Below are 71,410 nucleotides of genomic sequence, written 5' to 3' on the forward strand. Positions count from 1 at the left end.
GCCAGATGTCCCACTGCATCTTCACAGATGTTCAGAGGCACTTAATTTGCTAAAAGAATTTAGTTGCTTGGAAAACTGACCCAGGAGATGTTTTGAGGCATAAAGACTCACATATTGCTTTTCTCATGCCAACTGTGCCAGGCTTTTAGGAAAGTTCTTTTCTAGGAATGCTGGCTCCTTTCTGCCATGCCTGAGCACCCCACAACCTGAGAAAAGATGGAGTAGGGAACCCTCTGCCACTGTGAGAAAGAGTCGGCCCTGGGATTAAAGGCTGACGGACCAGACGCTGTTTAGTGACTAGAGAGTCCTGCTCACGGGGATGAGTCACCTGGGCGTGGAGCTCGTCTGGCTGTGGTTCTGGTGAGTCGTCTTTCCCTGGGACTCAGACACCAACCACTCTGCCCTCCAGATCTGGCCACCAGAAGACACATATTCCCTGTCTCAAGATGAAGTGAGGCAGTGGAGCTTATGATAATTTAACCAGTCAAAATTCCCATATATTCTAGATCCATCTGTGGCAAGAGCCACACACTCCCCTTTCCCCTGACTCTGTCCTTCAACAACCCCTCTGGTGCTTGATTGAGGTGGTCGCCTGAGGAGCTGTGCAGGGGAAGTGGCTCTGAGAATGAAACCAGTCCAACTAGAAGCTCCTGTGGAGTCAGCCAGCATCCCCAGGAGATCCTCTTTCACGCCCTCCTCCCTCTCCCCACAGGGCCTTTTCTGCCTATTTAGAGGCTAATTCAGCCCCAACAGTCTGGGAGTTAGGCCAGACTGGGTCAGAAAAACCAGGTGCAGCCAGGCAACCAATGCCACAGGCTGTTGACACACAGGGCCCTGTGTGCAGGTATAGGGGTGTTCCCACCTGCAGGCACACGGGGATGTGTGGGTCTTCACACCCCAGGACTGAGTTCTGACTCCAGCTCTGATCCAGCCGAGTGGCCCTGGAGAAAGAAGCTGCCCAGCCAACCTTCGGGAACTTGAAGTTCCCATCTGAAAAGTGGCTGTAGTGCCACCTGCTACATCAAGGGGAGGATTACACAAATCTTACATTATCTATTTTGCACATGAAGATTAAAGATGACCTGTTAGTGGGCTGGGGACATTGTGCAGTGGTAGATCCCAGGATGCACTAGGTGCTTGGTCCCCAGCGCAGCAAAATACAAAAATAAAACCCTATCATCTGTTGTTATCCAATCAGCCCTAGCAGTAGCAAAGCAGAGCAGGCTCTCCCAGCAGCCGCAGGGTTCCCAGCCACTCATGGCGAGGGGGCTTCTCCCCAGTGGTCTTACTGCCCTTATTCGTGGTGATTGAACATGCCCTCCTGGACAGCAGTGGCCACAGCAGCCCAAGATACCAGCAAAGGAACAATACTCTGTCTCTAATGCAATTCCCTCAAAAACATGACTGAAAGAATAAGACGTGTTACTGAGGGAGGAATCCCAAGATACGGAAGTGAAATCGACAGAAGTCTCCTTTTTCACTCACTTTGCTTTTCTTTAAATTATCCTCTAAAAGCCAAGTGGGTAGTCTCCAGCATCTGACTTAGTAGGAAAAAGGGACTGCTCCCTCTTTCCTGGGAATCATGTTCTTTTTCCTATAAAACTGCCATTTGTGCAGAATTTCAATGCTCTTGGGCAAAGTGCTCATAACAAATTTCTCATCCAGTAGCACGGCCTTCCCAATGACCATCTGCAGATTGACCAGCACAAATTCTGTTCTACTGGCACAAAAGGTGCTTAAATAATAGGAAAAAGGGTGTGTGTCACCTAAATAATCATGAACGTTTATTTATTAAGATAAGGCACCACCCAAACTCTACAATAGCATCAAAATCCACCTTCCCCTGTGGAAAGGGAACTTGGCAGTCTTCTCTTTTCTCTGGCCGGCCAGGGGTTGTGTAAGGTCACTCCACAGGCCCTCTCCTCCTGAGTGGTGCTGTAAGAAACAGTGGAGGAGCATGAGCCTGAGCCGGCCTGGCCTTGGAATCACAGCAGCACCTGCCATCAGGTGCTTAAGTCAAGGGACAAGTCTACCAGTGAACCAGGTGGCACCTCACAGCACACCCCAAGAACCTGAGACCACTTCTCCAATCAAGTGCAGCTCAGATGCCCGGCAGGGAAAGCACGAGGAGACCACTAGACACAAGGACAGAATCCGTAGGTATCCTTCTTGGGGTCCAAGAGGAAAGTGACATTGGCAACCATGCCCTGCCTCACAGTTCAGGGACAGTTAGAGGAAGACACGGGTTTTCATGGGAGCAGGTTCTGAGAGACAGATGCCCATTCTGATCTCTGTGAGCAACAGCTAACCAAGGTGTCTCATACAGTCCTGGAACCACAGGAAACGATGCTTCCGGTACCTCTTCTGTCACCCACGGCCCTCTGCTTCCATGATCTGAGGCCTCCCTCATGAGTGCCCACCACCCACCAGGTTCTGATGGTTCCTCTCACTGCCACCCTCAACAGATGTGGAGAGATCAACCTTGATTTACAGACAGGAAGCTCAGGTCAGTACTGTCCCCTAACTGGCCCAAGTTTACATGTCTAAGGACCAGCAGGACTGAAACTGAAAGTTTGGACCTCCTGCCTCCAGTCCAGTCCCTGGGGAGGGAGAAGTTGGTCATGTCCATCAGTCTGGCCCTGGTTTGGTCAGGGACATTCCCATCCTCAATCAAACACAAGAGGAGATGATGGGAAGAAGACAACATTCCATCTCCTGTTAATTTCTGGGGAGCTACCACAAGGTTCTTAACTAAGGCACAGGCCCTCCTTTCCCTCCCTCCAGGGATGGCATGAAATACCCCCTTTCCAGCTCTAGCGAGCAGCAACCCTGCCCTTGACTAGGAGTGAGGGTGACCCATGTGACCTGGCCAGCCTGTGTTTTGATACAGCCAGACAGTGAGCAAAGGAGGAAGTGCACCTTGGGACCTGGGTCTAGGCTGGAGGGGCAACGCTCAGGACACTGCCGTCCTCTCCTCCCCTTCCATCCATGGGTAGTCATCAGTTACGCCCTGAGAGCCAGCCTGGGTTTCCCAGAACTCATCTCAACACAGCACTCTAGGCAGATTCTACCAGCTGGATGAAACCTATCTGCCAATCCTGATGCCACACTCTGCAAGGGGCTGTTCTGAGGGCACTGGGACCTCCCACGCAGTGACTGCCCCAGGCCCTGGTGGCTGGCCTCTGGCAGAACTGAACTTCCCTGCCTCTCACATTAGGCAAAGGGTGGCTTTCCTGAGGGCCACATACTCCAAAAGGACCTGTCTCAAAGATTTGTTTTGGGACACGAGGCCAGCAGAAGGGTGGCGCACCCCCCTCTTTTCTTTCCTCTGCCCTCAGTGATAGTGAGCTGTCCCTTCTCTCCAATCCAGGAGGCACTCCTGGCAGGCTTGAGGGTGGCTCTAGGAATAGATCACTTGATTTTTTTTTCTTCCCAGGACCAGTACAGAGAGGCACACTTCCTCAGAGAGAGGCTCCTGGGGACTTCAGGGTGTGACTGAGTCGGATCTACCACGGGGCAGGCAGCCTCCTCCACTGCAGCTCTGAGGGCCCCAGGACTCCCGACCCTGCCAAACAATTCAACGGAGCACCTTAGTTCCTACCTTCATTTGTCTAATGCCCTTTTGGATTCATGTGGCATCAAGATCAGACACCACTGAAATCAGGGCTGCCCTGAGCGGCATTTCCTGTCGGCTGGTGGTTCCAATACTGACTGTGCCATCGCTTAGCGCACAAAACACCTGGCTGCTCAGCAGCTTTGACATTCACATATAAGAATTCTTTGATGCCACAGATCCTGAGGTTTTTCTGACAGGACGTCTCATACAATCAAAGAATGGTGCTGGCAGAGCAGTGCTCCCAAGACCCGGAGCCTCAGAGCATCCCGTGCAGAAGGCTCTGATGGCGGGTGGCAGGCAGGGTCACCCTGGCTCTTAATCCTCATCAAGTGACTGCTCACAAGACTCATTTAAGTCTGCACAATTGAGACAGAAGCCCACAAGGGCACGAGAGTTTCCTGTGACCGTAAAGTAAGGTGATTAACAGAAAACATCAGTCCTGGTCCTGGAGAGATTTTTTTTTCCTTCGGTAGCAGGGACTGAACCTGGGGTGCTCTACCACTGAGCCACAACCTCAGCCCCTTTAGAGATGGGGTCTTGATAAGTTGTTTAGGGCCTCACTAACTTGCTGAGTCTGGCCTTGAACTGCACCACCCCACCCAGCGCCAGAGAGATTTTTAAAACACGGGGCACATTCAGACACTGGGAGAGAAAAGAGACATGAGACAAGAGTGGCTTTTCCATGCAGGTGCACAGATTGGTGTTGGGCTGAGGACATGGTTTGATTTGCCAGTGTCACCAAGTAGAGGAGGAAAAAGCACCTGAGGGCATCTCAGAGAAAGTCTCCTATGGAGGTGGCACCGGCTCCCCTCCACAGTCCCAACATCCCGACACACCCTCCGGCTGCCTCTCACAACACGGACCTCAAGTGTCTTCTCTGAATCCTGGCTCAGGACCTTTGGGGCAGTTAACACTCAAGTCACCTACCCACTGCTGGGCTTTCACGTGCAAAAGGAGACACCATACCCTTGTCCTCGGACGTTTCTCTCCCCTTCCTTCTCTTGGTTCATTTTTTCCTCCTCCTCTTTTTCAAGTCATCTTTGCTGTGAACCCTCATCCATTTCTCCTCAACCCCAAAGTCTCCTGCTCCTCGCTGCCCACTTAGGGTCATCTTAATAACTGAATATGATGCAGGAAATAAAAGAACCAGGCACGTGGAAGCAGGCTGCACGCAGGCATACGACGAGGTATGCTTCCCTTCATCATCCAGGCTGGACCAGGACCCGTCCTGCCTCTTCTGTGGGCTTCAGTGCCCCCCAGGGAGGTGGATGGAAATGGCCAAGCCCTGGCACTGACTGCCTAGTCACAACTGGAGTTTTAGTGAGATCGCAGGTGATTCATATGTACACGAAACAAGGAACTGGACCCTGAGGACCTCAAGGGTACAGACAGCACAGGACTCCGACATTGTGGACACCCCCAGAAAGCCCTCCAGAACCCGGGGGTTCCAGCCATACTACCAAGTAACTGCTGCCTGCACCACACACACCAGTGGTGCTCACAACCCCCGAGCTGCATGCCGCATTGTGACAAGACAAGCTTCACAGTACATCGTGCATGAGAAGCTCAGTTCCGGGTGGTTCGCTAGTCCTTGGGATAGGAAGGAAGGCAGTGGGACGCCAGTCCCCCACCCCCCCAGAGAGCGAGTGCACAGACCCCTGACTTCACAGCTCATGTCACCACACACCCCTACACATTGTAATGACTTTGGAAAGCATAGGTCTGAAAGCACAGCTGGCTTGGGACCCCCACAGCACGCATCTGGTGCTACCACCGAGCTCTGTGGGCGAGACCTCTCAAGCCCTGCAGCAGCCTGCCCTCTTCCTGGGATGCAGTGGCCCATGTCCCATCAGCAAGAAGATGGAGTGGGGACGCAGATTACTCCAGCCTGTGTCCCGGCCTGCTGAAGAACAGCGCTGAGCCCACACTGGCCAACTGTGCCCCACTGCACCGAGTGAGCGTTTTGCTTTTATGATGTCTCAGGGAAGCCAGGTCTTATGGAGGGGCGGGGCACTACCAAGAGGAGGGCCGCCTTAACAGAGATGGAGAGTTGGGCCCGGGCCCGGCCCTAGCCCCACAGAAGTGGTCCTGTGCTGACGTCTCTGAGCCTCAGCGTCTCCCCTCCTTGGATGTGGGCTGAGAGCCACCTTCTGAGAGAGCACTCGGCCTCCACGGTGAGAAGGGCTCAGTCAACAGCTGTATGAGCCTCTGCTGCACAGCTCACCCTCGGGCTGCCTCCCATGTGGCTGGCTTACCTTGATCATCTCTGCCACGTAGCTCTCGGGCCCAGTGTACTCGGTGGAGTCCTTCACCTTGACCAGCACGATGAAGCACAGATAGTGCCACATGTTGTGCTCTTCCTTGATGTGCTCCTCAAAGGTGACAGTCTTGTTGTCAAACTTGTCTCTCTCCAGGCCTAGAAGAGACACAGGAAAACCCACTGAGCAACTTTGAAAAATCCATCCTCTCATGCCAACCTTTGCAACACACTTTATGATGGGAAAACACAGGCGGTGAGGTCTGACCCAGCTGGGCGTGAATCCCACCTCTGATGCTCAATCTCTTCAATGGGCCTTGGTTGCTTTGTCAGCGAAGGGGAAGAAGACTGCCATCTAGGTTCCAGGGGTGTTCAGGGTTGAATGAGAACGTGTGAGGTGCTCCTGCCTGCACAGGCAACCAGGTAAATACCAAGGTACAGACACGTTACAAGATTTTGGAGGTCAGGGACCTTGGCACATGCCTGTAATCCCAGTGATTCAGGAGGCTAAAGATCACAAGTTCAAGACCATCCTCAGCAAGGAATAAAAGGACTGGGGAGGTGGCTCAGTGGTAGAGCACTGAGAGGTTCATTCTCCAGTACCAAAACAAAACCCCCAAATATACCAAGAATAAGAAAATTATCCTTCAGTCACCATTGTGATAACAGATTCAGACAGGAATCATCAGTGATGCCAAAACTAGTGGTTGAAAGTTTCCTTTAAGAAATAAGAGGATATTTACTAGTGTCAAAGTATCTCCCCCTAAAGATAAGCTTCATAGTGGAGAGAACTTGGCAGTTACCATGTTAACCAGGTGATCAAAGTGAACAACACCAGCTATGAGACGAACCCGTGTCATATGTTCCTGGTATGACATGCTGACAAGAACACATCTTTGATATTCCTGTAAAAAATGTATAATCTTGACTCTACCATCAGGAAACACTAGAGAGACCCAAATCAAAAAATGCCAAAGGAGGCACAAGAAAACAGGGCGACCACATGCCACACGTGACCTTGGTCTTAGAAGGGTGAAATTTGAAGAGGGTCTACAGATTAGATGATAGTTTTAAATCTGTTTTGATTTCCCTATTTTGGTAATTATATTGTAGATAGGAGAATGTTCTAGTTGTTAGGAAATATGTAACTGAGACATTTGGGAATAAGAGGACATGTGTCAGCCACAGACACTCACATGGTTCAGAAAAATAGTGTGTGAAGCAAATGAGAAACAATAAGATCTGGAGGATCTGGGTGAAGAGTATTTAGAAATTCTTTGCACTAGTCTTATGACTTTTCCATAACAAATTATGTCAAAAAGAAAAGCTTTAAAAAAGTTTTAAGTGGGGGCAAAAAACAAGAACTAAAAAAATTCTTTCAAAAAGAAATTTAAATCTTTAAAGGGGAAATACTCATTTGTTTTTTTTTTTTGTTTGTTTGTTTGTTTTTAGTGTCCCTACCAGGGAACAATACATGTATTTTATAACCATATTATGAATAATCCTGCAGTGATTACTCAGTTCCTATGTTTATAGGATTAGTTTTCATTTGCATATATTTTCCTGTTGTTATACCGAAAATGATTTTTTTTCAGTAGCCAAAGCCCTCTGTGTGCACAGCTCGCTACCTGGCCTCGGATGCCTAAGCCAGGGTCTGTGCTAGGTGCTCACCTGAGCACTCTCCCACCCTCAGTAATGCAAGCAGCACACATGGCTGCACCCATATTATAGACAAGGAGAAAGGCTCAGAGCAGCTCAGTGATTGCACCATGCTTCATGCTGGTGAGTGGCAGATGTTTAATCAGAGTCTAGGTCTGGGGCCCGAGCCCTGAACTCTTCCACACACAGTCTGATTCCAACAGCAGTGAAGATGTCTGCGGGCTGCAGGGGACACAGGATCTCCCTTCTAGTTCACTGTGATGGGAAGCTCAGGCAGCCCGACCCTAAAAGACCCTGAGATGCTTTTATTTAAATAATGTGCAGTCAGGTTTCTGCTTCCCAGAACTTCATTCCTAAAGATAAAGGAGCAATGGCTGCATAGAATTTGTAGGCACTCTGAATACTTCCCAGAACAGAGGTGAAGCATAGCCCTGTTCCTTGGGGAACATAGTCATTGTCACTGTCCCACAGAGCACCCAGCACAGCCCACCAAGACCCTACCTGCCTCCACTGGGCTGTCCAGAGCCCAGGAGGCCACTCACCACAGATGAAGCATGTGGTCTTTAAGATCTCTTCTTTCTTCTGCTTCTCACTTCTCAGGTCAGCAAAGGTGTCAATGATGACACCAAAAATAAGGTTCAGGACGATGATGATGACCATGAAGAAGAACAAGAGGTCATAGATCACTCTTGCAGCAAAGAGAGGTTCCTGGAGAAGAGAGGCAAGGCAGTTAGGTGCTTCCCTCACTGTCCCCTGCAGGGCTTGGGGCCCAGCACCCACAGGAGTGGAGGTTACACTGTCTCTTTTCATAACCTGGGTCCGTCTACACTGTGAATTCTCCAGGTATTGTCTGGTACACCCAGGAGGGTTCTGGAAATGTCTCTTTTAGGCCAGACTCGAGCCTGAAGGAGACAACCATTAATTCTAGGGAATGGGGCAACGTGGGGGTCCTTCCCATGCAGCGTGGCCCCAACATGAGTAAAGGAGGAGGGAGCAGGGAAGCCTTGCCTAGCTACTTCTGCATGGCTGCTCCTCCCGCTTCCCAGCTCTTCCTCTGTGCCTTCAGTTTACACCACCACCTGCCCCCACACGCCCCCTCTGCCCTTCCTTCCCCTGGGGATCCACCTACCTCTTTGGATGGCTTCCTGAGCACATCTCCAACTCCGCCCCCACTCCACAGACCATGACTCAGGACAGTGACAATGCACATAAGCAGCGTCTCGCACGTGTGCTCCTTATCCTGTTCCGTTTCTTCCACAGGGACCAGCTCTGTCAGTGGGGCAAGTCATGACACAGTTAAAACATGAGGGGAACAGCGGTACTGTGATTCTGAAATGACGCTTCCAAATGTCGTCTGAGCAGCCAGCAGGTGCCAGGAAGAACCAGATGAAGGAATCAAGAGTCAAAGACCTGTTTTACAAAGGGGCCACTCTGTTCTCACCACTTAACCCCCTGCTAACTTCTCAAGCCAGGTCAGGATGGCCCTCCCTCTATGTCCTGCCTATGAACAGAGAAGTCTTTTGAGGTCTGGTAAGTTGTTTACCACTATGGGTTACAGGCATCTTGCTTCTCAGATGCGGGTCTGTCACAGGATCCAGGTTTCCCTGTTATGGTCAGCATGTGAGGTGTCCCAACTGAAGCTCAGGTGTGGCACAATGCAAGAAGGTTCAGAGGTGAAACAACTGGTATGAGAACCTTAACATAACCAGTGCATTAATCCCACTAGGGATTACCTGGGTGGCAACTGTAGGTGGATGGGGTGTGGCTGGAGGAGGTGGGTCCTTGTGGGGGGTGCCTTCAGGGTTTATATTCTGTATCTGGTGAGTGGAACAGCTCTCCCTCCTTCCTGGTGCCATGTCCTGAGCTGCTTTCCTCCACCATGTCCTGAGCTGCTTTCCTCCACCATGCCCTTCCGCCTTGCCTTACCTCAGTCCAGAGCTATGGAGTTGGCTGTCTGTGGACTGAGACCATAAGCCAAAATAAACTTCCTCTCCTCTGCATTGTTCTTGTCAGGTCCTTTGGTCACAGTAAGACATGGGAATGCTGTGGGCAGGGCTTAGTGAGATTGCACAGCAGGTCCACTGGCTTTACCCTGGGTTGTTCTCTCTCACTGTTTATGGAGAATGCTGCCCACCTTGTCCCCTTCTCCAGCTGCACCGAGGACAGTCTTGTTAAAACACAGACCTCATCTCCTCCTGCCCCTTTCAGCAACTCCCAGCCCAGCTAGACCCTTCCTAACCTGGCCCTTTGCTTCTATTGTTGCTTGCTGCTCTTGTTCTGCATAATCATCTCCCCAAATTTGCTAGATTCCACCATTACGCCTTTCCATACCCTACACCCGCCACCAGGAGCACTTGTCCCCCTCTGCTCAAGAGTCCCCTATTTTAGTAGATGACACTGGTCCTGATGGTGTGAGTGTGGGGGCCTGTCTTCTGTCCTGACTCCCAGCACTTGGCATTCTCTCTAGTGATCCCTATTGACCTGCTCCCCCTACTCCTCTGCTGGCTCTCAGAACAACACAGGACAGGAAGATAGTGGGTGCTTGGATCAGGTGAGCACAGGCCTGCCTTCCCCTTGAGCCCCCTACAGCTATCACCAGCCTTCCTCTGGGCAGCGTGTTTACTGCACTCTGCCTCCAAAATTGCCCGCATCGTCTTGGCATCTGAGATTCACATGGGGCCCTACCTTGCTTGGGTCTGGGAGAGGAACAGTTCTCCCCCGTCTCCACCCTGCACACATCAGAGTACAGAAACTCGCCTGCCAAACTCTCGCCGGTTTCTGGGAGAGAGAAGGAAATTTCATGATGAAAAATCTGGCAGCATACAGTTAAAATGTTTGAAGTCCCCAATTCACAGCTGATTAAACAATTCTTTACATAAATAACACCCTTCAGTCCTGCATATAAATTCAAAGCAAGAGATGTGATTTACACTTTCATTTGGTGATCTGGATGGGAAAAAAGCCAGAAATGTCAATTCCTGTAGACTTACTAGAAATATCGCACTTAAATAGCACCTCTCCGACTTTAAAGACAAACAGCTGAGACTTTCAGACAAACACTACAGTATGTACAGACTCCAGCAAGATTTAGACCAAGACTGCAGGGCAAGTTTCAGTGGGCACCAATGGAGAGCCAAGGTCCAGCCCAGGTTGGCTCAGAACCCGGAGATGGCCAACAGTAAGTGCCACGAAATGTCAACTGGAGGCTGAATGACATGCCAAAAAAAGCTTCTGGAAGGGAGGAAACCAGGCTCCTGCCTTCGTGGGTCACCGTCAGTTTGTTCCTGAGATCAAGGAGCTTGATCCAACGCCTGTCATAGTTCACTAACCAGTGGCAGCTCTGTTAAGAGGGAGAAGAGAGCACTCAGGCACCGAGTACTGTTCCTCACTCTCAAAACTGGAAACCTCTTCTGTTTTTGCTATACATAAAAATAACATCAGCTCGCTATAAAACCTGCATACAATTAAAAAAAAAAGGCCCAGGATTGCTACTGCTAGCAATCTGATAGTATATCTGTCTACATTTTAAAAGATACATATAAATTTTTTAACTTAAAGGAAAAAAAAGGCTAGGCATGGTGGTACAATCCTATAATCCCAGTGACTCAGGAGACTGAGGCAGGAGGATTGCAAGCTTGAGGCCAGCCTCAGCGATTTAGTGTAGCCCTAAGCAACATAGACCCTGTCTCAAAATAAAAACTAAAAAGGGCTGGGATGTGGCTCAGTGCAGGGGTAAAGTGCCTCTGGCTTCAATCTCCAGTACCAAAAAAAAGAAAAGAAAAAGTCCTACTCTTGTTATCCCATAATTTCTCATGGTATCTTCTGTGATATTTTTCTAAGATGCCTTATAAAAATGGACCCTCAGTGCAGGAGACTCCACCCAGTGGATGGGCCATAATCTAAGAAAACGCCCCCTGACACTTAGGTTGTTTCCAGTTTCGCACTGCAGAGAACCTTCTCCCAGGTTTTCACATGCACCGTCAGCAGGGGTTTTCCTTAGTAAACCTACTTCTGAGAATTTAGGCTAAGTCAAGAGGCTGCACATCTCGATGCTTTCAACATACATGCTCCAACTGCTTTATGGAAAAAGCTGTGCTGGTTTAAAACAGGACATTAGTGAGCGATCATAACGTCTGGTCACTTGCCCTCAGCATGTGACACACAACATCCCCCTTCCGGCAAAGGGAGAACCAAGTTCTGTATTCATGACTCACACTCTGGGCATTAGAGAGGCCTACGATGCCAATGGCACTGTTCTCTAGCTGAGCTATAACCAGGACATATCCTTGTAACGATAAAGAGAGAAGATCCCAGACCTACCTGGAACAGCTGTTTCATTGGGCAATCTGTCTACTTCTAAGATAAAATCGTCCTTGAAGAAAAGATAGCCCACGATCGAGAACAGGTAAACCAGGATCAGAGCCAGAACCGCAGTCAGGATGATGGACCGTCCATTGCGGGTGACGCTTTTAATGACATTAAGCAAAGTCTCTTCTCTGTACACTAAATCGAACAGCTTCAAAAACAAACACAGAGATGGCACGTCAATTTTTAAGAAGCCTCTATTACACACACATCACTACCCCATGGTGAAAGCAAGGCTTACAGACCATTTACCCTCTTGGACACTGAAAAGCATTATCTTAACATTTCACATCTTTTTTAGATGGGCATAATACCTTTGTTTATTTATTTATGTGGTGCTGGGGATCGAACCCAGTGCCTCGCGTGTGTTAGGCAAGTGCTCCACCACTAAGTTACAACTTCAGCCCAACATTTCACATTTTGCCTATTTTCACAGCAAGAACTGAGATGGTAAAAAAAAAAAAGAGGAAAAATAAGCATGCAAGAGGGGCGAGGACGTAGGAACAATTTCCAGCGCACATGGAGCAGGCTAGGGGTCCTGGAAATCCAGCACATATGATGCAGAGAGTAAAGGGATACATTTATACAGGCCATAATTACTGCTTCTATTGAGGACCAGCCAGCGTGGTCCCAGCCTTCCGGAAGCCGAGTGTCTGCTGGGGAAGGCAGACATCATACAAGCTACTGCAAGCAGTGAGGACCTTGGGCTTCCATAATAGGTTTGGATCTTAGCTCCTTATTGCCATCTTGGGCTAGATACTGTCCCCATCCCCTTTGCAGAGCAGAGGATGCAGTTTACAGACAGTAAACAGGCAATGTGTATCCAGGGCTCAGCATTCATGCCAAGTAAGACAATACATGGTAATTATCAGTTTCCTGAAGAAGAAACTGGGGCAAGGTCACATAATCAGTAGACGGCGGGGACAGTCATGGTGTTGACCTACCAGGAGGCCTCAGCCCTTCTGTCCTCCCCAGGGTGGGGGAGACCCCTGCAGTTTACAGTCTGGGCCTGGCCTTTGCCAAGGGAGCTACTGTTTGCAGGAAGCTGGCTTCGTGACAAGTGCAGGATCCTGTTGGACCATGGAGGTCTGAGAGGCCCTGGCTAGATTTCCAAGAGCTGTGCTATAGCTCTGCAGCAGGGGAATGATGGGGAGTTACAGGAGGAGAGCTCTATGGGGTTGCTCTTAGACATGAAATCTAGTGTGTTATATGGTTATTATTTTTAAATTCTGGGTTTCCCTTTGTTGCCCTCAGCATGTGACACCCAACATCCCCCTTCAAATTTATGATCCTCCTGCCCCAGCCTCCTGGATAGCTGGGATCACAGGTGTGCACCATCGGGCCTGGCTGGAGTCTAGTTTTCAGCATAGCCTCTGAGCTGACGCTGAAACCTCTCTCAAACGTCCAGCCTTTGCCATGGTTGTTGGTCACCGTGAAGCCATTCAGTGGAAAGGGTCTGGCTCCCAACTCTGCTTCCCATTTGTTACGAGATGTTGATCAAGCCATCTAGCGTCTCTGGATCTCAGTTTCCCACCTGTAAAAATACGTGGACTGAACTAACTGATCTCGGAGTCCCTTCCAATTTAGAATTGAATCATCTGAGGTCATTTTCTGGTCAATTAGCCTGTCTGCTGCTCTAACACCAATCTGTGCTCTAAATACTAGTTCTGCCAAGAGAACCGGGCAAAGTTGGGTCCTTAAAAAGAAGCGAGGAAGATGCACTTAGTCAATAGGAGGGAACAAAAGGCTGAGCGTTACTGTTAATGCTGGTTAAATATTTTCTAGCAACTCAATCCTAAGAGGCCAGTAAAAACACCGTCACACCATAACAAAAGAGACTTGTTTTCCGTGGTCAAAAGCAATAGCAATTACACAGCTCCCAATCACAGAAAGGACAAGTGACTTTTCAACCTCCCCACCTTTTTAACTTTTTGAATTTCTGATTTTAAAACAATGAACATTTACTATTCATACAAAGGAGAACCTGATTACCTTCACTTGCCAAGTTACTTCCTGCTCACATTTTTAAAAATATAATAGATGCATATTTTTTTAGAAAAATATTATACCATATTACTTTTGGTACATAGGCAAAATCCCTTATGCCCAGCAGTAATGAGCATTTTCATGTCAAAAATGATCTCCTAGTATTTGTATGGAAAAACACCCCACAAAATAACCAGTATCTTTTTTTTTAAGTCATCAATATTTTTAAAATTATGTGTTGTTGTAAACAATGCTGTATATGCCTCTATACACACTTGTCTATTTCTCTTTGGTTCATTTCCAGAAATGGAAACTTGGAGTCACATGTTCTAACATAAGCACATTGCCTACCACCGTCCAGGCAGGCAGGATCCATGCATACTCACACCAGCAAAGAATCATCCCCATGTCATCCCCAGCGTCACCAGTACTAACCACGATAGTGTTTTTTAACTTCCCCTGACAGACATCACAGGTAAGATCTGCGGTGGGACCTGCAGTCATTTTAACCATCATGTCTTGGTTTAGCAGTAAAGATGAACGTCTCCCTGTGTTTGCTGCCCATCTGGACTGCTCCTCTGGCTAATTACCTACTTATGAACTTTGTACATTTCTTCTTTGATGTTAATATTTTTCTAAGGACTTAGCTTGAATGGAGGCCCAAGGTCACAATCAGATAGTCTCTTGGGGGCTCCTGGCACTTTATTTGGCCACTGGATTCCCCTCCCTTCCAGTCTGCTGGGTTTTCTATGCTGCAGGTCTCTCTCCCTTTACAGAAGCCCAGCTTCTGTGGGTGCCTGGCTTTCCTTATTCGGGGAATCATTTGAACAGTTCCACTCTTCTGTCTGTGGTTCTTACCAGGTATGTCCACCAGGTCTGATTTCAACACCAAAAGGGACAGACATATCACTTGAGGCCACTGACACGTCAAGGTTCAGAGGGCTTAGAAAGGTCCCAGAAGCACACAGAGAGCCATCTGTCACCATCTAGACCAACCAAATTCCATTTTTCTAAAGGTGAACTGAGCTCAGGCAATACAGTCTCAAGCTCAAGTTTCTCTGTAACTTTGTGTGACAAGTGAGATTTGATAACATGAATGCAAAATGGAACACGAAATTCCAGTTTCACAGAGGCAGGGACCTTTTCACATGTTCCAAATGAAAGGGGAATAGACTTGGGGATCTACAGTGTTGAGGTGCCATCCTGTGTCTGCCACTGACTGACTGGGTGACAAAATCCACCTGATCTTGCCAAGCCTCAATTTCTTTTCTCCTATATTTTAAAATTGGTTCATTTGGGTTTTACATACTGGTGGGATTTGTATTTATATATCCATACATGCACACAGTATAATGATACGATTTGACCAACATCATTCCCCAGAATTTCCTAAAGGGGATCTCTTGCCTCTTGGGAGAGACCCCTTAGCAGGGACATGAGAGACGACCAGCTGTGCTCCTGCCACTGGCAGGCAGGGCAGGATGATTTTTGGATTGGCAGATGTGGGTCTCCTTGACACACAAGCTGAATCTCCCTCCAGGAACATTATTGCATGATACAAAAAGGCTCAGAAATGGACACAAGGCTCTAAATATTTTTGATACAGACCAGGTAATGGCAATAACAAGGGCAGCCTGAGACCTCTTTGCCCCAAACCTGATCACAGCCAGACCTGTTTTAAAATGAGAAAAAAAGGATCCATTCCATTTAGCCCACCAACATCCATCACTAATGGAGTAAGCTAATCCTGGCAAACTCTTTATGGCACGGTGGATGGGGAAGGGTACAGAGCCATCTGTGGATAGTGACCCTCGGGCTGTGCTGTTCTATGATGTGGACATGAACAGTGGCACATAATCCCTGCCAAGGTCCTGTGGGATGTATGCTTCTCACACCTAGGTGGGGAATCTGAGGCACAGAGTCCCATGGGTAGTACCTCCCTGCAGAACTTTCCTTCTGTTCATCAGTACGAGGCCTTGATCATTTTTATATACATGTTCCTAGTCCTGGTGTGTATAATAGTCATTTCACAGTTTCTGTCATGTGAGACAGGCCCAGGAGATGGTCCTCTTCCCCAATTCTACAGATCTAGGTTACTCTTAACTACAGGACAGGAAGCAGTTATGTTATCTGTAATTAAAAAAAAAAACTGCTCAGAAGAAAGGAGTCAGAACCACTCACGTGATAGACCTTAACCACGTGGTGCAGTTGGAACAAAAAGAACTTCTACTGAAAATATCTCCTGGGCCTTGGCAAGTCATTCCTACTCTTATGGTCACTGCATAGTTCATTGAGAAATGGATCCCACAAAGACTGCACAGGACAGGCTCATGAATATTGTCCTCAGTAGGTGCTGGCTCACCCTGAGAAACCAAGATGTATGTTGAGGGGACAGCTCCTGAATCAGACAGTAAGCCTCGTACATTGGTGCCAGGTGACAGGTATGCTGTGCCTGAAGCACAGTGTGACTCTGCACCTCAGATTCCCCAAACGCTGGGTATAGGGGGGGCTTGACCTTGCAGGACCAGGCACATCAGTCGCCATTACAAGGAAGGGTCTCTGATGAGAGAGGGCATAGGACACGTAAAGCATCTTAACACCTGGTACTCACCAGCAAACTGTAGAAGAATTCATGGATGAAGAGTCCCATGGCACAGATCAACAGATACAGCAGGTGATACAGGAACTCGACATCTAGAACCATGGCTCGGTAGCCTCTGGTGAACGTCCCACAGTTGCCCACGAAGCTCATTAGAAAGATGATTTTATTGCAGACCTGAGAACCAGGACAGAAGAGTCCGATGGCACAGACCATGCCAAAGTGTGTGCGTGAGCCCAGGGAGATTCTCATGCGAATGCAGTTAGGTTCCACCGCCTGACAAGAGCTTGCTTTGGTGCCAAGTGCCCACTGTGTCCAAGAACCATTCTGTAGTTCCAAGTCACTTCACTACTTTGCTTTTTCAGGCATATTACAAATTGCACAATAGTCAAACGATGTCATGTGCAACGATAATCAAGTAGCATTTGTATATGGCAAAAACAAAATTAACACATACTGAGATTATGATTTTCAAAATGAGATATGAATCATTTCTAACATTCTTACGTGAGTTAGTCAAACACAGAAGTCACCTCTACCCACGAACTTCATGATCAGCATGATTAGAAGTGTTTTCTGAATTTGTTACATTCTAGGCATTATAGGGTTGCAATTTAATGAGAAGCAGGCAATTCTTGTCTTTCAGTGCTTCTAAATTTATAGGGAAAATAAGAACTTTTGGGGGGAAAGCAAATAAGGAATGTCAAGATGAGTTCAGTTTCCCCGCCCCTTCTTCCGGGAATCACTTCTAATTTCCCCAGGGGATCCATCCCTTTCCAGGAATCGGTTCTTGAGGTCTGGGTGGGGCTCCACCCTGAGCAATAAGAATACTGGAATCTTCTGGGATTGTGCTACTGCATTGTTCAGGGATAGGCACGTGATCAAAGGGAGCCAATAAAGTCTACTGGGCCCTTCCCGGGCATAGCAGTACAAGACAATTTTGTCTCTCCCCTTGATCTTAACAAGACAGAATAACCTCTGGAGCTTTTGGCAGCCTCTTACCATACCACAGATCCAGAGAGCACAACCAATACACAGGACACAGATCTGAAAGAAGGGACAGAGCAACAGGCCCTGATGCCACTGTCTGAGATCCTACAATCAGCTATGCCTGAAGCCAGGCTCTTGATTTTTTTTTGGCCAAAACCAACCAATCCATTGTCTCCTCTGCATAGACTTTCTGGTACCTGTAACTGAAGGAGTCCTAACTGATCTGCTCTGTACAACAGTCCCACCTTTGCTAGAAACTACACTACTAGAAGTCCATCGCTTCAACAGGTTGATAGAAGAACTTGAATTGGAGGAGGCTGGACAGAAAGCACCTTGGACACCCTTGGTAAAGCCACTTTCTGCTACCCCAGCTCCCCTGGCCTCAGGTGCTGGGAAAATTCTGCCAGTTAACTTGGCAGGTCAGTGTAACAGAGCCTCTCAGCAATCAGAGAGGCAGTACCCAAAGAGAACTTCTGGCTTTCTGGGGCTCCGATGTGCAATCTGCCTGTTATTTTTTCCCCCCAAATATTTTCATCTTTGCTGATGAGGGTCTTCCTTAGGGTGGGCACACATTTGCTGACTCTGGATGATGCATATTGATGGGGTTTTGGGGAAGGTCCAAAGAGGCAGGGAGGGTACCAGGATACTGGTTAATATCACTGGATGCAACAGCTCCTGTCATCACAACAGGAAGGAAAGCAATCCACTTCCCCCGAATCCACTCAATCCTTTAACTTCCACTGCTACCCAGCAAACATCTCCTGTACATGGGTGGTCTCATGCTGTCCACTACCTACCCACTCTGCTTGGCTGGCCTTCTGTTTGCTTCCAGCTCCACCCTGTTACATAAGCAGCCCTTGTCAAGTCCCCCAGGGAGGTTGCCATCTTCTATCTGCATCTTCCCCTGTCTGCTCTGAGCATCTGTCTGAGCTCCCCACAGCACAACAGGGCTCACCACCCCGTCCCTCTCAGGACAACAGCACGCTCAACGTGCAGGACACCAGCCCAGCCTCCCCCAGCGCTCAGACCTCCAGCGTTCCTCCTCTCTTTTATCTACGACCATCTTCCTTCTCCCATATGCTTCTGGTGGTTGGTCTGTCTCTCAAATCTCATCTGAATATTAATAACTGTCTGGCCCTTTCCCCCTCTAGCAATTATTACACAAGAAAATTGTCTAATTTGAGACTTTCCCATAAGCGATTTACGTTAAAGAAGTGATGACCACAGGATGATTAAAGTCTAGAGTAAAAGAGAATGAGGCAGTCCAGAGAAGACGACCTCTAAGACACTGAGGTTTTCCTTTCCATCCATCTATCGACGTACCCACCCATCCAGTATTTCTTCATCAATAGCTTCCTCTTGCTGTTGGTGATCCCCCTCCCCAGCAACATCTCTCTGCCACTTCTGGCCAGGCTTTTCCATATGTGACAGTTGACAGTATTAGCACATCTTGTCATCTCAAGCCCAATAAGTCACCAATATGAATGTGTTTTCACCATGAAAACTCAATATTTTCATGACTTCCTTTCAGCTATTACCCAGTGTTATTCTTCTCTTAGTCACCCATGACTGGAAATCTGAAGTCCTATTGGTCTCCTCTGTCACACAATGCCTTCTTGTCCTGAAGAAGAGGACCCAGCTGCACCTCGGTGGGGGAATGCCCTGACTCTGAAGCCCCACCCAGGACTCTTTCCTTCCCATCAGTGTATACTGTACACTACGACCTGGGCTCAGGCTGGCCACACCTGATCAAAATCACCCCAGGGCCTCCCTACCTCTGGAGTCCACACACCAATGATGACCTTTCTGAAAAATACCTTCATGTGTACCAATGGCTTGGCTCAAAAACACTTCTCACCAATAGGAACAGAGTTTCCCAACATCTACTCAATGCAAAACCAGTCCCCAGTAATACTTAAAACAACAACAACAGAAACAATCACAGGCAAACGTGGGAAACACAAATATGTGAGTTCCCTTTCCTGGAGACTCAAAATCCATATAAGTATACTAAAGTCTCTGAAAAGTCCTCTGGTCAGAGATGCCCTTCAATTTTGTTTAATTTCTCACAATGACTTGACCACTTTTTTTTGTTGTTTTGACCCAACATTTATCAAGTCAGGTCATACTTTAGAAATGTGGACCTTAGGATGAAATCTAAAAGCTTCTTCCTAAAGGCAACTCATACAACCACGAATGAGGTCCACCTCAATCTCTAACGATCTCTGGCTCACACCCAGGTGTCCTCGCTGCTCTGCGCTGGCCAACGAGGCCTACAACAACCAGAATGCTCTTCTCGGTTCCTGTTCTCTGGCTGTGTCCTTCAAGACACAACTTAACCCTGCTTCCTCCCGCTAAGCTTATCTTCTCAACATGGTCTCCTCTCTAGAGTTCTTGCTGCCTGTGCCATAAAAAGACCCAGTTGGGGACATGGTTACCTTATTTGGTAAAACCACCTCCACTGTTGCACAGGGACCTCAGCTTCCTTATACACTCGGGATACAAAACTCTGGATGGTACTTTCAGACACCGACAGTATCTCACATGGCCAAATTTCATCTTTCCCCTCACCAGACACCCCGTCCCATGAATGGATTGACATCACTTACCTCCACCTCCCGATTGCTCCTGAAGAGGCACCGGACTTCTCTCCAGTGTACCAAAGCAGCATTTCCCCCAGCACCACCGACTCACTAACTGTCCCCCTGGTGCTCTTCTTACCTCTCCAGCTGCTCCACCAGCTCTGGACACTCCCATTCACCTCTCTCCTCTTTTCTACATGGCTCCCGCCAGAAATGGTGCTGGGTTAATATCTGCTTGTTTGACTTATGGGCAAAACTTTGGCCAGATTGCTGAAGCTACCTGAAATCTCAGCATGTATCACCCTATCTGCCTCACTCCCGGGAGGGATAGTCCCTAAAGTTGAGCCTGTCAACGCCTGGATGATGCACCAGGAGGCTCGAATGCCCCAACAAGGCCGAGAGGGAGTGTGCGGCCATGACCATCTCTTCCTTTTGTTGTTTTATTTTTTATAATGGGGGACTGAACCCAGAGGCATTTTACTACTGTGCCACATCCCCAATCCCCCCACCCCACTTTTTTTTTTTTGAGATTGGGTCTTGCGTATTTGCTGAGGCTGGTTCTGAACTTATGATCCTCCTGCCTCAGCCTCTGGAGTCACTGGGATGACAGGTGTGCTCCACTGTACCCAGTCCTTCTGCTCTTTTAGCAGCTGACACAGGCAAAATCTTTCTTTATCTTGGATTGAAAGCTCAGGCTAAGATGCCAGGCACCTGAACGGAAGGTGTTAACCCACAAACAGAAAACAGCAGCAACCAGGACACTCATACTTACGTTGAACGCTCCCAGCAGAAACAATGTGGGTTGCAGCCCGACCGAAAATATCAATCGTAGAATTGTGGAAGCAATCAAGGCCCGGATGCCGTGGGGCTTGGGTAGGGCAATGATGATGGCCAGGGAGATGAGCATTGCTGTCCACAGGAGGCCTGACCAGTGTGACTCCAGCGTCCCTGGAGGGCAGAGCAGGGCTCTCAGGGATCAGTGCTTTCCTGGAGTGTGGGCAAAGGTCAAGGCAGCTCTGCTAACGTTTTCTTCAGTCCCCTGCTATCCTTGTCTGTTCCAACTGTCACCTCAAACTCTCTGCCACAGATACATGCGGTCACATCTGTGTTTTCAGACTTCCCAGCCATCACCACATGCTTTTCCCCACGTGGGGAACTCTTTCTTCCTATGCATGGTAGGTAGGTTTAGCTGAGAGGTGACCCCTTCTGGGAAGTCTCCCCCACCCCTTCCTCCTTGCAGAATTTACAATCCAGCTGTTCCCGCCAGCTCCACATCCCCCCACATTCTGGTCATCCCTGCAGATGCTACATTCTAATGATCAATGTGTGTTTCTCTCACTCTGCAGACTCTAAATTCCCCAAAGGAAGTGCCTGGTGCCAGAAGGCCCTCACCAAAGGCTTATTCAGTGACTACAACTCATACCTGGGTCCCGACTCACTCTCAGGCAGGACCAACAGGAAGCCTGAGCTTACTTTCTATTAAAAGTGATGCAAAGGAACACTGCAGGTCCCCTGCCTGAATCGGATTTCTTCAAGGGAAAGAGGAAGACAATTTCCGTATCATGAGCATCATCCTACAATTAGATTATCCCTGCAGTCAAAGAGCCTCTACCACTTTTTGTCATATCTTGCTATTGCAAGTTCTATTTAGAGTGTCCCAAGAGATGGCTTGGTTATATAACACGAGCCAATGTGGCTAAAAATACAGTTCTGTAAAACACTCATTAAAAAAAATAAAACACCCCTATTGCAAATGCTGTCACATCTTGAGTCTCCTTCGGATGTAAACAAGCAGCAATACACGATTAAGGCCACTTATATAAAAGAGTTTCACATCGTCAGGACGGCTGGGATTGCAGCACCGTCCAGGGAGAGACCAGTACACAGACTCCGGCTCTTCCACAAGCTGCTGGCCACCCTCTGCACTGAGGCCAGAGATGCCTGCACAGATGCACTCTCTCCCCCAACTCTTCCCCCAGACCCAGCCACTTAGCTCCCAGCCCCTTAACATTCTTCAAAAGGAAAAGCTGATTAGAAATGAGCACGAAGAGTCACAAGCTCTTCAGAAATCCAAAGTGTCACTTTGTGCACATTTAACAATTACTAAACATCTTATTGGCCCCTTGTTGTTGACTGTCATTTAATCTGTCCTCTCGACTATGCTGTGAGGTTGCTACTGGTAGCTCTACTTTCTTTTTTTTTTTTTTTTTTTGCAGTGCTGGGGATGGAACCCAGGGCTTTGCACGTTCTAGACAAGAGCTCCGCTGTTGAGCCACATCTCTAGCTCTCCACTTTACTCTGAAGGAAACTGAATCTTGGGTTACATATTTTGTCCAAAGAGAGAGTGTGAAGGGCTGGAGTTTACATGTCTCTAAAGTTGATGGTGTGTAATCATCATTTAAATAAAAAAATCTACCCATGCCAGGTACAGTGGCACATGCCTGTGGTCCCAGCAACTTCGGAGGCTAAGGCAGAAGGATTGCAAGTTTAAGGCCAGCTGAGCAACTTAGTGAGGCCCTTGGCAACTTAGCGAGACCCTTTCTCAAAATTAAAAAAAATAAAAATTGCTGGGGATGCAGTTCAGTGGTTAAGCACCCCTGGGTTCAAGCCCCAGTGTCAAAAGAAAAAAAAATCACCCAATTTAAAGGTTGGATTTGGTGAGTTTTGGCAGTGTATGTAGCCATGCCAGTTGAAACTGGCCCCACAATTGATACACAAAATATCATCACCCTAAAGTTTCCTTGTACCTCTCTGCTTTCCATGTTTTGCCCCAACCCCTCTCACTGATGTGCTCTTCTGCTATGCTAGTCTTTCATTTTCTAAAATTTTATAAAAATGGGGGGAAAGTACACAAGTAGGTAGTCTTATGCATCTGAATTCTTTCACCTATCAAACTTTTTTGAGTCAGGTGACTCTACTGGTATTTCATTATTTTTATTGCTCAGTAATATTCCATAGAATGGATACACTTAACTTACCTATCCATCCATCCAACAATGAAAGGATATGTGGGTTACTTCCAGCTTGGAGCTGTTATGAATAATGTAACCAGAACATTCAAGTGAAAATCTTGGAGCAGGTATGTTTCCATTTCTCTTGGACTAAGGTGAGGAAGGAGACTGCTGGGTTTTAAGTATAGGTGTAATTTTGTAAGATACTATCATGCTGCTTTCCCAAGTGACCGTGCATATCAGCATATGGCATATGAGTGTTCTGCTGGTCCCACATCATCACCGGTACTTGGTATTGTTGGTCTTTTTAGTTCACCCATTCTAGTAGATTTGCAGTGATGTGTCTGTGTGTCTGTGTGTGTTTAAATGTCTTTTTTCTTTGATATTTATTTTTTAGTTAGGTGGACACAATATCTTTATTCTATATTTATGTGGTTCTGAGGATGGAACCCAGTGCCTCATGCATGCTAGGCAAGCACTCTACCGCTGAGCCATAAACCCAGCCCCTGTGTTTTCTTTTGTTTTTTAATATTTTTACTAGTCATTGATAGATCTTTATTTGTTTATTTATTTACATGCAGGGCTAAGAATTGAACCTAGTGCCTCACACATACTAGGCAAGCACTCCACCACTGAGCCACAACCCCAGCCCTCATTGGTTTTAATTTGCATTTCCCTAACAACTAGTAATGATGAATGTCTTTTCACGTGCTTATTTGTATGTATGTGTGTTGATGTTGTTGTTGTTATTATTATTTACAGTGCTGAGGATTCAGTCCAGGGCCCTGCACGTGGATAGGAAAGAGTCCTGCCACTGAGCTATGCACCCCCGGTCCTATGTATATTCTTTTATGAACTCTCTGACCAGATACTTTGCCCATTATTGTAAATGGGGCAGGCTTTATATTAAGTTTTAAGGAATCTTCATATGTTGTGGATATAAATCTCTAATTAGATACCTGTTTTCTAAGTATTTTTCTCCCAATGTCTGGCTTACCTTGCATTTTCTTAAGCGCATGAACACCACTTAATATCTCAGTCTAATAAATATAACCATATATGCAGATCCTGAAGAGGCCAATGTAAAAACCTGTCTCCCTACTATAAAAGCTGTGTTAAAAAAGAGTGCTGGATTCCAAAAAGCAACTCTAGAATTTCTAGACATCTTTGAGACAGCCGGAGAAATCTGAATTTGGACAGACTATTACAGGATTTACTGTTAGTTCTGTTAGATATGATAATGACATGGTGATTATACAGATTTTAAAATATGCTTATAAGTTAGAGAGGCACACTGAAATATTTATGGTCAAAACAACAAGATGTCTAAACTTCTTTAAAATGTTTCAGAAAATATAGCAGGGGGATAGATGAAACAAGACTGGCAAAATGTTTATTTTTAAAGCTGGGCTGATAGGTACATGTGGGTCATTATATTGTGCTGCCTACTCATGCGTGTATTAGAAAACTTCCATATAAAAAAGTTTAAAAAGTAGTATTGCATTTGCTTTAATCATGATGCATGCCTACAAATTCAGGAAGCATCTGAGCCTGCCCAAGTGTCACGCTTTTTAAAGACTTAGCTACTCACCAATTCTGATTTTTGTTGTTGTTGTTTTGTTGTGTTGGGGATTGAACCCAGGGCCTTGTGCATACGAGGCAAGCACTCTAACAACTGAGGTACATCCCCAGCCCTTGACAACTCACCAATTCTGAAATGAAAGGGGATGGAGGGGGCTGGGGAGATGATACTTTTGAAAAGGAACTTTTAAGGCCACTGCTGTTCTTGGCAGCCATGTCTGATGAGCCGCAGAATTACATGGCACGCACTATAAGGTCATTATTCACAACCAAGAGGGACATTTTGGAAATTCTTTTCTTAAGATGCCAAAAATCCGTGTGTGTGTGTGTGTGTGTGTGTGTGTGTGTGTGTGTGTGTTTTGTGGTAGTGGGGATAGAAACAGAGACCTGTGCATGTGGACAAGTGGTCTACACTGAGCTGTAACTCCAGACCCTAACAGATATGGATCTCAAAAAAAATATTTTTAGGTCAATGGACCAGATGTTATTTCTAATCAGGGTTAATAGAAGCCTTCTCCTCCAGAGGTTTACTGGTTAAGTATAGCAAATGCATTCAACACATGTTACAAAAGGAAAGAATAATCTGAGGGTGAATTGATGTGCTTTAGGTAACTTCAGTCACCATATGGTGGAAGGACAGAAAGGGCCCCCTTAGGTCACACTGACCTTCCTTCCCTCCCAGGAGATCTGGTCCTGCTGTCCCACATGCCCACCCCATGAAATCCTGAAGCCCATGTTTTCCAAACAGGAAGCCTCGTCTCCCATGGGTTTTTAAGATGCCAACTCAGAGGGCACCATGTTAGAGTTAGAAGGATCCTCAGCAATTAGCTCATCCAGTGGGTCTCAAATTTGATGGGAAAGAAGAAGGAGGCTCCAGGGAACCCTGACTAGGTTGCTAGTTTTCCCTGAATTCTGCAGGAAGTTCAGCAGCCACACTCAAGTCTCCCAGCCTCTAGCTTGGTGTCAGTATCCAGAAATGCAGAGGCACGTGACCAGGAGCCAAGGAAGTGGCCTGCCCAGAGGTGGAATGGCAGAGCCAGGCCCGGGTGCTAAGTCTCTGGACTTCTTTGACCACGAATTCCACTGTAGAAAGCTTAACACTGAAAGGTGAGGTCTGCCAACCCACTGTCCCCAGATGCTGGCCTGAGTGCTGCCACAAATAACCAGAGAAGAAAATGGTCACGGTGAGTAATAAAAATCTCTTTGAAACATTTTTTTTTAAATCAAAGGTAAATACAAACATGATCAAGGCAGTGGCTAAATAACCTGTTTTGACAAGCAGGAGTCGGTGCCTCCATCACAGCCAATGGAGTCCTCCACTGAACCCTCTCCTGTTCACACCCCTGCCACCTGGCAGCTTAGTGAGGGCAGACACCCCTCAGAAAATAGCTTGTAGCCCTGTGTTCCTATCAGATCTTTTCAGACATGGGTGCTCATGCTTCCTGAAATAGCATTTAAAAGAAAAATGCTGCTTGGCTCAGTGGCCACACCTGTAATCCCAGCAACTCGGGAGGCTGAAGTAGGAGGATTGCCAGTTAGAGGCCAATCTCAGCACCTGAGCAAGGCCACGTCTCAAAATAACAAATAAAAAGGACTAGGGACGTGGTTCAGTGGTGGAGTGCCTCTGGGTTCAATCCTCAGTACCCAAAAACAAAACATAACAACAAAAAGTGGGGTTAAGATGATATTTCAAGTTCAATAACTCCTTCTCTTTCTTTCTTGGCTAAAATACACATACATAGTAATAGAATATTTAAATTATTTTAAGTTAGACTTAAAACTAAAAGCTACCATCTCATTCTTGCCTGAAAATGGGGACCTGCGATCCTAAACGTGGCATAAATGCTTCCAGGGACAGTACTAAGGGTGTAGTTCACAGCTTTCCAGTTGCATCTACTCATTTTTTCAAAATTTAAGCCATCGGTACCTCCTCGCACTCCTTTAAACGGGTAGAAGAAGGCCACGAGCAGGTTCATCAGGACGGCCAGGTTGAAGGAGATGCTGCTCCAGAAGGACATGTTGCGGGCACACCAGTAGAGGACAGGCTGGGCTGTGGGAGGGCAGAGGCCACGTCAGAGAGCTGGAACTCCACAGCCCCTCCTCCCCTCCGTCCCCGCAAGTCCACTTGTGCCACTGGTTTCCTTCTCAACAGTAAAAACGATCATTTGTTTTCAAATTGGCATGCAGTGACATCTCATCGGTTCATCGGTTCATTTCTGTTTGGAGAACTCGGGAACAGAAGGCCTATTGGGGGACACTGAAGAGGAGGAGGAGACAAATTGGGACATCTGAAAGCCCTGCGTGCCCCAGTCAACAGCACCAGCTGCAGGGGCTAGGGGTCATCCAGGGTTCATGCACGGAGGGCCTGGTTCCACTCGGGCTGCTGGGACCGGATGAGATGCCCAGAGAGACCCAAGAATTCAATTAGGTCTCTAGAAATGTCGGGGAGACACAGCACTCAGAGTTGGTCCAGTTGGGCCTCAAACAAGGACTGGTCCCCTTTTCACATCCCTCCTGGCTCTTAATGCCCCACAGCAGAACAACAATCCCCTTTCCAACACTGAGTCACTTGCCGCTTCCCTGAAGCCTGATGGTCACTCTCAGGGGGCCGGGGAAGCAGGAACACAGGCTGCCGACTGGGTGGTCAGCTTGGAGTCCATGTTCCCAGCGGCTCCAGGAGAGAAAGGGTGTGGCACCCTGTGGAAACCACTGCCTTCTCAATCCATTGTGCCCTACGGTGACACCACGTGGGCTGGATATTCTCAGAATAACAAGGCTATGTCCATGCTCGGCGGCTCCAGGGCACCTTTTCCATTGGTGCCAGGGTAGAGCTGATGTCAGTGTAGCACTAGCATCTCACTCAACATCAGCCTCCCCAGAGACAATGGAGCATGTGGGCACGGGTCCCTCGCATGCTTTTTTTTTTTTCCTCCTTCCCCAGTGAAGTCATCATTTAACTTTAGCACAGAGGCCAATGACAAACTGTATGGCCCTATAATGATACTTGCAGCTGCCAAGCCTTTGGAAGCTTCCCTTCTGAACTAAGTTAGGGTCCAAACAGACAGATCCCTGGGTGCTTAACAATCACTCACAGCAGGTCTGTACTTGGTAAGAGGCACTGTTTCCTAACTGCAGAGCCGCAACCCAGCCTTCAGATTAAGAGGCCTCATTTTACACACAAGGGAATGCCCAGCAATGCGTGGAGGGTGTGGCAATGCCATCACCCAGGGGATAGATGCTCTGGGGTCAGTGCCGGGGATAAAGGTAAATGGCTTGTGTGACCACTCCAGAGAGGCCGACCAGGATCCGGCCAATCACTGGGTAATAATTCATCTTGAGGAAGCGAACTTGAGAAGAAAGATCATCTGGCTTTGAAAATAAAAGCAACTGCGATTCTTTTGGGGCTGATGCCCCCTTTCTGATCTAGATACGAAAACTCCAGAACTGGAGGGAAGAGATGAATGGTAAGGAGGTGCTGAGGCTAAGGAACAGGCACAGATTCGCAGCATCTCTCCCCATCGTGGATATACCAAAAGCAGGTGGTAAGTTGGGGGGTTGGGGAAGGAGCCGGCAAAGCCCAGGATGGTCAGAGAGCCAATGTGAGCATCCGTCGTAGGATACCTCAGTATAACCTTGAGAAATGTGCAGTTCACAAGTACATCTTATTTTTATAAAACTAGCATTCTACTTAAATTGTACTACCATTTTGAATCTGAACATTCAGCCCTTTAAACCAAGTGGCATTAATCCAAGAGCAAGAAGGTACTTGGAGACCCACCTGGAGGTGTCATCTCTTATTTCCTGGGGCACGTGGAACAGTATTCCATCCACCTGCCTGGACCCTCTCCCTCTTCCCTTCCCTGTCCTCTGCATCCCAGTCTGGTGATGGTTCTCTCTATACAGGTGCTGTCCCTCAGGGCTCCCTGTGCTCTTTGTGAGGATCTAAAACCATGTCCACAAGGTCTCTGATACTCCTCCCTTCACAAGGTGTGGCTAAATTCCCCTCCCCCGAGTGTGTGTGGGGCCAGCAACTCACTTCTAATAAACAGAACACAGCACAACTGCTGGCGCCTGACTTCTAAGGGTAGTCACGAAGGGCTCTGTGACCTTCCTCACTCTCTGGACTCGGCCATTGGCTCTGCTGGGTTGTGAGGACTTGCAGCAGATTCACCCAGAGGCCCATGTGCAGAGAAACTGAGGCCCCTGCCAACAGCCACCTGGGTGAGCTAACAACAGGTGGATGTTCCAGTCCAGGTAAATGCACAGATGGTGGCCCTGGTTGCGGTCTCAGTTGAAACACTCTGAGTCAGAACCATCCCCCTAAGCTACTCCCAAATTCCTGACCCCAGAAAGCGGTGAGAAAAATCAATATTTACTTTTTCAAGCCACTAAAATTTGGTGGGTAACTTGGTACACAGTGACGAAATGCAATGAACATGCATTCTACAGTAGGCAAAATGATGGGCCCTAAATGTCCCTATCCTAATCCTCAGGGCCTGTGACTGTCTTACCTTACATGACAGAAAGGACTTGCAAGTCCTTGCATGTGAAAGACGGAAGCAGGAGACTCAGAGCCAAAGCCATGCAACACAAGAAGGGTTCTGCTAGACACTCTGGGCTTTGGGGAGGGAGGGGACAAAAGCGCAGGACCTCAGGCAGCCATGGCTCTACCAATTTGATATCAGGCTCGTGAGAATGGTGTTGTAGGCACCAGAATTCGTGGCCAGTGGTTTCAGCAGCAAGAGAAGACAGCACAGCCAGAGAGCCTGCAGGAGGGGGAGATGTATCTAAGTCCCCACTTCCCATCTAGATGCTATTCCGGTCCCACCTGTCCTCCCAAGTCTTCCTTTCCCATATTCACATAACCTGCCACTGCCTGATTACAGGCCTAATCATAATCAGCTTGGTATGTAGCCACTTAAAATATGCCTGTGTTGTCTGCCCCCTTCCAGAGGAAGGAGCCACAACCTTCGCATGTTGGGTTCTCCAGTGTAACCTGCAGCATGTTGGCTCTGCTGGGTTGTGAGGACTTGCAGTCCTTGGGGCTAAAAGTTGCCTGGATCAACAACATCCTGCCATGTCCAGCAAGACAGTGGGATGCCATGACCCCAGATGGGTGAGTGATTTGACTCACTATACCTAGGACATGTTTTGGTGACACTCTTTCCTAGCCTTTTGCTTAAAGGAACTGGGCTTTGCTAGCTGACCTGGATTCCACATATATGTGTATAAGCAGCATTTCCCAGCTCTGTGCCTATCAGAGTGACAGTCACAGGGCACAGGCATCAGCATGTGCAACCCTATCTCAGTTTCCTCTTCTAGTTTTCACAGCCCAGTCTGGACTTCACCAGAGCCGTGACCTTCAGGAACGGATGTCAGAGCGGGAGGCAGAGGCAGGATGCAGGTGGGAGAAGGGTGTGTGTGCCTGCGTGCCTGCTGCATGTGCTGGGTAAGCAAAGCAGAGAACAGGGTTTCTACAGGGCAGAGCATCTAACTGGGTGTCTCAGTTCTTGCAGAAGAAAACACTAAGCAACATTAACAGTGGAGTTTCAGCTACAGATGTCCCAAAGCACAGGTGACGTTCAGTAAAAGGTAAAGCTGAGCTGCTATGTGAGTAAGCCAGAAAAGACCTCTTCTGCAGAATTACTAGGAGAGAAGATAGATCCTTGGAAGGGGAGAATGCATTTCAACTTCACTGCACTTCTAATGAGTATACTTCTCCCCTCCCTAGATATGCAAATCATGTTTAATTCAGTTATTATTTTCAATTTCTCTCTTACCAGAGGATAGCTTTGAAGCCAATTAAAATCTTCCAGTTGACAACTATACTTGTGTTTAAGCTTTAGAGAAACAAAAACTGTTTTCCAAAAACAGAAAGACTGAAAATAAAGGAAGGCAGGAGTGACACTGTGATATGAATCTGGGAATGCCCAGATGGCCATTCTGGAATAAAAGGAGTCCAAGAGGTCATCCTGCTCCTTGACTTATGGATGAAGGTCTGGGAGCAGTTAACCCACCTGCTGGGGGCCACAGAGCTGGGGAGTGGCAGAGAGAGAATGGAACTGACATCTTCCTCCTTGGGGCTGAGGTCCCCCCGATCTCCCCAGCTGGAGACACCATCTCAGAAAGAGCAACGTGAGACACCGTAACAGAAAGGTCTCTGTTGGTTTACCAGATTTTTAGAGACACATGTACACCCCATATATATATATATATATATATATATATATATATATATATATATATATATGGATTGACGAACAATTCTGGGAGAAGAAATATATCTGATCCACTCAGCAGCCACATTCACTGATAAGCATAAAATTAATTGATAAGGTTTGGAGGCATGAAATCGGGACCATTCCCTAAAGCTGCGACTGTGGAACATCGCGCTGACAGGCAGAAGCCACAAAGCAGTTCTCTCCTCTCTCTAGCACAGAACTAGAAAGGTGAGCCCGAGGCAGATGGGGCTTTTCTCCTCCTCGTGGCAGGGGCATCTCTTTCTTAGAGCCCAGCATGGTGCTATCAGGAGTGCCAGTGTTCACTGTGATGCCCGAATTGGAAGAGTGTCGGAGGAATCCACAGGAGGCTCCAAGGACAGGCAGTGGTAGAATCGTGCCTGCATCCTCTGAGGTCTGTACCAAGGAGGATACCCATGCTTGCTGCTGTGAGCCCTTGCTCCCTGGGTCAGACTCGAGACATGTGGGTATAGGATGGTGTGGCCCAGAATGTTTTAAGATGCCCCTTAGGGACGGGCGAGAATGGAATAGGGATGGGGTGAGGTGGGAATAGGACCTTTTGGCCAATCTGCTTGGACAACCTTCTTTGTCACTAGCAAAGCTAAGGATGCAGGTGGCTGAGGAGAGAAGCAAAGCAGCAGCAGAGGGGGCATGTCTGGTCCTCAGATTAGCAGGGATCATGGAGAGGATGAGAGTTCCCTGAAACTGACCTATGACACATCTCTCCACAACCCTAGTCGCACCCCATAGAAAGAGCCAAGAAGATCACAGTGGTAGCTGGACTTCAGCGTTTCAAATAAAAGCCTTGCTCCTGACAGAAATAAAACATGATCCTTTTTAAGTTGGCCACAACAGCTGGTGCCAAGCTTGTCGTTGGGGCTGAAGGACCACATTAAACCCCTAATGAAAACCAGGAGCAGGGGAGCCCCCTGTGGAAGCCCTATAAAGGTGCCTACCATGAGTCATTTCAGCCAGGCCTGCCTGGGCCTCTCCACGGGACTCGCTGGAGGGCAATGATGTGTCGTACATAAAAAGTTATTCTACTGCCCATAAAATGATTTAGAGCCTCAAACCTGAGCTCCTCGGTATGAGGGGAAACATGGGAGTCTCCAGAGCAGGAATACTAGTAAATGAGCAATCAGGCCGAGTGCACTTCCTGCCCACTGAACCATCCTGGGCGCTCAAGGGCCTGGTCTTTCATCGCCCTCTTTATTTATTTATTTATTTATTTGGTGCCAGGGATTGAACCCAGGGATGCTTGAACCACTGAGCGACATCCCCAGCTCCTTTTTAATTTTGACACAGGGTCTCGCTGAGTGGGTTAGGGCCTCCCTAAGTTGCTGCAGCTGGCCTCAAACTTGCAATCCTCCTGCCTGAGCCTCTTGAGTTTCTGGGATTATACCATGCCCACCTCTATTTCTGACATGGAGATTACAACAAAAAAGGGCATTCCAAGTCATCCATGGAACTGCCACACATCCAGTCAGGACAGATGCTGCATGAAGGAAGCCTCTCTGGGGAACTGCCACACTGAGGCTTGGCCCCATTTATCAGCTACTGAAGGGCCACTGGCCTCCGGGAAAGCACACAGATGACCCCCACGTGACTTCTCTTGGGAGGCAGAGGCACCCCCCAGCTCGGGTCCATGAGATGCCCAGGACCACACCTTTTAGGAGCAAGTCCCCCGCGCTGGGACCCACCTCGCAGCTTCTTCTCCCAGTTCATTTCGTTGACGAGGTCTTCCGAGCGCAGGAAGAAGTCGTTGATCTTGCTACCCTGTTCGTCCCGCTCCGTGGTGTAGTATATTCGCAGTTTTGACTCCTTGGTTAGGAATTCACATATGCTGGGTACTGGGAAGACAATCTGTTCCATTGTTCGGTCTAATCGGACAATCTGGGATAGAAACAAAGGGGAGACTCAGTGGTCGCCTCCGACACCTTGTGCAGGCTGCAGGAGGACTTGGGTTCCAGGTTCAGAACAATAAAGAACAAACTTTTCAGATTCGATGACTTTGGCTGGGCCGTCTCTCTCAGACTAATGTAAAAACCAGTTCTGGTTAACTCTGCTTTTCTAACCTCAGACCCCATTCGTTTTAACGTGACCAGCTTTTACCGGAAACTCACATTGCGTTTCACATACATACTCACATGAGGCTGCTATTGCCCGACAGAACTTTCTCTAAGATGGGATGGTTCTCCATCTATGCTGCCCAGGAGGACGGCGGGCCACAGGTGGCCTCTGGGCATTAGCATATATGCTTACTGCAACTGAGGAGCTGAATATTCCGTTATATTTCATTTTCGTCTCAGCAGCCACACAGAACTGTCACACTGGACGGAGCACTGATGGGCCACGGTATAACATAAGATCCTTTCTCAGATAGCAAAGCTGAGTTATTCCGCCAGAGGAACTTTATGCAGAGACCTTTGGTTTACATCCCGCTGCAGTGACCTCCTACCTCTTACCTGTCAGGGCATCTAAAACGTATGGTATGTGAGCCAAGGTGTCCATGTGATCTGAGATGGCCTCATTGTCCTCTAAGCTAGCTTTGTTGGGCCCCTGGGGTGCAGGATACCTTAGACAGGTTCAAGGAGCAGAGAGGACAGTCTGCTCTGGATTGTCCAAATTCTAGGACACTGTATAGTCCTGGGCAGGTGTAGAAATTTCAAAAGGACAATGGGCCACAGGACAGAGGAGGCATGACCTCTCTTCAGTCTTCCTGCTCAGAAGGTGGAGAAGTCAGGTGAGGCCCAGGGCCAAGGCCCTATAACAAGAGCTGGTTCTTATTCTCCCAATACTTTGCAGCAAGAGACACGACTCAGGCCACGGCGTGGTGCTGTTGTGGCGTGGGTTCAAGGTGTCCCATAAAAGCTCTTGTGTTCATGCAGGAATCTGCAGGGTGAAATGACTGGACAGGGAGCTTCAGCCTCAGCAGTCCATCCTAATGGGCTGACGGGGTCCCGGTGACCACAGGCAGGTAGGGTGTGGCTGGAAGAGGTGAGTCACTGGGGGCGTGCCCTGGAAGGGTGCATCGTCCCTGTGGCCCCTTGGTCCCCTCTCTCCTCCTCTGCCTTCCTCCTCCCTCTCTGCTTCCTGGCTGCCATGAGCTGAGCAGTTTCCCTTAGCTGGGACCTGGTGTCATGATGTCCTGCTTTGCCATGGGCCCAGAGCAATGAAACTTTCTAACCATGAACTGAGATCTCTGAAACTGAGCCCCAAATAAACTTTTCCTCCTCTAAATTTTTCCTATCAGGTATTTTGGTCACAGTGACGAAAAGCTGACTAACACAATTGGGAAGGTGTCCCAGAGGTGGGACGGGTTCCCAAGCCCTGGCTCCATATTCTCTGAGGGACGTGGTCTGTAGACCAGTGCTTCCTGAATCTAGCTGGAACTCGGGTTTCGGAAGCCTTTGTTCTCACACTAGTTCTGCCCATGACCTAACCTCATAGAACTAGAATCACAATGTGAGAGGTTAGTGACCAGAACCTGCCCGTGATCCAGCTCTCCGGGTAATTCTGGTGTAAACAGGGGGGCAGGGACCATTCTGCAGTGTCCTGCTATGGAGAACCTGTCTGCTCCACACAGTCAAGCCATTGGGAATCGCTCCTGCCTTCTTCTGAAGGACACCATGAGAGATGTGCATCTGGGCTCAGGAGGAAAAGGAGCTGGAGGAGTTCCCGAGCCTGGGGCCACCTAGCCTGACTCCCAGTGAGGACACTGGGGCTGCAAAGAAAGCCCCAGGAGGTGAGGAACTGTTCCCTGGTTCCCTCAGGTAACCCCAGGGGAAACCTGAGGGAAGGGGAGGGTGTTGGCCAAAGGCAGGGACATCTAGGCATTTCTGTCCTTTTTTTAAAAAAAGCCACTTAGAAGTGGGAGGCAGGAGAACTTCTCTAGTGCTTCTCCAGCCTCTAGTGGGTCTCCTCCCCAGTAACCCACGGAGCTCAACAAAATAACCTCTAAGGTTCCGGTCTCCTCTGACATTCTATGGCACCAACACCTAACACATGTCTTCCAAGGGTTCCAGAGGACAGAACTGGCCCTGTGGCCAAGCTCCTTGACACGCATGATGAATCAAGAATATGTGCTCACCTACTCTGGCACATGAGTGAAATGATACATGACATTAGGATGGCCTGGAAACCTGATTCATCAGAGAAGAACACGTGAAAAATCTCCATCTTGAACATGCTCGCTGCTCAAAGGAATGTGCTAGTCCTTGTGAATGTGAACCCTCCTTTCAATGCTGATGCTGAGCTTGGATATTTCCTTGTTGGCAAAACGTGACACATCATCGCTTACTGCCGCAGGACTGGAGATGGAAGCCCGTGTTCCCTGGGATGCTAAGAAACAATTCAGGGGACATAAAACGCATCCCCAGGCTTGGGGGTCAGACAGACGGGGATTAAAATTCCAGCTCTGTTACTGAGAGTTGGAGACGGAACACGACTCCCCTGAGCCTTACGGCAGTGATTCTCCATGTGAAAAATGGGGACATTACCAACCAGTTCAAGGAGGATTATTAGTAAGACCTTTTTTGTTTGGTTTAACATGCAGATGTTACAGTAGTGTCGCTGAGTGAGGCTCCCTAGTGGTCCAGTCTGGACTTCTCCCAGGGATGGTGCACCAGTTCTGCAGGCTCGGGGCTGCCCCCTCCCTTCAGCTCCCTGAACTGCAGCCCCTGGGCCTTGCTCGTCTCCACCCTCCCAAGAATCTCCCCTCCCAGGGTCTGAGAAGCTCCTCGCCCGTTCATGAGGGTCTGCGCTCATAGGCCACTTCTTCAGAACAGGCCTCCTGAGCATCACAGTCTGTAGCACGTCCCCTCTGCTGGGCTTTCTTTTACGCCATATCCTTGTGGCCTGGCCACAATCTGACATGAGTGAGATGTCTCTGTGTGGCTCTGCTCAGAGCCCACCTCATCTCCAGCCCTCAAGCGACACTACCGACGGCCATCACTGGTTAATTCACACCTTATGCAAGACCTGGTATAGAGGAGGTGCTCACAGCACCTTCACTGCTCAGATAAAGAATGTGCACAGGCCCGGCACAGGGCATTGCTCAGTGGAGGCCTCAGCACTGAAGGTCGGCGCCAGGCTGACCGCACTTACCTCGATCTGTGCCGTGTGCTTGGCGTAGAACTCCAGAGCTTCGTCTCCATCCACCTGGCCACCAGGCTTCAGCATGGTCTGAAGTTCTTTGTTGTGCCGAGCCAACTAGAACACAAGTACAGAAACACAGGGGCGACGTCTCCACAACAGGAATGCATGAGCTCTTTCTAGCTCTAGTTTCAAACAGTGCATCACAACCAGCAGCAAGCGGAGGGCAAAGGAGCTGGGAGGCTTGCTACCTTCTCTCCAGGTGCCTCTGCATGGGGGTCATTTGGAGAGCCTGGTAGAAAAGTCCTGGAAGCTCATACAGGGTCCTTGCTTCCCCTTGATTTCATTTCTTTTCTTTTTTTCAGGGGGCAAGGGGTAGCAGAGATTTAACCCAAAGGGGCTCGGCCTCTGAGCCAGATCCCCAGCCCTTTTCATTTGTTATTTTGAGACAGGGTCTTGCTAATTGCTGAGGGTCTTGCTAATTGCTGAGGGCCTTGCTAAATTGCTGAGGCTGGCTTTGAACTTGCGATCCTCCTGCCTCGGCCTCTGGAGCTGCTGGGATTACAGGCCGTGCCACTGCATGAGGGTCCCCTGATTTCTATATAGACAGGAGGGTTTTCTGGACAGTCCTGCAGAGCCTCCATGTGGAATGTTCAGAAGCCCTTTTGGAGGTCAGATGCTAATCATGGGATAGAAATGGGGTAGGGACCTACCAACCTCGGGCCCAACCCCATCATTGCTTATAGCCGGGTCTCTGCTCGAGGGACAAGGGGGACAGGAAATAGGAGCTGAGCTATGGCCTGCCCAGACCCCCCAAAAATCCAAGAGACATCAGCACCCAGAAAGAGGAGGATTAAGAACCTCCTACAGGGAACAGGATAAAGAAAGGAGACACTGGGATGCCAGGGCACGGAGCATCACCCTATCCCCCAAGGCAGAAGGAAGTCCTAACGACAAGTTCCCATGGACCTCACATACAGCTGGCGGCGAAGCTGGAGTTTACTCCTTTAGATTGTTGAGAAACTTGGCTGTATTTATAAGAAAGGCTGGGACGCCTTTCACAGGACTCCAGACGAGATAATAAACCACCGACTGTTACTGCCCAGGGGTGGGTGCTTATAAGGGGGATTTCCAAGTCTGTGACCCCAGCACAGAAAAGTCCTGGGCCTCAGATCAGATGCCAAAACTCCCGGGAGCCACACTCTCATGAGTGCAGTGGCCCTCAGAGAAGGCCATCAAGGAGGGCCAGTCCCAGGCCCACAGCCCTCAGGGAAGGCCCCTGGGCTTGGAGTGGTGGCCTTGGGCGCAGAATCTGCAGGGGCATAGGAGCTCATACCTGGTGTGCTAATATGTAGATGTTGTGCCCCACATTCCTGGGGGAGGCAGCTCCGTCCTCACCGTTTTCTCCATCCTCAAATTCGACTTCGCCTTGCATGTAAGCCTTCTTGATCACTTCCACCTGCAAGAAGGGCCGAGGGGACCCTCTGAAGACTGGCGTCTGTAGCACCCAGGTGGTAATCTCCCCTCCGGGGCAGATGCTGCTCACCCAGTGCAGCAGCATTTCCTAGCGGGCTTGGAACGCAGCCTCAGAATCCTCCTAACACTGCTGCAAGCAGTCGAGACCTTTACCCTCCACAGACAAGAAGCAAATTCATTCACTCTACTTGGAGCAACAGATAGTCTATGGCTCCTAATTTAAAAGGGGGCAATGGCTATAAAAGCACTTTGAGGGCTGGGGATGTGGCTCAAGCGGTAGCGCGCTCGCCTGGCATGCGTGCGGCCCGGGTTCGATCCTCAGCACCACATACAAAGATGTTGTGTCCGCCGAAAACTGAAATATAAATATTAAAAAAATTCTCTCTCTCCCCCCCACTCTCTCTTTTAAAAAAAAGCACTTTGAAAAGGCAAATATGATACAAATGTAAGTTAGAAGCCTCAATTTTCCTATCTCCACATTTCTTTCCATCAACTCTCCCTAATCCCAATTTTGTCCTTTTAGGAAAAATCTGCTAAGAAATCCATTTGTTTTTAGAACAGCTTGTTTTCTTTATTTCTTTCTTTTTTTTTTTTTGGTGCTGGGGATTGAACCCAGGGTCACTCCACCACTGAACTACACCACCTTTTTGCACCAGGTCTTGCTAAATTGCCGAGGCTGGCCTCAAACTTGTGATCCCCCTGCCCCAGCCTCCTGAGTCACTGGAATGTGCATAACTGTGCCTGGCTGTGAAATATTTTTCTTATTCAGTTCCCTTCCCCCACAAGCCTACACTATGTGAAAATAATAGACAACTAGTAACATCTATTGACCGCTTCTCCTTGGTGCCAGGCACCGTGCTTACTATTTTCATGTTCTTTTTAAAAATGTAATGCTCATAGGGCTGAGGCTCTAGTTCACTCGGTAGAGTGCTTGCCTCGCATGCGCAAGGCCTTGGGTTCAATCCCCAGCACCACCCCCCCCCCAAAAAAAATTAATGCTCACAAACATTTTATAAAGTTACCAGAGGTTCCATTTCTTTATGGACAAAGACACTAAGAGAAAAGAACACTGATGAAGTCACAGTTAATGAGCTTGGACGCCTTCACAGTGCCACAGCTCTGTCCCTGGTTCTATGCACCTGGCTTGGCTCATGCCCCCAGCATCCTGGAGCCTTTCTGTCCCTATCTTGCTGTTTCCACTCACCTCACCTCCCAGGGAGCAGGAGCTGAGTCTGCCTGTATCCAGACCCTGCCCTAGTGCCCAGCACGGTGCCCTGGCTGATGGAGAGCCTGGCCAGGATTTATTAAATGAACAAATTGTTCAGGATTTCATCATTTAAAGAGTAAGAACACCTCCACCCCCCGAGTCGTATGAAAGATTCATTTTTTTTTGTTTCTTGGTGTTTTGGCTTTTTTGATGGTTCAGAAGGCAGTTTAGCCACAAGGCAGCAATCTGGAATTATTTCTCATTACCCCAAATCAAGTACGAGTAGAGCCACCCATTTCTGCACCGAGGCCAGTTCAGGCACTGGGTTGAACTTTGGAGACAAAGCCTCCTTCTCTGAGCTTTGATTCCTGCCAAGTTCCCTCCAATATCCAATCAGGCAGACAACATGTTGTGTAGGATGCAGGGCCACAACACGCACAGTGCACGCGTGCACACACACACTGGACATCTGAGCGTCCCTCTATCTAGACTCTTAGAGCCATGTTTGTTCCAGGAAGGCCGACTCCTCCCGTGAGCCAGAATGATGTTCTCTAAGTACAACCAGGAGCTAGAGGCAGCCACAGGATGGAGTGCTGGCATTTCCCCACCCAGGACAGGCCAGAAGAGCTGGGTGCTTTCTTAGTTCAGGAACAGGATCTCTGCAAGGTCATGCTGACCTTACTCAAGAAAGATAACCCTGAGTCCCCAGCACTCCCAGTTATACAAGCTGTTTCACAAACGCACAGAGGACTCCCAGCTCGGGCTGAGACCTTACTCCCTGACCTCGGAGATCAAAGAACTGGGCTGCTCTTAACTTTATTTAAAGAAATACATGAAGGGACTTTGGCCTGTGCACATCTAGGTCAGCAGGAGGCAGAGCTGTTTTAATGCCCTCATTTAAGTCTGTCAGCTGCAGTTTGTTTGTATGGGGAAAAGTCCAAAAAGAGAGCTCTGCCCTCTGCTCATGTCACCATCTCTGAACGCTCCTTGTCTGACAGTCTGCAGCCCCAACTCCAACCTGGAAGTCACAGCCCCCTGTGAATATCACCCCTCAAAAATAAACCAGATCGTGTTTTCTCCAAAGAAAACTCAAGCCAAGAAAGCATGCCAGCCATCCAAGAAAATTCTCTTCCATTGTCCAGACCACTGGCAACAAGAATGGATGTGATCTTGTCACCCCTGGACAAAGACGTGGCAAAAATATCAGCAAAGAATAGGAGTGAGCAGAAAGGGGGCTTCGATTCACACAGGACTATCGTGTGTCAGCACTGCACTGGGCTAGATGTGAACCTTCTCATCTAGTCTTGAAAACAACGCTTTGGCCCAGGTGACTTCATCTTTCTTTTATGAATCAGGGAAGTGTGAGGTCGGAGAGGTCAAATGGCTGCCAAAACCTCACCGTAATGCATCTGAACTTGGCCAGTGAACTTGACCATGCTCTGCACCCAGTCCTCCATGAGCGGAAAACAGAGAGGGTGGCTTCTGGATGCTCCAGGGACAGGGAACACATGTCCAGTGCCCTACGCTTCACCTCCCCACCCGCTCAGGTGCCTGAATTGCAAGTTTTCTTCATCCTTCTGGTTTGATGAATCTTGAAGAAAGCTTCCTTGAGTGGGTCCCAGGTCCTGCTTTGATGTTCCCAACTCACCAGCTCCTTTGGCCGCATGTTGTAGAGGATCCTCTCGGCATTCTCACTGTCATGCCTGCTCTCCATGATGGCCAGCAGCAACTTGGAAGCGTTGTTCTAGTTGGAGAAAAGCCAGGGTGAGAGAGGCACGGGAGATGCGAGGGCAGGGGACTCAGGTGTGCAGCCTGGCTAGTCAGACAGGCATCCACCTGGTGGGGAGAGGACGGCACAGACGCTCTGCTACAGGCAGAGGAGGTGCTACCTTCAGACCCCGCGACATGCACACAATCCGATTCAGGTCAAAGAGACGCAGGTGTCAGCTGATGGAAGACTAGCAAGTATTGGAATTCTAAACCTGGGTGCTGGCGGGTGCCAGTCACCCACTAGTCTCCATGGGGGATCGGTCCCAGGACCCCCGGGGACCCAAAACCCAGGGATGCTCAGGTCCCTTATAGAAAATGGCATGGTCTGTGCATATAACTGAGAACATCCTTCCAAATACTTCTTCTCTGGACTATTTATAATACATAACACAATGTAAAAGTACAAGGTCAATAATTGTTGCTGTGCTATATTTTTTTAGGAAATAATAACAAGAACAAGACTGTCTGTACATTGTCAGCATAGGTGCAATTATTTTTCCTCAAATATTTTGATCCTGCGGTTGGCTGACCCTGCAGATATTGAGAGGCACACGTGGAAGCCTGACTGGACTGTCACTCTTGGTGACATGGCTGTGCACAGGCCCATGCTGACTTGATGCTCCTGAGGAGTGGAGTGGCAAGTTCTCTGCAGGGGCAGATGAGTGTAGGGACACTGCTGCTCAGCCCAGCAGGCCAGAGAAGACAAGGCAACCAGGATAGTTCTTCGTGGTCTGAAAATATTTCCATCAGTACCCATAACTCCAAATACCATGAGAGTACAACTAACACACTTAACCAGAGTGACCCAGAGGAACACTGCCTGCCTGCCAAGCTCTGTGTTCCCATCCTGTTAACAGTGCCCATGTGGCTACACCCTGTGGATCTTCGCTTGACCTCACTTGAGGTCCTGGGCCATAAGGATTTCTATGCTTTTTGTTTATAGGACTCCAAAGATCTTGTGTTTTTTTTGGGGGGGGGTGTGTTCCTCCCCAAGCTTCAGAGCAGCTCAGTTAGGTTGCTGTGCTGTCATAAGACAGAACTTTCTATAATTATCCTCAGATCATCAGACTGTTGAATTAGTGGAACAGGTCACTGAAATGCTGCCCTGGAGCACATGAATGTCTCAGGGTAGTCCAGTGGCTGATAAACGGTGTGTTTGCACGATGCTCAAACCAGGTGTAAAGCAAAATTTCTCAAAAGGAGCTAAAAGCACTGCTCCCTCCCCCCCAAAAAATCCATATACCCAAATCAACTAATTAGACCCTCCACTGAAGTACTAAAGAAAAAATAAAAATAACTGGGCCTTCCATGCAGCAAACACAGAGCAGTTTTCCAGTGAACCCTGTAGTTCTGGGCCTTTCCATGATAATGACAAAGTGCTCAATGCTGTACGTGGCTGTAAGCAAGGGTACAGATATCAACTTGCACCAACATGGGGACAGCTAGGAGGAAATGTGCTCAGTGACAATAACACCTTTGCACACACCAGGGTGGGTTTCAAGTACAAGTTTCAGAAGTGAACCTCTGGATTTTTTTCGGGGGGTGGGTAGGGTGCTAGGAATGGAACCCATGGTTTTGTGCATGCTAGGCAAGTGGTCTAGTGCTGCACTACACCCCAAGTCCTAATTCTTTGGATTCTGTGAGAACCTTTGGAACCTCAAAACAAGGGGAGAGTTTGGGGGCTCACTCAAGAAGTCACTTTCTGGGATGGTATATGTGTTGTTCACATATTTCAAAACCAGATTATAAACCCTGCAGCTTAGGGACCTTGAAAGCACTGCTTTTACTCTGAAAAGCTACTTCAGTGTTTACGGAGAGTCAAAAGCCGGTGGTGCTTCCGTATCAACTACGTGAAGGCCTCCATCCACACATGGGTCATCATGGGCCTGAAGGCACATTCTCAGTGTAGTGTCCTTACTTTAAACATTACTAGCCACCCTTCTGCTAATTCAGGACTGAATTTTAAAAAAATGTAAATGTATTATCCTGATTAAGTAAAAATGGATTTTTTGAGTTACTAGATTGGTTGAAGCTTACTACAACCAAACCTAACCTTTATCCTCAAAGGGGGAAAAATCTAGAAATCCCAGAGAGAAGAATCTTTCCATCGTCTCCCGGCCTGTAGCTTTTGGAATGCGGACTTCTGGTTCTTGGATGCCAGGTTCGCTTCTCATCTCTGAGTGACATGTGACCTAACAATTGAAAAGCTGGTACCTGGCCCAAGGCCCTTATTTGGATAGTGCCACATTTCAGTGAGTACAAGTGACTTGGCTCTTTCATGCAGCTCAACAGGACCACAACTACCACCTAGCTCAGGACCCTGATTGTGTCACGACGCAGCACCAGCACCCCTCCTCTCAGGGCTCTCAAACTTGCCTTCAGTTCTAACACGAGGTCCATGCGCTTCTTCCCCAGAGGGTTGATGTCGTTGAGGATCAGGGCTGTGATGATGTCGATGCCATTGGACTCGTGGGTGGTGATGCAGTTCTGGGCAGAGAGACACACAGACATTCACACAAATGCTGGACATAAATCAGAAGTCAAAGGCCAAGAGGCTCAGCGGCTATTTCAAGACAACGTCTGCTGCTCCCAGCAATGTCTCTAGGGGAGGGCTGCAATTTTCCGTGAGAAAGTGGTAAAAATAAAAGACAGATGAAAATCTCTAGTTTCAGAATTAACAGTAAACAGCAGGAAAGTCCCCATGAATGCTAACTGATAAATTGGTCTCATCTGATCCAAATAGTGCCGTGCAGTAAGCTTTTGTTCTTAAAAGGAAAATACAGTGTGTGACTGATACCAGGGTCTGAGCCCTTTTTCCCCTTTAAAAGTGTATTCCATTCCCCCTGACGTCACTCATTTTGTTTTGGTGTCTTTGCTTAAGGCATAAGTTTGGAAAGCAAACTTCTGGTTTAATTCACACAATATCAAAATTAATCATCTTCCCAAAGCACAACCCCCTGCAGCCTTTTGCTTTCCAGGCCTCTGTTTGGCAGAAAAGCAAACCCGAGGTTTTAAGGAAATTCCCTGCAATGTCAAAGAGAGCCTTTCCCTGAAGCCTGGGGGCATTTCTGTGCTCCTTCTCCTAGCTAGGACTGCACCATCGGCTCCATCAGGACACGAGGAGGGGAAAGCAGACCTAGCAAAACACTAGTCTCACATTCCCAGGTGACCGAGGCCAAGTTTTATGCAGGCCACGAGACGTCTGTGGAAAACTACTCTTCTTGGAGTGAAGGTCCTGTCTCTCCAGGTAACCAGCACTGCACGCCTTTCCGGCCACCTGAAGACTTGCTCTGCCCACCCCAGCCAGAAAGGAGCTCCAGAGTGGAACTGTGAATCACACTCGGTCCCGCACCAAGGCTCAAACTCACCCCCTCTTCAAGATGCCACCTACAAGTCACAACCCTACCAGGAAGAGAAGTTCCGGGCTCCACTCCACAGCACACCTCCAGGGGGCCAGAGACCCATCTGCTTTGCCTCAATATCCACAGCGTTATCATGGCAACTAGAAATGTCCTCATGTTGCTTTCAAGCTGTTTTGTGTGGAGACCTTGTCTCTATCTAAGTTCACATCCCCTTCAAATAGCCTCTTTTTAATCTTTCCTGGTATTTACAATAAATCACCATTTTTCTGGTGCTAATGTAGCCTCCCTCTTCCACTTTATCACCGACCCCTAAAAAGTCAAGTTAGAGTTGAATGTCCAACCAAACCAAACCAACCCCAGAGGCCAAGGTCAAGCCCTCCAGAGTCCATCATTAGGTGAAGTTCTGAAGGCTGACAAAGGGGGGAGCGATCTTTCCACCTCCAGTCCCACTGACTCCCTAGGGCAGCAGACAGATGTGAGGTGACTTCTGAACCAGCCTCTTTTTTTCCCCTGTATTTTTATCGGTGTGTTTTAACCATATCTAACGGCAAGACTTGTTGTTACCTATCTGTACATGCACAAAACAAAACCATATAATTTGGCCAACATCATTTCCCAGCATTTCCCATTTCCTCTCCTCCACTGATCTCCCTTCCATTTTCATGAGACCTGAACTAGTCTCATCAACACTTCCAAAATGATAAAGCAATTGCAGATGGAATCACCTGGTTTTCATGGCAAGGTCCCTGACAGTATTCAGTCAGACTTTCCAGGGTTTGATTGATAAGCGCCACATTCTTCTTGTTGATGTACAGTCCAAGGAGCCTAAGGCCACCAGTCATGCTCCCACAAATACAGTCCAGAAACTGCAGCATCTCACACACCAAATTGTAGTTGGTCTTGTTATTTTGGCAACGAAGGAAGTTCTGCAGGTGGAGGTGGGGGAGAGAAGAGGGTCAAGGTCATTGCCATGCTTACAATCTCTAACAGGTTGTGCCCTGGACTGGTCAGCAATTAGGCAGACAGATGCAGCATGGGACAGAGAGTCTGTATGATTCCCATGATGGTCCACTAACCATGATGGACTTAATCAGTGGCAATGGCCACGAATGGTGTGGCTTGCTCTCCAGGGTTTCTGCTTGGGATACAGTGGAGGAGGGCTTCTCCTTGTAGTCCAGTTCCAACTCTTCCAGTCTTTTCGAGTTCTCATTTCTCCATTTAATTTTTACCCCTCTGTACCCCTCCCTCTACCAACCTCCCACTCAGTGATGTCTGACATTTTAAAGGTGGTTCAAAACTACACTAGGATTTCATCTCCCTCTAGTCAGAATTCCAACCATCAAGAACACAAACAATAATAAGCATTGGTGAGAAAGTGGGGGAAAAGGTACAGGTGTACATTGTTGGTGGGACTGCGAATTAGTACAACCACCCTGGAAAGCCATACGGAGACTCCTCAAAAAACCAGGAATGGAACTACCACATGACCCAGCTATCCCACTCCTCCCTCTATACCTAAAAGTAGTAAAATCAACAGACCACAGTGACACAAAATGTGCATGAGGGCTTACAGGAGCACGATTCCCACCAGCCAAGCTAGAACCAGCCCAGATGCCCATCAACAGATGCATGGGTCAAGACAATGTGGTGTATGTACACAATACACAATGGAGTTTTAGTCAGCCATAGAGAAGAATGAAATTATGGCATTTGGAAAATAAAAAGAAAAAAGGGATGGCAATGTAGAACATCATGTTAAGTGAAATAAGCCAGATTCAGAATGTCAAGGGCTGAATGTTTTCTATCATATGTGGAAGCCAGGGAGAAATAAGGGAAAAAAGTGTGCGTGCGTGTGTGTGTGTGTGTGTGTGTGTGTAAAGATATCATTAAGACAGGGAAGATAAGAGGAGCAGAAGAAGGAAATTGGGGGGAAGGGAAGAAAGGTGGGAAAAGCAGAATGAAGGTAGGAAAATGATGCTGTGTGTGTGTGTGTAAGTCTACCACAGTGAATTCCACCTTTGTGCATCTGTATCACTACCAAGAGCCAATGAAAATAAATTTAAATAAAGGAGTGAAAGGAAGACCAAGAGAGAGAGGAAGGAGAATATCAAGGGAGGGAGGAGAGAGAAGGAAAGGTGGGGGACTTGGGAATGAAATGGAGTATATCAAATACCCTGCACGTATTATTTTTTTTTCAAAATGAACCCAACTCTTATATATATCTGTAATGCACTAAGAAAAGAAAAAAAGAGATGATGGTGCAGCCTGGGTGCTGAACACGCAAAGCCTAGCAGTGGGGACAGTTCCCCATGGTATTAGATGTTACAGGTTGGTTTATGGGCCATTCCCATTCTTAAAGCACGGGGAAATAATAAGGTGATATTCTTCATCTCACAGTTATAAAAGTGACACCTTATTTACTGCAGAAAATGAAAAACAAAAAAAGATAAAATCACAAGATGACATGAACATAACCTCTGACTTGGTAATTCCACGTTTGTGAAATACTCATTTTTACTAACAAAGTATGTGCATGGGGTGGTCACCACAGCACTGTTGATAATGGTGAAGAACTATAAGTAACCTCAAGGAGCCGGGTGTGGTGGCACACGCCTCTACTCCCCACAGCTTGGGAGGCTGAGACAGGAGGATCACGAATTCAAAGCCAGCCTCAGCGACTTAGCGAGACCCTGTCTCAAAATGAAAAATCATAATTTTCAAAAGACACTGGGCATGTGGCCCCCGAGTTCAATTCCTGCTATAAAAAACAAAACAAAACAAACAAACAAACAAAAACCTCAATGCCTACCAATTGAGGTGCAGTTAAAAATAAAAGTCAGGGGCTGGGGTTGTGGCTCAGTGGTAGAGAGCTTGCTTGGCTTGTGTGAAGCCCTGGATTCAATTCTCAGCATCTCATACAAATAAATAAATTAAATAGAGGTCCATCAATGACTTAAAATAAATAAATAAGTAAATAAATAAAAGACACTACCCATATCATTCATGGTTGTAAACTAGAAAGACCAAGTCGATCAATGTGTGTCATAAGGAAAGATCTAGGGCACAGTGTTAGGTTAAAAAGAAATTGGCAAATAGGTTAATTGGTGACATAAACACATTTGTATTAAATGTTTCCTTTTAAATATAAAGAAAAAAGTCTGAGATGATGCTTCTTGGATAGAAGAAAGAGAAGTCTGAACTAAAACTATTTTTTTTATTCCTTCTATGCACTTTTTATTTTTTTATGATTGTAATGCATTCCACTCTTGTCATGTATGTAAGAAATAAAAAAAAAAAAACTAAACGTGTATTTTTGTTTGAACCTTTATAAAGTGGATATATTCACATATTCCTGAAGTCAAGGATTGTTTTTCTCAGGACTACAGGCAGCCAGAGGAGGGTTTCAGACCCATTTTACCCACTCCTCTGGGAGGGTGCTGTTACCTCAGGGCCTGGAGGAGCCCGTGGCCAGGTCTGGTGGAGGAGCACTGGGTGGAGAGGGCCCTCCTTCTCAGCAGCTCCTTCATATTCCAGTCACTGTTCCCACCACACCCTGCTCTGCTCAGTGGGGCCACCTGAATGACCACACCCTCTCTGCTTGGTGACAGCAGGGTTCCCACCACACCCCCTCTGCATTGAGCTTGCTGCTCATCAAGCACTCTGTTCTTTTGCTTCTGGGGCTCCAACTGCGCCATCCCCCTGCCTCCATCCTGCCTCCACCTCCTCTAGGATGTGGCCAGCCCCCAGACGCTGCAGCCCCACCTCTGTAACACAGCTCTAGACGGCTCTCCCCAGAACCATATTGACAGCACCAAGTCCCCAGGCAGCTGGCAGGGGGGCTGGTGCCTCCTGGGCACTTTACAAATGCTGGCTGAATCTCTGCATTCCATGGGACAGAGGAAGGAAAGGGCCCTGGGGAAGCCGCCTGCTAATATTGCACCCACGTTTCCAGCTCCCCATGGAGGCCAGCTAGCTTCCCTTTCTCCAAAGTCTGTCCCATTTCCCAGGGTTTCTGAGGCAACTTGCTGGAACCTCCCATGCCCTAATTCAGACCCCTATCCTCTTGTCCTCTACAAACACAGAGGGATGCTGTCAGCGTACCCAGGGGCTGCTCCCACGTGCTGCCAGCACCAGCCACCTGCTGCGCTGGAGAAGTCTTCCCATCAGCCAGGCCAGGCCGAGACAGAGTAAGCAGGGAAGGGCAGGGAAAGAAGCGAAGGCCCCAAGCCCAGGCTTAAGTCTACCCAGAGATCTGGACCTGCTTTCCTTAGAGCAGCAACTGCCACTTGGCACAAACTCCGCGGCGGCCTCTCTACTGCACATTTACCAACAGCAAAGTTAAGGTTGTACACAGGACAAGAGGCTCTGGGCAGGAGCCCGGGGGCTGCCGCTTCAGGAGGCCCTTTCCATCTCTCTAGTCAATCTGCGCTTCTCAAACCAGGGAGCCAGAAACCTCTCCAGAGACAATTCCGCTTCCTTGGGACCCACTGCCCGGACGGAATGCTAGAAACAGGTGTCAGTCACAAGAGTGGATCCCCACGGAAAACCGTCACAGGGGAACTGGACTCCTGAAAATCTGATTTCACTGGGGCAAGTTCACCACCTGAAGGATTTTGTGGAAGGTGTTTTTGTTTGTTTGGTGGCCCTGGGAAATGAACCCGGGCACTCTCCCACTGAGCCACATCCTTGGTCCTTGTCATCCTCCTGCCTCAGTCTCTCCAGTAGCTGGGTTTATGGGTGTGTGCCACCACACCCAGCCTGACTTTGTGGGAGTTTTGACCTACATCCTTGTGACCCATGGGTCCCATTCACTGGCTTTCTCACTGGGCCTGTGGAACCTTGGGAGAGGTCCCTGGAATGCCCCCACCTTCCAGGGCTCTTACAGGTGGAGGAGGGCCTCTAGCACTCTCTGGTTTCCACTCTGAACAGAGCAGCTTTACTCTCATCTGCTCAGTGCATTTCTGCATAAATGTTCTTCAAACAAAGGATTCTATGACTTAAAAAAAAAAGGAATTTGAAAGCACCAAATTGGATCATCTTTATATACCTTGAAATTAAATTACCAGGTCTTTTTTTCCCCAATATATGAAAATATCTTTTAACCCCTCCCCACAGCACCATATCCCACAGAGCTGCAGACAGGAGAATCAAGTTCTGGAAAGACTTCATTATGAGGAGCTTCTGCCTGTGGGCTTCCCGGGGCGCTAGTCTGAAGGACAGTTGTGGGAAGAGCTAGAGTATGAAACTACAATTCTGAAGACTTCCAAATAAGAAATAATCAATTTTAGGCCTCACTCTACTCCCACTGCAGAGGAGGGTGGGTGTGCTGGCGAGGGAAAGCTTGGGAGGCAGAGAGCAGGGCAGGGACACCACCCAGGACCATACTGGGGAGGCTCGAGGCTCTGCCCTGGGTGGCAGGAGGGTCCACCTGGGCAGCCCTGGGCGTGGTGAGCGCAGAACTCCCATATCAGCACCCCCGAGAAGCCCTCTGGGGCCGCACACACGGGGCGGCCCCCTTCCTCTGACCTGGTAAATGCCCTACGATGAACTCATGCAACACCCAGCACTGGCTTCCATCTCTGGTGGGCCCACGAGCTCCCGACCAGACACTCAGCACTGTGACAAGGTCCCGTCACCAGGTGCCCCATAACTGTTCACTGGCACAATCATCCCATCCCTGCTTCCCTACTGGTGCCCACTGGTGATGTCACACAGAGGAGCAGCACAGGGAACTGTCACTATGCTTAGTCTAGAAATGGCCCCAGAAGCAGGGTGGGCCCTTTACCCACAAAGATGCCACACCCAGCCACCCTGGCTCCCCAGGGCACTAACTCCATCTTCACAGGCCTCCTTCAGAATTAACGGGGTCCCTTATAAGACAAAGGGGCAGATAACATCCGGGCACAGTCACCTTTCAGACAGTGGGACCAGCTAACAAAACCACAGTCATACCTGGGCGTCAGGGCAGAAGCGTCTTGCTCCACTTGACTGAGCCACGGGTCTGGAACTAAAGTGCTCTCGGCCACAGGAAGGGAGCTTGCAGAGGGGCTAGAAAACTGACAGGCAGGATCCCACACGCAGGGGTTGACAGAGCACACGAAGGTCAATGGCTGACATCAACCAGCAGCAGGAGAAAAACCCCGGCCCCGTCTGGAGGGCCTCTGCCTCAGCCACTCATACCCCCCTGGCCCTGCTGGTTCAGCGTGGCCACCTGCAGAGTCTGTGGGCAATCTCTTCCTTTTAAGTCATGGGTCAGACTTGGCCAGACAATGACCTCAGATCTGAGATGCTTTTTCCAAATTCTGGCTCTTCCTTCACTCCTCTGCCTTCCTCCATAACAAGTCCTTCCTATCTGGCTGATCCCCAGAGATTGGGTGGCAGCAACTCACAGTGGCAACACCAAATGGTCTGCCACAGTCAATGTGTGACAGGCCATTGTGTCACCTGTGGGAAAGCTAGCGATGGCAGTACTTATAGGTGACACCTTGCCCTTGCCAGATGTGACTAGTGTCATTTCAGCCTCCTATTGTTTTTTTCCCCTTTTTTTATTCTAAGCTCAGAAACTCCCAGTGCTGACTGTGATCCTGGGGGGAAGCATTCCACGTGGGAGGAGCTGTCCAACACCTTTTCCTTATTCATCCTCCCTCTATTCGGGCAAACGCAGGTGGTGTCCTTGGGCTCAAGAGTTGGCAGCCAACCCAGGCAGTGGCCATGGGCCCAGGGCTCCAGGATGCTCTCCTGGGCGGGACTGGGCCTCCACATACCTGGGCCCATTTGGAAGAAAGAGGCCAGTCTCTGGAACCCAGCTGGGGCACTCTGGCTGGGAAACTCTGCAAGGGAGTTAGCGAGCCTCTGATGCAGCGTGTGGTCAGCAGCTCCGGCCTTGGGACACCTGGGTCCAAGGCCGTGTCCTTCCCTCCTTCCCACGTCCCCTGCACTTCAATTTTCTCATCTCTGAAGTACGACAACGTGTGCAGTTACCCAAAGCCACACATGGCACCCAGGGCACTCAGAAGACCCAATAAACCTTGGCTATGGTTATCATCCCCAAACAAGAAATGAACAAAGGATTTCCAAGAGTGTGAGTAACGATTCCTGACTATCTGTGGAAACTCTGGAAGGCAACTACTCCATTCAACTGGCAGCCATGCTTTGCTTGAGGATGGGGATAAGTGCTGAGAAACAAGATGTTAGGCAACCTCTTGGTGCCAGCGTCACAGAATATACTCACGTAAACCCAGATGGCACAGTCTACTACCCTCCTGGGGCAGATGGCACCTACCATCGCAGGCGTGGTCTGCCACTGACCGAGGTAACATTGTGCAGCATGCGACTGAGTTCATGAGAACTTTCTATGCACCTGATTTTGTAAGGCTAACATCTTTGATTTTTACTTGAGACTCTAGATGCTGCACGGCGACAGGCTACAAGATCCCCTCACTCACAGGCACCTCCCCTGGATGGGGACCGAGGCCTGGAGATTCCAAAGTCAGCCACCCACGCTGCAGCTCAAGCCAGCTGTCCACAGGAGAGGTGCTGAAGTGTGGGAGGAAGGTGGCTGATGTCCCTCACCTGCAGGTCTCGGTTGTGGTTTTCGCAGAGCAGCTGCAGGAAGCGCAGGATGGGCTGCATGATGGTAATGACCGCGCTCATCTCCAGCTCGTCCTTGGTCTTGTCAGTGGTGGTCTGGGTGCCCTCCCCGGACTGGTAGTGGTCGTTAGGGTCAGCCTCCCTCCGGAAGGTGGTGAAGGCTTTCCTGGTGGCAGCAGAGGCCTCCAGGAGCTGATCCCGGACCTCTTCTGTTATCTGCGTCGTAGGCTCTTTGGCTGGAAGGCAAGCGTGAGATGGTCAGTACTGGACATCCTCAGGAGCGCCATTCTCCTTTCCAAAGGGACCTCAGAAACCTGGGTGCCACTGGAGACCCGTGAGGCTGGCACAACATCCTGGGAAGCCAAAGTCTCCTCTCAGTCCTTAGGCAGGATGAGGGTGGAGTGGACCCTGGCCAGCTGCTCCTGGTCCCCGTGTCCCGTCTAGGCTAGGCCCATGTCTAGAGAAGAGCTTGGTACAGCTCTGTGGACCCCACGACCAAGGCTCTAGGTCTCAGGTCCTCCTTTTCACCCTGGTGAGCACCAGTGAACTCTATCTCAGGCAGCTGGGAGAGGCTCACCATGACACCAAGAAGTCACCTAACACTGGTGGTCCTTTGTGTGGCTTGTCCGACCCAGTCCTCAGGATACCTGAGCTAACTGTGGCATCGTCGTTAGGAGCACAGACCACAGTCAGATCGCCTGGGCTCAGATGCCAGCTCCACACCTTCCAGCTGCATGTCCCTAACAAGTCAAGGACCAGGTCTGCGCCTCTGCTTCCTCATTGGTAAAATGGAGACAGCGTTCTACCTAGTTTGCAAGGTTGGCTTCAGCTTTAGATGAACTGAACAGGAAGAGGGGCTCTGCTATGCTTTGGGTCTGCAAAGTTCCCCAGTGGGTTAAAGGCTGGATCCCCATCCCAATGTGCCATTGGAAGGTGATGGAAATTGTAAGAAGCATGGCCTCTTGGGACATCTTAGATTCACTGGGGGGATGTCCTAGAGGGGGACTTGAGGGCCTTGGTCTTTTCTGTTTTTCTGCTTCTTGGCCATGAGGTAGGTGCTTCTGCTCTGTCACATGCTCCTGTCTGACATGCTGCCTTAGGACTGGACCAAAAACAAAGAGGCCAGTTGGTTACGGACCGAAACTTCCAAGTTAACCTTTTATCTTTATAACCTGATTATCTAAGGTATTTGTTATAGTGACAGAAAGCTGGATAATATATGACTAATTCATTTCAGTCCTTAGGCATCCTTCATGTTTCTTCTATTTATCCCCATTCTAGACTAGTTGTTCTCAATCAAGGGAGATGCCTTCCCCAGTCCCACTCAGGGAATAATGACATTGTATCTGGAGACACATTTGGCCAAGGGTGGGGATGAGCTACTGGTATCTAATGAGCAAAGGTCACATATGCTAATAAATACCTTATATAGCTGGGCATGGAGGCACATGCCCATAATCCCAGAAACTGGGGAGGCTAAGGAAGGAGGACCACAAGTTTAAGGCCAGCCTCAACAATTTAGCAAGACCCTGTCTGAAAAAAATTTAAAAAGGCTGGGGATGTAGCTCAGTGGTAAAGCATTCTTGGGTTGAAGCCCCAATACACTGAGAAAAGAATTTTAAATAAATAAATAAATAAATACCTTATAATGCACAAGACAGCCCCTAAAACAAAGAAGCTTCCAAAGGTCAACAGTGCTGTGGTTGAGAAATCTAGCTCTAAACTTGAAAAGCAAGACTCACAATGGTTAATTTATTCAAGGTTGTCTGACTCCCAATACCGTGGGTCTTCCACTCCCTGTAGCACTACTGGGAGATGACAAAAAGCTCTGTCCTTTAGAAAATAAGGAGAGATCACCTGACCAAGGACAGACACTGGTAGCTTTGTTTACTTGTTTGTTTGTGTGGCACTGGGGATTGAACTCTGAGCCACATTCCCAGCACCCCCTCCCCACCCACATCTTTTTAAAATTTTGGGACAGGGCCTTGCTAAATTGCTAAGAGTCTCACTAAGTTGCTGAGGCTAGCCTCAAACTTGTGATCCTCCTGCTTCAGCCTCTGGAGTCACTGGAATTTCAGGTGTGCACCACTGTGTCCAGCTCCCTAAGACACCAGTTTTAGAGTATGCATTACTCTAAGACTACATGGAAATGACAGGAAAAGAATATCCACAGATTCTCTACCGATAAAATCCTCAGCTTGACCAAAAAGAATGTCCACAAATTTATTAAACAAGAAGACTCTCCTACGCAACAGGACTTCAGCTCATGTCACGTAGGGAGAATTTATATATATACACACACACACACAAACACACACACAAAAAAACAATTTTACACACACACACACTTGTATATGATGGAATACAACCCAGCCTTAAAGAATGAAATTTTGACATTTGCTGGTAAATGGATGGAGCTTATCATGCTAAATGATAAGCCCATCCCAAAAAACAAAAGGTTGAAAGTTTTTCCTGATATGCTTATGCTAATCAGAGTATGAGAAGGTGGGGGAGTAGGAAAGTATACAGTCGCTTTAGATTGCATAGAGGAGTGAAGAGAGGGGAAGGAGTATTTGGGGTAGAATGGATAGTAGAATGAATCAGACATTATCATCCAAAGTACATATACAAATACATGACTAGTATGATGCTATATCCCGCACAACCAGAAACATGAGAAATCATACTATATTTACGTATAATATGTCAAAGTGCATTCCATTGTCATGTAGAATTAGAACAACTTTTTTAAAAAGTTGATTAAAGAAAACATACAAATTTGCAGAAAAATATATGACTATAGTATCTGCCCATAAATGGATTCACCTGGAGACAATCATGCTAATGAAGCTAAAGCAGTTTACAAAAAACAAAGGACAAAGGTTTTCTCTGATATGTGGAAGCTATCTCACAACAGGAGGGGTGATAGGAACAGAAGTACAGTAGATTAGACGATGGGGAATGGCGGGAAAGGAAAGGTCATAAGCAAAGGAAAGACAGTGGAAAGACTCTGACACAGCTTTACCATGTATATACATGGAAACAACACAGTGAATCCCACCGCCATGTACATTCCTAAGAATGCAACTCTAAAAAGATAAAGTACAATTATACAAATATGGACTATATCAAAATGAGTTTTATGGGCCAGGGTTGTGGCTCAGTGGTAGAGCACTTGCCTAGTATGTTGAAGAACTGGGTTTAATTCTCAGTACCGCATATAAATAAAATAAAGAGTCCATTAACAACTTAAAAAAAATTTAAAAACGGATTTTATAACTAAAACAACCAATAAGTGAAAATTAATAAAATGAAACATTTCCTCGGTTCCTTTAAACATTTTAGTAACACCCAAATCAACATCAAATGAATGGAAAGAAAAAGGGCTTTTAACAGTGGGTATAGTTTCTCCCACTTTTCTGCCAAATGACGACACAACTATTGGGACACACTTTTTCTGGCTTCTTACCTCCAGAACTGTGGGAAATAATTTTCTATTCTTTATAAATCTCATAATTTTCACTATTAGAAATTAAAATTAACAAATTTCAATATTTAGACTAATTATCTAAAATATAACAATACCTTTGAAAGCTGAGTTCAAGGACGAAACTCCATGGCTTCTGCTGGCAGGTAGGGGGCTGCCCGCGAGGGGCAGGGAGGCCTCTGCAGCAGAGAGGAGTCCTAGCTCTTCATGGCGGGCCATTCCATCCAGGGCTGCAGCAGACCCCAGCAGATCCTCAACCATTTCTTCTTTCGGCAGTCTCTACGAAGTCGAGGAACCATCTCCGCGAAACAAAGCAGGCTGGAACTCCCGGGGGAGCTCCGGGCGTAGCTCCAGGCGAAGCTGCGGTGGAACTCCCGGCGAAGCTCCCGGTGGAACTCCCGGCGGAACTCCCGGCGAAGCGCCCGGCGGAGCTCCGGGCGAAGCTCCGGGCGAAGCTGCGGTGGAACTCCCAGTGAAGCTCTCGGCGAAGCTCCCGGCGGAACTCCCGGCGAAGCTCCGGGCGAAGCTCCGGGCGAAGCTGCGGTGGAACTCCCGGCGAAGCTCCCGGCGAAGCTCCCGGCGGAGCTCCCGGCGGAGCTCCCCGGCGGAGCTCCGGGCGGAGCTCCGGGCGGAGCTCCGGGCGGAGCTCCGGGGGAAGCTGCGGTGGAACTCCCGGCGAAGCTCCCGGCGGAACTCCCGGCGAAGCTCCGGGCGAAGCTGCGGTGGAACTCCCGGCGAAGCTCCCGGCGAAGCTCCCCGCGAAGCTCCCGGCGAAGCTCCCGGCGAAGCTCCCGGCGAAGCTCCTGTGGAACTCCCGGCGAAACTCCGGCGGAACTCGACGACCACAATCTTGATGGGCTCTGCAGCTTCTCTTCCGCAGAACAGCCTCCAAGGGGTTTATATAGCACTTGGTCCAATGCTATTGGTCCAAACTTATGCTAATTAGGACTTGAAAAAAGTACCAATGCTATTGGTCCAAACTTATGCTAATTGGGTTGAACACATACTAATGCCATTGGTCAGTCTCTTTTTAATATTCATAGTAGATTCATTCATAGAATCAGCCCCAAATTCCCACGCTGACAATGAATGAATGGCCTGGGAAGCGATCAATGGCAAAGCCGCAAAGTGCTTGCCTCTCATTCCCAAAGCCATGGGTTTGATCCCTGTTCCAAAAAGAAAAATGAAAAACAAATTACAGATAAATCAACGTCAGCAAAAAGGAAATAAACAAACTATCAATACATAAATCTTATTCAAAAACATACCTGCTCTGAATTCTGCAGATCTCTGTCAAGTGTCGCCTTACCCTTTACCTCTTCAAAGCAATTTTTCCCAAAACTTGAGAGTCATGGACCATGTCTTAGTTATCTCTCTTTCGCACCTATGCCAGAGGCGACGTGGATGTGTGGGATGTAATCCTGCTGAGGATCAAGGTCTGATTTGGGGCCAGCTTGGGAAGCATTGCTGGTGATATCAAATAATAGCTATCTATTAAAATTCAAATTCATGCATGAAAAAAATGATATAGAACAAAAAGATGGTATGATTAAAGGTCAACAAGAAGCAAATAGGGCTGAGGTTGTGACTCAGTGATAGAACCTTTGTCTCCCACGTGTGAGGCACTGGGTTTGACTCAGTACCTTCGATGAACAAATGAATAAAATAAAGGTCCAGAGATACCCACCAGAGCTCAGGCCCTTCCCAGATGCACTGGAGCTGCAGTGGGATGCTCAGGCCCAGCCCAGAATGCTTCTACTCACCTGCAGACACCAACCAGAGCTCATGTACAGTCCAGATCTGCCCCCGCTGACCTGGGCAGGAGGCCAGACACAGGGTAGGCCAGTGTCCATCCCTCAACTGGGAGACCTGCACCGAGCTCAAGTCTGGCCCAGGACCACGTCCCCACACTGGCAGACACCTGTTGGAACTCAGGCTCTGCCCAGATCAGCCTCACAAACCTGCATGGAGCCCAGGAAACGGTAGGTCCAGGTCCATCCCAACACTGGCTGACCCTCCCCAGAGCTGAGCCTCGGGCCATGACTGCCTCTGCCCACCAGCAGACCACTGCAGGAGCTCAGATCCAGTCCAGAGTCACCGTGAGGACCTGTGCAGGAGACGGGGCCCAGGGTAGCCCTAGTCCATCCACTCATCTTGAGACTGGCACCAAAGTTCAGGTTCTGCTCAGGACTGCCTCCACCCTCAAGCAGCTACCTCCAGAGCTCAGGTTTGGACCAGGACAGACTGCCCACCAACAAACACTCGCTGGTGGCCAATCCTGGCCCATTTCAGCCTCGACGACCTGAGTGGTAGCTGAAGCCCAGAATAGGCCCTGGTCCATCCCACCACCAGGAGACCCCTGCTGTATCTCAGGCACCCACCAGATTAGCCTTGTAGATGGGCACAGGAGCCCGGGAAGAGGGTAGCCCTGGGAGCATATGTCCAATGCCACACCACCACCAGAGCTCAGGCTCGGCACAGGACTGACTCTGCCACAGGCAGAACCCTGCCAGAGCATATACAAGTCCCAGATCAGCCTCACGACCCTGCACAGGACCCAGGCAAGGGGAGGCCCTGTTGCAACCCGCCACCTGCAGAACCCCACCAGAGCTCCAGCTCTCCCCAGATCCAACTCAAAGACCTGGCAGGACAAAACCAGAGTCCAGGGTTGTCCTGTCCTTCCAGTCATCAAGAGGCTTGCATTGGAATTCAGGCTCTGCCCAGGACCGACTCTGCCCACTGACAGACAGCTGCAGAACTTCAGCCCCAACCAAGATCAGCCTCACTGACAGGCACGGGAGCCTAGTCCAAGGTAGACCTGGTACCAGCTGAAATAAGCAGGCCCCAAGAAGAGCTCAGGCCAGACACGGGACCACCTCCGATCAACAAGTGGAGATCAAATTCGGCCAAGATTGGCCCCGCTGACCTGCTTGAAGGAAGAGGCAAAGATAGGCCCAATGTCATCTCGCCACATGCAAAACCCCATCAGACCTCCAGCTCTACCCAGATCCAACTCCATGATATGGCAGGAGATGAAGTCCTAGCCCAGGGTAGCCCAAGGCAATCCAGTAACCATGAGACTAGCAGTTTCTGCCCAAAGGCCTACCCTACCAAAAGTCATTTTGGCAGCCACCCAGATCAGCCTTGCTGACAGGTGCAGGAACCTGGCCCAAGGTAGGCCTGGACCCAACTGCCACAAGCAGGCTCTGAGCAGAGCTCAGGCCAGAAACAAGACTCTGCCCAAAGGCCCACCTCTGCCAGAGCTCATCTGTGCCCCAATCCACCTTGCTGATCCACTGAGAAGTCCCGACAGGGTAGATCCTGTTCCCTCCTGCCAACAGCTGACACCCTGCTGTATCTCAGCATCCAACCAGTTAACCCTTGCAGATGTGCACAGGAGCCCTGGCACAGGGTAACACTGGGAACATATGGCCACCACCAGACCTCCACCTCTGCTCAGGCTTGGCCCAGGACCGACTCTGCCCACAGGCAAGACACTCTCCAGAGCTCATTCCCAGCCCAGGTCTAGCTGAAGCATCTGCAGCAGAGCCAGGGAAAGGTTAGGAATGTTCCATTCCTCTACTGTCTGAGCCCTGCTGGAGCTCAGGCTTGGCCCAGGACCATCACCACCCTCATGCAGTCCCCTGCTGCTCATAAATGGCCCATATTTTCCTTGCTGACCTGCACAAGAGCCCAGGCAAGGGGAGGCTGAGCTCCATCCTGACAGCTGCAGACCCCCACCAGAGCTCCAGCTCTGCCCAGATCCAACTCGACAACATGGTAGGAGACAGAGGCAGAGCCTAGGGTAGCCCAAGCCCATTAAGTCACCTTCAGACTGGTACCTGAGCTCAGGCTCCTCCCAGAAATGACTGTCCACTGTCAGACAGTCACCAAAGTTCAGCCCCAGTCCAGATCTCCCTCTGAAAGGCAAGCAAGCCTGCCCCAAGTTAGGCCTTGGACCAACTGCCACAAGCAGGCCCCAAGCAGCCCTAAGGCCAGACACAGGACCGTCTCTGCCCACAGGCAGAGCTCAAACATGGCCAAGATTGGCCTTGCTGACCTGCGCAGGATCCTGTGCAAGGGGAGGCCCAGTTCCATCCCGCCACCTGCAGAATCCCACCAGAGCTCCAGCTCTAACCAGATCCAACTCAGTGTCCTGGCAGGAGACAAAGCCAGAGCCCAGGGTAGTCCAAGTCGATCCAGTCATCATGAGACTGGCACCAAAGCTCAGGCTCTGCTCATGAATGACTCTACCCACTGACAATCAGTCACCCAAGTTCAACCCCACCCAGATCACCAGTGCTGACAGGTGTGGGAGCCTGGTCCAAGGTAGGCCTGGGATCAACTGCCACAAGTAGGCCCCTGGTAGAGCTCAGGCCACAAGCTCTACAGCCTCACCCCAAAGGCAGACACTTTCTGGACTCTGGTTCTTCTCCGATCAGCCTAGTCCACCTACTTGGGAGCCCACACATGGATAGACATAGTGCCATCCCACCAGTGTCTGATCCCCGCTGGAGCTTAGACTCAGCCCAATACCACCTCTATCTATGGTCAGATGCACACCAGACTCAGGCCTGGGCCAGAATTGCCTCTGCTCACTTGCTGACTACTGTTGGAGCTTGGGCTCAGCCCAGATTATCCTAGTACACCTGTGGGAGTCCAGTAGTAGGACTGAGATCATTTCTCCACTGCTAGATAGCAGGTGGAGCTTAGGCTTGGCTCAGGATTGCCTCACTGACCTGCACGGGAACCTTGGCAAGTGTAGGACTGGTTCCATCCCACCACCTGCACACCTCACCTGGACCTCAAGCTCTGCCCAGGAGCCAGGCCCCAGGGAAAGCCCTGGTTCTACCTGCTACCACCTGACATCCGTGGTTCTTAGGCTCAGCCCGGGACTTCCTCCACTCATTGCCAGACATCTTTGGGAGCTCAGGATCACCCCAGATCTGTAAGAACGACCTGCAGTGGAATCCTGGGCACAGAATGGCCACAGGTCCATTCCCCCACCAGCCAACCACTGCAGGAGCTTATGCCTAGATCTGATCTGCCTGGCCAAACTCTCCTGAGCTCATGCTCAGGGTAAGCCTAGGAACATCCCGTCACTGGATGACCTCTTCTGGAGCTCAGGCTCTGTCCAGATCAGCCTATTGCAACCGCATGGGTGTCCTTACCTAGGGTAGGCCTGAGTCCAGAAGACCCTCACCAGATTTGAGGCTCATCCCAGGATATCTCAGTCCACTGGCAGACACTTCCAGAACTCAGGTAGGGCCCAGGACTATATGCACCCATCAGCAGACTCCCAGGGGAGCTCAGGTAAGGCCAGATCCTCCTCATGGATCTGCATGGCTGCCAGAACCCTAATTAGGTATGGATCAATCCCACCAGGGGAAACCCCCCATGAGCTGATGAATAAATAAATAGCCAAAACAATAAATAAATAAAGGAAGGAAGGAAAAAGAAAGAAAACTAGCTCATTCATATTCTTGATTTTATTCACATTTACTTTCAGTAGGACTTCATGGATTGACTCTATTCTTCATTGCAAGAGACTTACTTATATTACCTAAGCCTGATTTGGGTGACCTAAATGTTATCCATGTAAAAATTAAACATGATTGTAAAATATTGAAGATTTCTTCCCTGACTTTCACCAATATCAATCATATTCACCAGAATACTCCATCTGAAAAATTTGATTTCACATCTGAAATTTGGAAATAGAACCAGAATTCCCAAGCTGGCAAAGGGCTCTCTACATGAGGCAAAATTGTTCCCAGTTGGTAGAAAACAGTATTTTGATGATGTTCCTTTGGGTTTCCGAACAACTCACTAGAGGTTAATCATATATGGAGCTTGTAAAATTCAAGAAAAAGAAACAAACACCTTAATAAAAATGGGAAAAGACAAATGTAGGCTGTTTATAAAATATCACATACCATACACTTGAGATGGCATTTCATGTCAATATGGTAATCCAAAGAATATATAAAGTACATTTGTGTGTGCATATCACATAAAAAGAACAAAGAGAATGAGAAAAACTAATGTTGACAGTGTTGGAAAATGGAATTGTCATGCTCTGATAATTGCAATGAAAAATTGTCATAACCCTTCTGCAGAGAAGTTTAAAATATATACCAAAATTTGAAGTGCACACTTTCCTTTAACCCAAGAATTCCAACTCAAATAACCTATGTATAGTTGTTGTGGCAAATTTTTAAATTTTACCATGAAATTGATCATTGTAATCAAGGTCCCCATTGGCTAGGGATCAGACCTCAGGTCCCTGGGGAAAGTCATTAGGCACCATTGCATTGCTCACACCCATGCCTTTCCTGGGGGTGGTTTACAATCATAAACAGACAGCCCTCCTTCCAGAGATGTCTCTCTCAGCTCTTGGGCCATAGTTTCACTGGATTGGTAACATTTTTCCCATTAAACTCTAGGACATTCTTATATATTTTGGAAATTCAGATTCAAGTGTTTTCTCACATCTACAGGTTGTCTCCTGTGCTGATTTTTGTCCCCTTCTGTAGTATGGGCAGATGTTGTCCATTATCTATTCTTGCTTTTGTTGTCTGTGCTATAGATGTTGTATCAAGAAAGATAGAAAGAAAGAGAGAGAGAAAGAAAGAGAAAGAGAGAAAAGATGGAAGGAAGGAAGGAAGGAAGGAAGGAAGGAAGAAAGGAAGGAAGGAAGGAAAAAAAGAAAGAATTCAAGACTAATGAGAATGACTGGACAATGAAGGTTTTTTTTCTCCTGTTTTTTTCCAGGAAATTTGTAGCCATAGGTCTCACACAGGTCCGCCTTGCCATCCTGCACAGGAGATGGTGGCCAGGGTAACACAGGGTCCATTCCTCCACCAACTAACCCCTGCTGGATCTATGGTTCTGCCTAGATCTACATTGCCAACATGCCCAAGAGCCAGGGGATAGGGTAGCCCGGGTCCATAAAAACTCTGTGAGACCTCCACCAGAGCTCAGGTTTGGTCTGGACAACCTGCACCTACCAGCCAACCATGCTGGAGCTCAGGAATGCCTTCACCCACTGGAACTCTCTCCAGATCTCAGGTATGGCCCAGGATCTCCTCTGGCCACAGACAGACACCTGCTGGGGCCCAGATCAGGAGCACAGGGTAAGCCCTGGTCTTTCACGCTACCTGCAGACCCCAGCAGGAGCTCAGTCTCTGCCCAGATTGACCATGCAGATTTGCAAGGGAGCCTCAGCACAGGTTAGGCCCAAGTTCATCTCGCCAACAGGATACACTGGCTGGAGCTTAGCATCCACCCAGGATTGCCTCTGCCAACAGGAAGACATGTTCTGGAGCTCATACACAGCCCAGGTCCTCCTCAACGACCTGTGCAGGAGCAAGAGTTCAGGATAGGCCCAGGGTTATCCCACCACCTGCAGAACCCCGCTGGAGCTCTTGCTCCTCCAAGATCTGACTTGCTGACATGCATGGGAGCCCATTGCACAGGATAGCCCTGGATCTATCCCGCCACCAGGAGATCCCCTGCAGGAACTCAGGAATAGCCCAGATCTTCTTTACCAACCTGCATGGCTTCCAGGGCTCAGATAAGGTGCAAGTCAATCCCTCCACCAGGAAAGTCCCCAGGAGCTCAACAAGAAACAAATAGCATAGATAGATAGATAGATAGATAGATAGATAGATAGATACATGAATCTAGCTTATGCATATTCCTGATTTTATTTGCATTTCCTTTCAGTAGGACTTCATGGATTGACTCTATTTATTATTCAAGAGATTTATAGTACCTAATCCTGAATTCGGTGGGCCAAATGTTGTCCATGTAAAAATAAAACATGATTGTGAAATATTGAAATTATCTTCTCTGATTTGTCAACAATGTCAACCATATTCACCAGAATATCTTATCCGAAATACTTGATATCACTCTGGAAACTTATAAGAAGAACCAGAATTTCCAAGCTGGCAAAGAGCTCTATACATGAGGCAAAACTGTTGACAGTTGCTTGAAAACAGTATTTTGGTGATGTTCCTGTGGGTGTCTGCACAGCTCACTCACCAGAGGTTAAGCTAAAATGATATTGTCATGGGCTGTGTTTGGTTAGTTTCGCATTTTCAACAACCGTTTACTATATGGATTTCTTGGAGATAAGCAAATTTATAAAATGTGCTATTTATCCTATTGAAAATCCAGGGATAATCGTGTCTTTGATATTTTAGATCAAGAACTTGTCATTCACATCTTTTCAAGAATGACGGTGTGAAAAGAAACTCCTATTTAAAGGTGTAATTTACGTTTTCTTTGGCAAAAAGGAAAAATGTTCAAAGTAAGGGAATTTTGCCAATGTACTCAAGTATTTCAAATGGTGTCATTTATCTTCATGATTTTTCTGATCATTATGAATTTGTCTTCTGTCAGGTGCAGAAATAAGGATATAAAATAGTAAAAGATTGTCTTTTGTAATTTGAAAGCAAAGATATAATAAAATCTTTAAAAATATTTGGTTAATAAGATTAGATGGTTAAGAACTGCACTTCTCTTTCCCATGAAGTAGTTCATGCAGACCAACACTCCTGCTGAGACCTATTAAGAAGTAGGAAAAAATCTTAAAGTTGAAGACACCAGAATAACGAGGGAATGGGATTTAATTTTTTGCTGAAGACAATTTACCAAATTCTGAAGCTCTGTAATACAGGAAGTCTGCAACCTCATGTCCAGCAAGCAGAGAGGCATTGCACGTAAGCACATCACCACCACATGCTGTCCCACAGTCAGGGAAGAGACCTCAGTGCCACTGGAGGGGAGGCACAATACTTAAAAGTGGCCAAGCAGCAGCTGCAGTGCTTGTGCTGACAGCCGACTTTCAAAGCAGCAGCTGTTGAAGCAAGAACACATGGAACAACCTCTTCCTAAGGAAACACTCGCCCATGTAATCTCCCGTGCCCAGAAAAACCGTATAAATAAGGCAAAGCAAAGAACCTTTAAAGAAAAATGAAAAAAAAAAAAGAAGAAAAACTAATTCATCTACAGACCTTTGGTAAGGGAATATCAAAAGATATTAAAAGTTGTTCTTTGACACAAGGAAAATGACCCCAGATGGAAACAAGGACATTCAGAAGAAGCAAAGTTCATTTAGAAATAAGCCTGTTGGTGAACCACCTGCATCGACAGCAGCCACAGAAGCAGCAGTGACTTTTCACGATACTGAACGTACACAGATGAGGACGGCGGGCAGGGGAGGGGCTTTACCTGGGGCAGTGGTCAGGGTGGCTGGTGTGCGGCTGTACCATGGGGAGGTGCAGTGACCCTCTCTGGGAAGGTCCAGTGGAGTGTAAAGAGTGCTGACTAAGTGATTACAGGAGAAAATGTTTGAGCTGTTTCTCAGACTATTAGTTCTGAACTACTGTTTGGAAAAACATAGACATGAATGATGTATTTTAATAGGTCTTTTATTAACAGTCACTTTTCATAGGACTTGGGGTGCAGCTTAGCAGTGGAGCCTTGCCTCACATGGAGAGGCCCTGGGTTCCATCCCCAGCAAAGCAACATAATAATAATGATAATAATAATAGCTTTGTGAAAGAGGTACTGTTTACTAATGAAACTGTAGCAATGGCTTTCAAGAGGATTCAGTTTATATTTAAATATTTCTGAATGTTTTCTTTCTTTCTTTTTAATTTTTTTTCCTCCCTGCCTGTCCCCAGGGAGGGCCGAGGGGTGGAGAGTCACTGCACTTGCTCTCCTGTTGGCAGAGATCCCGACACTCCCCACATTCCCACTCCCTTGGTTCAGGCTCAGCCTGGCTACTTGTCATCGAGAGCCACAGGTCATGGCAGGGCTGCTGTTGGGTGTGGGGAGACCTTGCCTCTGGTTTATTTCCCCCTCGGGTTCTCCCTGCTGAAGTTAAGTTTCACATAATCCCTTACCCCTCCCCCTCTGCTCTGAAGGGAGCCAAAGTCAAAAGTCCCCCCCCCAACACAGTGTCTGCTTGCCCGTTCCTGAGTCACCCTGCCGGTCAGCAGCCGCCACCACCTAAGCACCCCTTCTTGAGCTGAAGCCTGCAGGCTCAGGCTGCTGCTTGCTGCTCTCCTTTCCTTCTCCTTCTGGCAGCCCCCAGTAAAATCTCTTGGTTGAATTTCCACCTTGGGTGAGTCACTTGCCTTTCAGCTGGTGCTTGGTGCGACCTGGGACCTGTGGGACCTGGGATGGTGGAGCCACAGTGTGAAGCTCCTCGGGTCTGGGTGACACTGCCGGTGCTGGAGGACTCTCTTAGACTGTCACAAGAGAAGTACCCATTGTGACAGCCACCTTGCAGCCCCGAGGAAGGCTGATGTCGACTAGCCAAGCCCCAGCCCTAGTGCTGCGCTGCTGCTCTTCACATGAGAGGAGCAGGAAGAGGGGCTTGGTACCCATAATTGTTTGAAATGACTCAAGTTTTTCATATTTAAATATCTAACAAAATTATTTGTTGATAAAATGTAATGGAAAATGATTATTTCCCCACAGGATGACATGGACATCACACCGGGGCCACTTCTGAGGGTCACTTCTGAATCAAGAAGCCATTTTTGAGGTGTTGTCCTTGGCCTGGTCCAGGGGCCTCCTGGACCATTCCAGACAGAGGGTTGGTGGTGGAAATTCAAGGCTAAGCTTTGCTGCTACGGACACTGCCTTGCTGTTCTTGGTTTCTTCGGGTCTTTATATGTTTTCAATGAAAACGTAGACATCAATTTTTAGAATATGCTCGTTGTGAGGGGGGTGTGAGGCAGTTACCTGTCCATCAGTCGAAAGAACACCTTTACATGCCCCTGAGCCACTCTCCAGGTGGCTTTCCCCAGATGCCCATTACACGAGCCATTGACGGGCATCTGCAATCTCAGATGATAAATAAGAACTTTTTCTAAAAGTACAAAATGGAAATACTAACTTTATACCATTCCCTTCAAAGAGTGCAAAAGGGATACATCTCCCTTAGTGGCTGATAGCTCTAATCCTTTTCCACCATGAAACAACAAACCCATGAAATAGAACTGTGAAAGCAATCTATTAAAATGTGCAAACTAAGATACAGAAATTTTAAAAAATCAACTATATAATTTCAAAGGAACTAAATCCTCTTCGTTCCCAAACATTGTTAAATAAGGGTTTTTATGTATTTTCCTGATAGGCAAAAGAAAGCCAAGTCAGAATATAATTCCTTTGCACTGGACGAGAAGCCAGAAAATAAGCTGCGTCGTACCAAGGACATAATTTGCTTCTCTTTGCATCGATGCCAATCAACAGTCTGAATGTGAATTTCCAAACCAGCTTAAAATCTCATGGTTTGTCCTTTCCGTCTTGCTCAAGAGTCTTTGCAATTGCTTGAGATTTCTCTGTGTATTCTTAGGAATTTGGCAAGAAAAGAAGAAAGCTATTTCCTATGCTCAGGGATTCTGACTGATGAGCATAGGGTGTGATTTGCCCATGTGGAAAGTGAGCCCTGGGCTCAGCCAGCAGCCGGGCTGTCTGCAGGGCTTCAGTTCCAGAGACTCCCCGGAAGCAGATGGCCCACCTGGGTCACCTCGCAGGGGATGTGTCCTTTAGTTTTCCTTCCTTATGTCCTCTAGGGAGACAATGGTTTCCTCGACTCCATTTACCTATTTCAGCAGAAATACAACCTCAAAAACAGAACAGGGAGGCGCTCTCCTGAAAAAGGGTGGAAAAAAACCAAGAACTGTTACCGTGACCACGTGGGCCAAATCAAGAAGGACTGGCTGCTGCACAGTGACGGGGACCGGGTCTGAAGGCATCGGAGACTTCTTGAGTAGGGTCCACGTGGCCAAGGCAAGTAAAATGTCACATCTTCTAAAGGAGGAACCCGGAGCCATCCCCACGTCCAGGATCTGGGGATTCCATGGTGTGGGTCCGTGGCACAAGGAGAGCGTGTGTGAGCAGGGGAGTCGAGAAAGAGCATCTGGGGGCCAGAATCCCCTTCAAGGCCCGTCTGCAGTGACCCCAGAACTACAGAATCGAAGCAAAATGAGAAAACTTTGATTTAAAAAATCCACTGCTTTAATAAGCATCTAAGAACAGAGAAAGTGGGGGATAAAGATTGCTTGTTTCAGTCAGCACGACGGGTTCCAGATCCACCCATCATCAGCAAAGGGCCTGTGGTCAGCTCCTCCTTGTGGATGAGGTGCTCCATTGTGTATCAGCCACAGCTTTCAACTCATTCATCTGTTGAAGGGCACCCAGGGCAGTTCCGTAGCTTGGCTATTGTAAATTGTGCTGCTATAAACATTATATCAAAATGGATTCTGCTCTAATGTGTAACTAAAAGGAACCAATAAAATAATAAAAAAAATAGATGGCATGGTATGTGTGCTTGCCGTTCAAACTTTGGAAATCATACCATTTCTTATTCCACTTCTTATTGTGATTTTGTCATTTCAATACATGATAATTAAATAATATACTTAGTAATTTTTTACCAAACAATGTCAACTAATAAAAATAAAGAATAGTAACAACATCATCAGCCAGAGAAGGTCATAGGAGAAACCCTGACAGTGCACCGAGAAGTTGGCCAGACGGCCCCGTGCCAGGCAGCAGAGTGGGAGCCGGGTCCCTCCGCTGACGGCTGGACGGGCGGCAAGGACCCTCTCTCTCCCAACTCCGTGCTCACAGGCTGTCTCCACACCACACCAGGGCAGCAGGGTCCTGTGGGGCAGCAGGTGCTGGCTGCAGATCTGTGTGCTGGCCACCAGCTGGCAGGACACCTGCAGTGGGCACAGACCCCTGGGAAGGATGACCACAGCTCCTCTGCAGGAAAGCGGGGAGGCGGGAAGGTGCAGAGAGCATTGCCACAGCGGAGGCCCCAAGGAGACACCAGCGTACCTGTGCAGGGGACCCCGGCCAGAGACTGCCCTTGACCAAGTTCCTCATGGCTTGTTCCTGAGCATAAACCGAGCACTGAGGGACATTCGTGGTATCTGTCAGACTGAGAGAGAACCAAGTCACCAGGAAGGGAAGCAGAACTCCGAGGAACCAAGACTGGTACCCACAGAGCAGGAAGAGGATGAGCAGCCACAACCTGGGGGCCCACGGGATACAGGAGGGCCTCTGGGATGCAAAGTGGGAGCCCTCAGGGAGTCCAGAGAGGCACAGCAGGCAGCAGGGGGACTTTCACTGTGAGGGGGAGACGCAGGGTGCTTCTGGGCTGTGCTGGATTTGGTGCAGAACAGCCCCAGGGGAGTGGGGTGTGGCCAGGCTCCCGGGCTCTGGCATCCTGGGTGCCCACCAGGAATGAGGTGGGGCAAGAGAGAGGTGCCCGGGCCATAGGGCCGGTTCCCTGCCGCTGCTCCCTTGTCTCTGCCCAGACATCCCGACTCAGGACATGGGCGTGGGTCCAGTTGTCTTCTTATAAACAATTGTGGGCATTCCTGGGTAATCTGATGGGTCCAAATCCTGGAACCCATGGACACAGAGAGCTGTGGCATCAGGGAGAGCTGTTACAGGAAGACGGAGAGAGACTGCTGAGGTGCTGAGAGAAGGGGACAGTCTAATTGATGAGTTATGGACAGGGGCCTGTCCTCTGTGATGGGAGTTCAGCACAGCTGCTGCCCCTGGGGAGGGTGTCTGCTGTCAGCAGAGGAGGGGAGGAGGCCTGGCTGTTGGACTCTCTAAACCAGGGCTCAGTGCACAAGGGAGGTGAAGTGAGACCACAGGCTGTTCAGAGAGTGCACCTGGGCAGCCCAGCGCAAGAAGCTGGCCAGGTCCTGGGGCCAGAGAGATGGGTGTGAGGGGAGCCTGTGCCCGACCTCCCGGCTTCCCGCCAAGAAGACCCTGCACAGCACGGTGGCGGGGAGGAGGGCGATGGGGGCAGCCCTGAGGAGCATTACCCAGCAAGCTCTTTCAAACCTCTCTGTTCCAGACCTTTCCCCAACGAGTCACCAAGAACCTGTGCCTTGGCTCACAGTATGTCGATTCAGTAGGGAGGCAGATACAGAACTCGGTGCCTTTCTCCAAAAACCCAGGGCGCACCGAGGCCTGCTAGGGCACGAGGGTGGAGAAACCCATTCTTCCCTTAGGTGTTGGGTTCAGATTGTAGATTCACAATGCGCACGTGCTTCTTGCAGTGAGAAGGGTCCTTTCATGGTTTCCCTGGAGAGTATTCCTGTGATTCTCAGAGGACACGAGGGGCAGGGACTCCCAGAATGCACAGAGGGAAGGGTCTTGCACGCGCTAGGCACACACTCTGCCTCTGAGGCCATGTTTTATCTTGAGGCAGTCTTGCTAAATGGCCCGTGTTGCCTTGAACTTGCCATCCTCTTGCCTCCTCCTCCTTGGTGGCTGGTTTACAGGTGCATGCCGGAAGGTTCCTTGCTTGCTCTTACCCACAATGTCTTGGCTATTAGTTATTCGTGGCACCAAACATCCCTAGTACCTGGTGGGGCTGGCTTGTGTGAGGGCAACCATGCACAGGAAAGCTCTCCACCTGGCCGTGGGAGACCAGGAAGAATAACTCAGATACTCAGCATATTCATGTGCAAATACATTCATAACCTGAACTAGAATCTAATTTCCAACATTAGCTTAAAAATTAGAGGATTTTTCTCTGAAGTTTTAACCTGCAATCTGAAAACTCAAGCTGTATTCTCTCATATTTCAAAACTAATGATAGTGATTCTGCCCTTTGATTTGAGTTGACAATTCTGAGGTTGATTGATCTGGCACTCTCTAGAACATCCTGGTCCTTGTGCCCTAAGCAAAATAGTAATTTGGTTGAAATATGCAATTATGAGGTCCTATGAATATGTGCACTTTTAAAAAGTTTAAATGATAGCCTTCCATTGCTATTTTCTCTGACATCAGATTTTAAAATATTAAAATCCTTAAAAATATCCTGTTTTTACATAGTATTTGTCACCTCTTAGATAAATCTGCAATGTCCTCTTGGAATTATTGCAAAACAGGATGCAATAATAAGGTGCTCCAAACAGCCATTTCCCAGGCATTTAAATGAGCTGATGAACTAGGAACAGTGGGTCTAGAAATTTCCAACATTCTCATGGGAAAGGTCATGCTGGTCTCACTCAAGGTTAATGATGAGGCATTGGGTTATTTAATAAGTGCCAAATTGGCCTGTGATGTTTTCAATTGTCCATAAGTAATGGGGAGACAAAAGGAGCATGAGCCAGAAATTATTTATGAGCTGCCTCAGCGATCAATCTTATAAATGTTTGTATAAATGACTCATCATATTTTTCAAAGTCAAAGAAAGATTTAACTATTTATGGGTTTATAGCATAAAATGACAAAAACAAGTCAGGCTGAGTGTGAGAAGGGAGTCGGGTGAAGTTCGTAAGGAAGCTGCACCGACCGTAAATGCAGTAGCCCATCAGGGGAGGCCAGCAGAATTAGCAAAGAACTGTGCGTATCTTTCAGAAGCTCTGCAGTAGTATAGGCGTCCACATTAGGGCCCTTTTGAGGTACTAAATCATACTCAGAAATTTCACATCACCAGTTGATAATGGAATCAGGATTCAGTACCAGACCCGTGTCTCCGTGGTCTCTGTCTCCGTGTGAGCCTCTAATATGCGTGACGTGGTCACACACACAGCACAGATATTCACACACATTCTGTAGGAATGCCTCGCGGTGCTCTGTATGTGATTTTTCCTTTTGGGAATTTCATGATTAATGGACTCAACATGCTTCTTGCCCTCCTGCCTTCCACCATGTGAGGTCAGTGCTGAAGGCATGGCTCAGAAGCAGCGGTCAGGACCTCCCCAGGCACCAAATCTGCCTGCCCTGGTCTTGGGCCTTCACTCCAGAGCTGGGAGAAATGAGGTTCTGTCATTTATCAGTTACCCAGTCTCAGGTACTCTGCTTTGGTGGCACAAACAGACCAAAGGAGAGGAGAACAAAGCACAAGATGGAAGTTCAGCGTCCTGGTGGAGGTGTGCCGGAGAGGAGACCAGGACAAGGGTGGAGGTTCCTACGCCGGAATCTCCTAGCTCTTAAACTGAGTGGTGTTGGCTCTCATTTAATCCTTTAACCCGTTAAATCCCTAATTTTTACTTTGCACAAACTTCCCCATAATTGACACAGGTTCATTAAAATAGGTTGGAAATCATAATCTAGAACTTAGATATTGTTATATTAATCAAATGGATATGCTTATGTCGTGCTATTTTCTTGGGATCATATTAGATGTCACATAACCCCGTCATGCATTAGGTAACTATATGTGACAAACCATGTTCTAGTTTTTATAGGTGTTCCACTGCTGGGATGATGGACAGATGGGCGAGGGCCCCCCACGTGCAGCGTCCACCCTTGTGAGCATGCAGGGCTGCCTGGCAGAACCTCAGACACCTGTCTCTCCTGGTCCAGGTCTTCCCTCCCTCTTCCCTCCGGGTCTTACTCCCATGCCTTGTTTACCTCTTTTCCTAAAACACTTTGTAATACACTCTCCATCTCTTCCTTTTCCCTCCCCTGCTGAGTCTAGTTCAGAACCATGGCTTTTGGCTTTTCTGGATACCCAATGGACAGCATTGTGCCTAGCGAACAGGAGGTGTTTGCCAAGGTGTCGACTTATGTGTTCCTCCAAAATGCAGGTATGGA

At 48.4% G+C, this 71,410-nt stretch overlaps 2 protein-coding genes across 2 annotated transcripts; both read right to left on the reverse strand.

Annotated features, from left to right (window-relative positions):
- Positions 1 to 5,696: 5,696 nt before the first annotated feature.
- On the reverse strand, positions 5,697 to 26,729 carry LOC308633222 (inositol 1,4,5-trisphosphate-gated calcium channel ITPR1-like). Its single transcript, XM_081265752.1, has 8 exons — positions 26,514 to 26,729; positions 20,827 to 21,002; positions 16,495 to 16,659; positions 11,853 to 12,048; positions 10,218 to 10,310; positions 8,662 to 8,801; positions 8,075 to 8,240; positions 5,697 to 6,032 (listed from the first exon to the last, which is right to left on the reverse strand). The coding sequence occupies exons 1-8, from the start codon at positions 26,602 to 26,604 to the stop codon at positions 5,806 to 5,808; spliced, it is 1,254 nt and encodes a 417-aa protein (XP_081121878.1). The 5' UTR covers positions 26,605 to 26,729; the 3' UTR covers positions 5,697 to 5,805.
- Positions 26,668 to 37,498, reverse strand: LOC308633093 (inositol 1,4,5-trisphosphate-gated calcium channel ITPR1-like). The gene is made up of 4 exons (XM_081265588.1): positions 37,256 to 37,498; positions 35,932 to 36,036; positions 32,526 to 32,718; positions 26,668 to 26,843 (listed from the first exon to the last, which is right to left on the reverse strand). The coding sequence occupies exons 1-4, from the start codon at positions 37,478 to 37,480 to the stop codon at positions 26,797 to 26,799; spliced, it is 570 nt and encodes a 189-aa protein (XP_081121714.1). The 5' UTR covers positions 37,481 to 37,498; the 3' UTR covers positions 26,668 to 26,796.
- Between the last annotated feature and the right edge of the window lie 33,912 nt (positions 37,499 to 71,410).

This window comes from Spermophilus citellus (assembly GCF_964194105.1).
Source record: "Spermophilus citellus genome assembly, chromosome: 14".
NCBI lineage: Eukaryota > Metazoa > Chordata > Mammalia > Rodentia > Sciuridae > Spermophilus > Spermophilus citellus.

Bases quoted from the DNA above. Each gene is read 5' to 3' on its own strand.
- LOC308633222 (XM_081265752.1), bottom strand. From the start codon at position 26,604: ATGTCCTTCTGGAGCAGCATCTCCTTCAACCTGGCCGTCCTGATGAAC. The intron at 21,003-26,513 runs GTACCGATGGCT...TCTGCCCTCCAG, and splicing joins GTTTAAAGGAGTGCGAGGAG to GGACGCTGGAGTCACACTGG. The intron at 12,049-16,494 runs GTGAGTACCAGG...TTGTTTTTGAAG, and splicing joins AATTCTTCTACAGTTTGCTG to CTGTTCGATTTAGTGTACAG.
- LOC308633093 (XM_081265588.1), bottom strand. From the start codon at position 37,480: ATGCTGCTGCACTGGGTGAGCAGCATCTGCCCCGGAGGGGAGATTACC. The intron at 32,719-35,931 runs GTAAGTGCGGTC...TTTCTATCCCAG, and splicing joins AGCACACGGCACAGATCGAG to ATTGTCCGATTAGACCGAAC. The intron at 26,844-32,525 runs GTGGGTCCCAGC...CCTCCTCTTCAG, and splicing joins CTGGGAGAAGAAGCTGCGAG to TGTCCCCCAATAGGCCTTCT.